This window comes from Ailuropoda melanoleuca, chromosome 12 (assembly GCF_002007445.2).
Source record: "Ailuropoda melanoleuca isolate Jingjing chromosome 12, ASM200744v2, whole genome shotgun sequence".
Lineage (NCBI taxonomy): Eukaryota > Metazoa > Chordata > Mammalia > Carnivora > Ursidae > Ailuropoda > Ailuropoda melanoleuca.
In genome coordinates, this window is record NC_048229.1 from 40,542,584 (window position 1) to 40,614,672 (window position 72,089).

General features: G+C 40.1%; 3 protein-coding genes across 9 annotated transcripts in view; 1 reads left to right on the forward strand and 2 right to left on the reverse strand.

Annotated features, from left to right (window-relative positions):
* Positions 1-8,609, forward strand: part of ZNF792 (zinc finger protein 792) — a 13,881-nt gene extending 5,272 nt beyond the window's left edge. For 2 of the 7 annotated variants that reach the window (XM_002920914.4, XM_034638309.1), the window contains one exon: positions 1-2,070. This exon is cut by the window's left edge and continues 1,407 nt beyond it. In XM_002920914.4, the coding sequence (XP_002920960.2) occupies positions 1-185 (185 nt within the window). In that variant the 3' untranslated portion in view covers positions 186-2,070. Of the gene's footprint in view, positions 2,071-6,554; positions 7,597-7,880 lie in introns of those variants that run through there. The other 5 variants (XM_011227055.3, XM_034638307.1, XM_011227056.3 and 2 more) reach the window with 5 other exon arrangements.
* Positions 8,610-14,261: 5,652 nt separating this feature from the next.
* Positions 14,262-33,644, reverse strand: ZNF30 (zinc finger protein 30). The gene is given in 3 exon segments (XM_011227054.3): positions 14,262-16,682; positions 28,156-28,254; positions 32,529-33,644. Coding segments are annotated over 3 exon segments (1,920 nt in total). The 5' UTR covers positions 32,563-33,644; the 3' UTR covers positions 14,262-14,895.
* A 37,944-nt stretch (positions 33,645-71,588) lies between these two features.
* Positions 71,589-72,089, reverse strand: part of ZNF599 (zinc finger protein 599) — a 15,416-nt gene continuing 14,915 nt past the window's right edge. Inside the window, exon 4 of the mRNA XM_002920906.4 lies at positions 71,589-72,089. This exon is cut by the window's right edge and continues 2,861 nt beyond it. The gene's annotated coding sequence lies outside the window, so the exon portion shown is untranslated.

Consider the following 72,089-nt stretch of genomic DNA (forward strand, 5'->3'; position numbering starts at 1 on the left):
CCCTCGTCCGGCACCAGAAAATTCACACTAGGGAAAGGAGTGCAGAGAATGTGCATCTTCCTCCAGCACAACGATGTGCGGTGGAGATAAGCTCTGAGAACAGTCTTTACGAGGGGGCCATCAGCCAGAGGTTGAACCTTGTTCATCCCAGTGTCCACACTGGGCAGATTCCCTATGAATGCTAGTTATGTTGGAAGCTTTCTGGAACAAAGTAGCATTTTCTCACCATGGACTCTACCACACCTTTGTCACCATGAGGGTTTGTGGTAGAAGCCACTGAGCTCTGGCAGGTCTCCAAGAGCATGTGTCAGCCATTCCCTGTGTTCAGACCTCTTCTCTTTTTCCAAGAGGGAATCCCGAGTAGTCTGAGGCCAAAGGAAGATGTCATTCCGTCCCTCTGTGACCAGTGTAGCTGTGGACGTGACCCATTTTTGACCATGAAGACCTGAGCTGGGTTCTGCTGGCAGCTTGCAGAGAAGGTTTCCCTTCTTTCAAGGACATGGCTGATCTCATATGATGCTCCCTTTATCCAGACTCCACATTTCCCATCCCAACAACTACCTACTTTACATTGCCTTAGTGATGAAGCCACCTTTAACCCCACGTGTTTTGATCATTGTGAAGTGGGTTGAGAACACAGTTAAGGTCTACAAAACTAAAAGGGTCTCCAACAGTATTGCCTCAGGGAAAGAGCAGGGTGGTAGAGAATAGCTCTCAGTCCAGATTTGGCCTCCTTTGTGTGGCTACTGAACGCCTCCTGGGAAAGATGGTGGGACTTTGTGTGCCTAATGTTGTGATCTGAATGGCGTGAATTTTTGTGAGCCAGAGATGACCCTGAGGACAGGGCAGTTGTGACAGCCTCTCTGCACCTGGCGCAGCATGAATAGGGCCCCTTGTTTCCAGGGCAAGCCTCACATTCCCTAGCACTGTTAGGCAGACACTGTTTACCTGGCACCTGCCAAGGAGCCATATCCCTTGAAGTTTAGGATCTGGTATACAGGTCTCCTAACTGTTAAGACTTACTGGACCCAACTGAGACCATAATTTGTATGGAAATACTGGGGGTGATAATGGAGTAGGTGAGTCTGCAGCAAGCTAGAGGGAATGTTCCTGTTCTAAAAGTGCATCCACAAATGTTCCTTTGAGTGTGACTGTGCAGGATTCAGTCTTCGCAGAAATTCTCAGGACCTCCAGACCTCTGTCCTATGACTTAGGTCACTGGCAGAGCAAAAACCGAAAGGTTTTGTGGGTACTAAGGCTCCTTGCACTGTTCGTGCCACAGCTATTGCTACATTGGCACGAGAGTAGGGGCTGAGAGAAGGTAGATCCTCTACTCCAGGGATTTGCGTTTGTCACAGAGCCAGCCATTTTTGCTGCCAAGGCATGAGCAAGAGAGAGAAGAGCGTCAATGTAGGGTTGCCAAATCTTCTAATTTTCTAAAATGAATGGGAGATCAGATTTTTATGTACAACAATTTCTTTAAATGCTTTGTTGAGATATAATTGTCATGCAACAGTTGTACATATTTGATGTGCGGAATTTGAGAAGTTTTTCAGTATGTATACACTCAGGGAACCAACACCAGAACCACGACAATGGACCTTTCCATCACCCACAAAACTACCTCGTGCCCTTTACTATCCCTTCTTGCCTTCCCAGAAAACCATCGATTTACATTTTTTTTTACTATAGATTTGTTTGCCTTTCTTAGAATTTTATACAACTGGAATCATAAAGTATTTATACCCTATTTTTGTCTATTTTCTTTCACAATGTAATTATCTTGAGAATTATCCATGCTGTATGTATAAACAGTTCATTCCTTTTCCTGTTGAGTAGTGCTCTCTTGAGTGAATCCATTGCAATTTTTTATGCTTTCTTTTTAAATTAAAAAATCTCTGGTAAAATACACATAACATAAAATTCACCATCTTAACCATCTGTAAGTGCACAGTTCAGGGGTATTAAGTATGTTCATATTGTACAGCCATCACCACCATTCGCATCCCAAGCTCCTTTCATCTTGCAAAACCAAAAGTCTGTACCCATTAAAAGATAACTTCAAAGTAACCCTCTCTCCTTATCCCCTGGAAACTGCCCTTCTATTTTGTCTCTCTGAATTTGACTAATCCAGGTACCTCATATGAATAGAGTCATCTAGTATTTGTCTTTTTGTGACGGGTTTATTTCACTTAGCATAATGTTCCAAGGTTCATCCATGTTTTATGGCATGTGTCAGAATTTCCTTTCTTGGGGTGCCTGGGTGGCACAGCGGTTGAGCGTCTGCCTTCGGCTCAGGGCGTGATCCCGGCGTTATGGGATCGAGCCCCACATCGGTCCTCTGTTGTGAGCCCTGCTTCTTCCTCTCCCACTCTCCCTGTTCCCTCTCTCGCTGGCTGTCTCTATCTCTGTCAAATAAAAAAATAAAATCTTAAAAAAAAAAAAAGAATTTCCTTTCTTTTTAAGGCTGAATAATATCCCATTGTATTTCTATGCCATGTTTTGCTTGTTCATTCATCTGTCAATGGATATTTGGTTTACTTCCACCTTTTAGCTATTGTGACCCTGCAGCTGTGAACATGGGTGTACAAATATCTCTTTGAGACCATGTTTTCTAGTCTTGTTGTTTTTTTTTTTAAGATTTCATTTATTTGAGAGGGAGGGAGCAAGAGAGAGAGAGCGAGCAAGAGAAAGCGAGCATGAGTAGGGTGAGGGGCTGAGGCAGAAGCTGACTCCCTGCTGAGCTGGGAGCCCAATGTGGGGCTCAATTCTGGGACTCCAGGATCATAACCTGAGCTGAAGGCAGACAGTTAACCAACTGAGCCACCCTGGTGCCCCCTCGCTTTCTTTATAGATATACCTGGAAGTGGAACTACTGGCTCATATGGTAATTATATTTTTAATTTTTTGAGGAACCTCCATACTGTTTTCCACAGTTGCTCTATCATTTTCTATTCCTGCCAGCAGTATACATGGGTTCTGATTTTTCCACATCCTCACCAACACTTGTTTTATTCTTTAAAAATTTTTTTAAAAATGTTTGAATAGTATTTATCCTGATAGATATGAAGTGGTTTCCTTCTGTCCTAGCTTGTTGACTTTTTATCATGAAACGGTGTTGGATTTTGTCAAATGCTTTTTTTGCATCAATTGATAGGGTCCTATGTTTTTTCCTTCTGTTAATGTGGTGTATTACACTGATTCATTTTCATATGTTGAAACTTCCTTGCATTCCAAGAATAAATTCCACTTAAACATGGTGTATAATCCTTTCAGCATGCTGCTAAATTCTGTTTGCTAGTATTTTGTTAAAGATATTTGCAGCAATGTTCATAAGTAATATTGGCCTGCACTTTTCTTGTAGTGCAATTTTCTGGCTTTGGTATCAGGGCAAATGAATAAGGAATTGTTCTCTCCTCTTCAAGTTTTTGGAAAATCTTAACAAAGATTAGTGCTATTTCTTTAATGTGTAGAATTCACCAATAAACTCACTGGGTCCAGAGCTTTGTTGTGGGGAGGTTTTTGGTTGTTTATTCATTATACTTACTAATTATAAGTTTATTCAGATATTCTCTTCATGATTCAGTCTTGATAGGGTTTGTGTTTCTAAGGATTAGTCTATTTCATCTAGGTTCCTGTCAATTTTAAGTCACATCTTTTCTTGGTCTGTTATTAGTTTCATAAATGTTTATAATTGTTATGCCTTCTTGCTGTATAAAATCTTTTATTATGATATAAAAATGTCCAAATTTGTGTTGTAAACTTTTTTTGTATGGAAACTTATTTGTATGGAATGTTTTTCCATCCTTTCACTTTCAACCTACTTGTGTCTTTGGCTGTAAAGTTAGTCTCTGTGGACAGCATATAGTTGGATAATTTTTTAAACATCCATTCTGTCAGTCTCTGTCTTTTGATTGGAGAGTTTAATCCATTTACATTTAAAGTAATTACTGATGAGGTATTTACTAATGTGATTTTGCTATTTGTTTTCTAGATGGCTTCTTTGTCCTCCATTTCCTATATTACTACTTTTGTTTTACATTTTTTTAATGTGAAATGTTTTAATTCCCTTCTCATTTCCTTTTGTGTATATTCTATAGCTATTTTCTTTGTGGTTACCATGGAGATTATGTTGAACATTCAAAAATTATTAACACTCTAATTTGAATTTTTATCAACCTAACTTCAATACCATACAAAAACTTTGCTGCTATGTAATTCCATCCCCAACTCTTTCAGTTATTGATATCATGGAATTACATTTTTATACATTTTATGTCTAAAACATAGGCTAATAATTGTTCTTAAAAATGCATGAGCTTTTTAAGAAAATGCATGAGCTTTTTAAATCATGTAGAAATTTTAAAATGGAGTTATAGGGGCGCCTGGGTGGCTTAGTCGTTAAGTGTCTGCCTTTGGCTCAGAGCGTGATCCTGGAGTCCTGGGATCGAGCCCCGCATCGGGCTCCTCTGCTGGGAGCCTGCTTCTTCCTCTCCCACTCCCCCTGCTTGTGTTCCCTTTCTCCCTGGCCATCTCTCTCTCTCTGTCAAATAAATAAATAAATAAATAAATAAATAAATAAATAAATAAAATCTTTAAAAATAAAATAAAATGGAATTATAAACTAAAGTCAACAATAACAGTAGTTTTTAAAATTGTCCATGTATATATCTTTACAAGTGATCTTTATTCCTTCATATGGCTTAGAATTAGTCCAATGCCCTTTGATTTCAAGTGAAAGGACTCACTTTAGCATTTCTTGCTGGGCAGGTCTAGTGGTAACAAACTTCCTTCCTTCAAGATTTTGTTTATCTGGGAATTAATTTCTCCCTTACTTCTGAAAGACAATTTTGCCAGATATACGATTCTTGGTTACCATTTTTCTTTTCTTTCAGTATTTTGAACATACCAGCCCACTGCCTTCTGACTTCTAAGGATTCTGATGAAGAATCTGGATAATCTTACTTAATATCCTTTGTGACAAATCATCTCTCTTGTTCCTTTTAAATTTCTCTCTTTGTCTTTTGACTGATTGTAATTTGTCTTGTTTTGGGCCTCTTTGAATTTATCCTTCTTGGAGTTCATTGAGCTCCCTGAATGCTTACATTCATGTATTTCATCAAATTGGGAGAGTTAATTCTTCAAGCTCTCTCTCTTCTCTTTTCTCTCATCTCCTGGGACTCCCACAGCATGTATATTGTTCCTTTTGAAGGTGTTCCAGAGGTGCCTTACATGGTTGACTTCTTGAATCCTTTTTCTTTTGATTTTCCTATCTTGAAGTTCACTGATTCTTCCATATTCTCACATCTGCTTTTGAATCCTCTAACAAATTTTCATTTCAGTTATGGTAATTTTAGCACCAGAATTTCTTTTTTCTTTTTATGTTTTCTATGTCTTGTGTGATATTTCCACTTTTGTTCATAAACATTATTTTCTTGCCTTTCTCCAGGTCTTCCTTTCATTATTTGATCATCTGTAAGATAGTTGTTTTAAAGTCTTTGTGTAGTAGAGCTGCCATCAGGTCTTTTTAAGAGATAGTTTCTGATGATTTTTTTCCCCCTCTGAGTGGGCCATATTTTCCTGTTTCCTTATATGCCTTGTGATTTTTTTTTTTGAACACTGGACAATTTAAATTTAATAATGTGTTAACTCTGGAAATCAGAGTCTTCATCTTTCTCCAGGGCTTGCCATTTTTATTTAATTTTTAAAAATTTAATTGTCATTGGCTGTCTCTGCTGGGGAACAGCCTGTGGTGTATCTCAGGTCTTTTCTGACCCTGTGCCTTGACTTTTAAAATTCTCCTGTATATGTGATTGCTTTGAAATGTCTTAGTCCTAAATATTTGGCTCCCAAAAGGAGAGAAAGAAAAATGAAGGGGAAAAAACGTGCTAGTCCCTTAAATTCCCTGGAAGTCACTCTGCCAGAGAGGGAGGGGCTTGCAATTGGATAAGGGTTGCACAATGGCTGCCCACCTCTGTTTTCACCTCTGCAATCAGGTTAGAGCACAGATCCTCAATATTTGGAGAGTGGGGTCCTACCCAGGCTCCCAAAAATTGCATGCAAGCTGCTCCAGGGACACACACGTAGCTGCCTACCACAGGGCAAGGGGATGAGGGATGGGAGCTGCTACAGTGCTAAGGACTGACACTGACCCAAATTAACTGTAATTTACTACTGCTTAGGCCTTCCTCTGGAAATTGTAAGCCTTTGAATGGACCCCACAGTTCCAAAATAGTTACAGTAGACACATTCTGCCAGTATAGTTCTCAGGATAGGGAGATGACTTCCTAGTGCTTCCTATCTTCCCAGAATCCTTCTTCAAATGCACTGTAATTTTTTAACCTTTTTATGTGTTAAATGGCATGGGATTTTGGCTATTACAAATTAAGCTATGACCATGAATTTACAGGTCTTCATATGGGCCTATGCTTTCATTTCCCTTGTGATAAGATCTAGGAGTATAGTACCTTTGTCACAGAGCAGAGGAATATTTAAATTTTAGGAAACTGACAAATTGTGTTCTAAAGTGCTTATACGATGTTACTTTCCCCCAGCAGTGAATGACTTCCAGTTCTTCCATATACTAGCCAACAATTGCTATGATCAATATTTTCAATGTTTGCCATTTGAACAGGTAGGTAGTAGAATCTCACTGTGGCTTTACCTTGCATTTATCTAATGACTCATGACCTTGAGCATTTTTAAAATGTTATTTATCACCTACATCTTTGGTAAAATGTCCATTCATATCTTTTGCCTATTGCTGAAATAAATGCTGGTTAATATTTCTGTTTTCATTAACAAGAATACAATGAAACAGCAAAGAGCTTTTTTGGAACTTCAGTCATTTATCAATGATGTTGGTAACTTATTTACTTAATGGGGTAAAAGTTTGAATACTTAAAATATTTCCTCAAAACTTTATGTTGTTCCCAACAGAAAACTATAGACACAATACATTTTAAGTTTAATTTGAATTATTAACATGTCTACTTTCTTAAAGCTTCACAGCTAATGAAACAATAAGTCGAGCTCTAAGTTATAGTGTTTACCACACAGCCATTTTCAAGTTATGACATATGCTGTCCCTGAATGGGAAGTTGGGAAACTGTAGTGGCACACCATTGTATTCTATTTCCATCATAGAGACGCAATAGATGTAAATAACTTTATGCAAAGGTTTCTAATTCCAAATTTAACTTAATAGATATAGGGTTATTTTTTATTATGTAAATTTCAGTCATTTCTGCCTTTAAAGGAATTTGTCCGTTTCGCTTAAGTTGTCTATTTATTGGTATAGATAGGTTCATGATTTCCCCTTATTCCCTTTCAATATTTGTATAATCTGTAGTAATATCACCTTTCTCATTCCTGATATTGATAATCTGTGTGTTTTCTTTTTTAATGTGATAAATCTTGGCTAGAGGCTTATCTATCATTCTTAAGGCTCTTGGTTTTACTGACTTTATAGCTTAGTCTGTTTACTTCACTGATTTCCATTTAGAACTTTATTATTTTGTTTTCTTTTGCTTTTCTTTTCCTAGTTTTCATTTTACTTTATTTTTAAGATTTCTTTAAAGTAAACTCTACACCCAGCGTGGGGCTCAAACTCACAACCCTGAGTCCAGAATCACATGCTCTACTGACTGAGCCAGCCAGATGCCCCTTCTTTTCCTGTTTTTTAAATGTGGAAACATTCTTTTTCTGATACTCTTGTTTGATGTTTTTTTTTTTTTTAATAATTCACTTAGCCTTCAGTCCTGACAATTTCCTCTTATATTTCCTTCTAAATATTTTGTATTTTTAAATTTTATTTCAGTCTGTGATCCATTAAGTTCATTTTTGTTTAAGGTAAAAGGCTTTTTTTTTTTCTCTTGTAGCTCTGCATCTGAGCAAGCTGATAAGAAAGCCCTAGTGGTCCCTTCTTTTGCAAGATTCAAACAATGCAAGCCCCTGCCCAAGCCACGGAAATGGTATTTACCTCAGCCCCACCTTCAGGTATTCTGGGTATGCTGGTCTGTTTCTATTAATAATAGAAAAAAAAACCCTGTATTTGGAAATTTTAATAAAAAGTTATAAAATTAATACAGTCCTGTCCAGAGACACAGAAGTGAGCTATATCTCTGACCTGCTACAATTTGAGCAATAAGAGAATACAGACCATTATGGATTAAAATACATTGAATGCATAAAAATGAGCCCATAAGAAGAATTCTTTAAAAAGATAAGATCTTAAACATGCCATTACATCTGTATGACATTGCAGAAAAATTAAGTATGAAGCTTTATATGAGTTTAAACTCACATGAAAGAATTGGGCAAAGATAAAATGTAAGTGAAATTTCTATAAAGTGGATACATACCAAATTCACACTGGTTGATACTTCTGGGGAGGTAGAATATGTGACTCAGTATTCAGACAAAGAAAAAATTCCCATGCTCTTAAAAAAAAAAACAAAAACTAAAAACTAAAACAAAAACAACCCCCCCCAAAAAAACCCAAGGAGGTAGAAATTCTTCCAAACTTATTTAACAAGGCCAGCATTACCCTGATACCAAAACCAGACAAGAACACCACAGAAAAAGAAAATTGCAATAAAATAATCCATTAAAAAGAACATACACTGTGATTAAGTGGGATTTATTCCAGGCATGAAAGTATGGTTCAACATACACAAATCAACCAATGTGATAAACTACATTAACAAATGGAAAATCAAAATCATGTGATCATCTCAATAGTTACAGGAAAAGCATTTGACAAAATTCAACATCAATTTATGAGAAAAACTTTCAACAAAGTGGGTATAGTGTAATATATCTTAACATAATAAAGGCCACTTATGACAAGCCCACAGCAAACCTACTCAACAGTGAAAAGCTCAAAGCTTTTCCTCCATGATAAGGAACAAGACGAAGATGCCCATTTTCTCCACTTGTACTCAACACAGTATCACAAGTTTTAGCCAGAGCAATTAGGCAAGGAAAAGAAATAGAAGGCATCCAAATTGAAAAGGAAGAAATAAAACTATCACTATTTGTGGACAGTATGATTTTATATATAGAAAGCCCTAAAGATTCCACCAACAAACTATTAGAATTAATAAATTCAGTAAAGTTGCAGGATACAAAATCAATGCACAAAAATCAGTTGTGTTTCTATATACCAACAAACTATCAGAAAAAATTAAGAAAACAATCCCATTTGCAATTACATCAAAAAGAATAAAACAACTAGGAATAAATTTAATCAAGGAGGTGAAAGACCCTTACACTGAAAATTTAAAGACATTGATAAAAGAAATCAAAGAAGACACAAGTCTAAAGATATATCATGCTCATGGATTGGAAGAAATAATATTGTTAAAATGTTCATATTGCCTCAAGCAATCTATGGGTTCAGTGCAATCCCTATCAAAATCCCAATGGCTTTTTTCACAGAAATAGAACAATCCTAAAATTTGTATGGACCACAAAATTTGTACTACATAACCAAAGCAAACTTGAGAGAGAACAAACCTGGAGGCATCACACTTCTTGATTTCAAACTATATTATAAGGCTACAGTAACCAAAACAGTATGGTATTGGCATAAAGCAGACACACAGACCTATGCAATGGAATAGAGAGCCCATAAACAAATCCATGTGTACACGGTCAATTAAAATTATGAGAAAGGAGCCAAGAATATACAATTGGGAAAGGACAGTCTCTTCAGTAAATAGTCCTGGGAAAACCAGATAGCCACATGCAAAAGAATGAAACTATACCACTATCTTACACCATTCACAAACTTTAACTCACAATGGATTAAAGACTTGAATAAAAGATGAGAAACCATAAAACTCTGGAAGAAAACAGACAGTAAGCTCCTTGATGTTGCTCTTGGAGGTATTTTTTGGATCTGACTCCAGAGGCAATGGCAACAAAAACAAAAGTAAACAAATGGGACCAGATCAAACTAAAATGCTTGTGCACAATGAGGGAAACCATCAACAATATGAAAAGACAACCTACTGAATGGGAATAATGTTTGCAAATGATACATTTGATAAGGGGTTAATATCCAAAATATATAAAGGACTCATACAACTAGGTAGCAAAAAACAATCCAATTTAAAAATGGTCAGAAGATCTGAACAGATTTTTCCAAAGAAGACAAACAGATGGTCGACGGGCACATGAAAAGATGCTTATTACCAATCATCAGGAAAATGCAAATCAAAACCACAATGATATGATATCACCTCACACCTGTCACAATGGCTATTAGGAAAAAGACAAGAATTAACAAGTGTCAGTGAGAATGTGGAGAAAAAGAATACTCGTGCACTGTTGGTGAAATGTAAATTGGTGCAGCCCCCATGGAAAACAGTACGGAGATTCCTCAAAAAATGAAAAATATAACTACCATATAATCCAGCATTTCCACTTCTAGGTATTTATCCAAAGAAAATGAAATCACTTAATTCAAAAAGATATCTGCACCCCTATGTTCATTGCAGCATTATTATGGAGACAATCAATGGATGAATGGATAAAGAAAATGTGGTATTTATATACAATGGAATACTATTCAGCCATAAAAAGAATAAAATCTTGCCATTTATAACAACATGGATAGATCTTGAGGTTATTATGTTAAGTGATATTAAGTCAGGAAAACACAAATACCGTATGATTAAACTTATATGTGGAATATAGAAAAACAAGCAAAACACACAGATGCAGAGAACAAATTTGTTCTCAGAAGGGGGGTGGCTAAAATGGACGACGGAAGTCAAGATATAACAACTTCTAGTCATAAAATAAGTAAGTCATGGGGATGTAACGTACAGCATGGTGGCTACAGTCAACAGTACTGTAGGCTATATGTAACTTTTTATGACAATAGGAAGAAACTAGACATTATAGTGATCATTTCAGTGTATATACAAATGTTGAATCATTATGTTGTATACCTGAAACTAATGTTACATGTCAATTATGCCTCAATTTAACAAATGGAAAAAAATGAGGCACTAAAGCAGCTGACTTGAAAGTGTATGTGTTTCAAATTATGGTAGAATTGTGTTTTGTACCATCATTTCATTTGGATAATACCAGATATCAGTATCTATAAGCATATTTTTGGAGGTTGCATAGTTTACACAGAAAGGAAACATTCAAACTCCATCAAAATGAGTACTATATAGTAGCAAAATTTTGGAAAAGGTAAATGGACTCAGATGATGGTGTGAGTGGCCATCAATGGTAGGGGAGGGTCTGGGTGGAGGCTGGGGCTGTGAATATGTTGGATATAGTCCTACTGTCTATACAACATAAACACTAGAGCCCACCGAGTCCAAAATATATCATCAAAGAAGGAAATGGGAATTGTTAGAGTGTGGTTATAAATGAATCAGAACTTGTTGAATGGTCTCAATCATTATTCATAATTTTTTTCTGATACATCTAATCTTCCTTGGACCAGTAACAGGCACAATGATAATTATCAGGAGGTGGAAGATTCATTTTTGACAAAAGTTCAAAGGCAATTCAATAAAGAAAGGATAACCTTTGCAACAAGTGGTGTTGGAACAACTGGACATCCAAATGTGAAAAAATGAACCTTGACCTGTAACCTCACGTATTACACAAAAAATATTTCAAAATGAATCACGGACACAAAATGTTAAATTATAAAACTCTGAGACAGGAATACAGGATTAAAATCTTCATGACCTTGGGTTAAGGCAAAGAGTTCTTAGATAAAACACCAAATGCACTATCCATAAGGTAAACTGACAAAATGGGAGTATCTGAAAATTAAATACCTTTGTTCTACAAAAGACAGTTAAGATAATGAAAAGACAAATTGGATTGGACAACACATATTTATAAATCACACATCCAACAAAGAGCTTATATCTAGAATATATAAAGAACTCTTCAACATTCAACAGTATGAGAACAAACAGCCCAATAAATAAATGCTTCACAAGATATATGGCTGTCAATTAATCACTTGAAAAAGTGGTGAACATTTCCTAGCCACTAGGAAAATGCAAATTAAAAACACAGTGAGGTACCATCAGACACCCAGTAGAGTAACTGAAAACAAAAACAAACTGACAATACCAAGTGCTGACAACAATGTAACAACTGGAATTTTCATACATTGATGTTGGGAATGGAAAATAGTACAGCCACTTTGGAAAATAGTTTGGTAATTTCTTTTAAAGTTAAAAGCATGTAGTTACCATATGACAGCACATCCACTCCTAGGTATTTACCTAAAGAAATGAAAATGTCCACACAAAAGTGCAAACAGTGCCTTTATTCATGATTGCCAAAACCTGGAAACAACCCAAACTGCTATCACCTGGTGAATGGATTAAAAGATTGTGTTTCACCCATAAGGAATACTACTCAACAATAAAAACAAATGAGCCATACACACATACACACACACATACACACACACTTCCCATATATATTCATTTGTTATATATTTGTTATATATTGTTATATATATAGCATCATATAAATATTAAATATAGTCAACAACAGCATTTATTGTAACAGCAAGAACTATGACATACTTAAGGATACGTTTAACAAAATATGTGGAAGACTGAATATTACACAACACTGCTAAGAGAAATTAAACACCTAAATAAAAAGAAACAGATGTTCATGAATTGGTGGACTCAATAGTGTTAAGATATGAATTATCTCCGTATTGATCTATAGATTCAATACAATCCACCTGATAATCCCCCAAAACATTTTCCCCCATAGCAACTGGCAAGCTGATTTTAAAATATGTAATTGAAAAAGACTTTCAACAAAGCAGTAGCAGTTTTGAAATGTGCAGTAATCAATACTCTTTGGTATTGTTAGAATGATAGACACATGGTACAATGGTATAGAAGAGCCTTCAGAAATAAATATCATGTAGTCTACTGATTTTCAAAAAGCAACTCAATGGAGAGAGAGAATTTGTTTCAAGAAATGGTCCTAGAGCAAATGTGTATGATTGTTCCTTCTTTTAACAAACAGCCTTATTAAGTGCATACACTGTGACAATAAGTTTCTAATTAATTTTGTTATTTTAAAATTAATGTTCCAGGGGCGCCTTGGTGGCTCAGTTAGCTAAGTGACTGCCTTAGGCTCAGGTCATGATCTCAGGGTCCTGGGATCGAGTGCTGTTTCAGGCTCCCTGCTCAGCATGGAGCCTGCTTCTCCCTCTCCCTCTGCTCCTCCCCCCTTGCTCATGGTTGCATGTGCACACACACACACTCTCTCTCTCAAACTAAATAAATAAATAAATAAATAAATAAATAAATAAATAAAATCTTTAAAAAAATAAAATTAATGTTCCAATTACAGTTCTGACCTCATATCAAAATTTCTGATACACAGGCACCTCATTGTTATCTTGAGTAGAATGTAATTTCATAATTTTTGGCTTTCCCTTTAATCCCAAACTTATGCATACATGTGATCCCATCCAAAGTTGAGATGTTAAAAATATCACTAGTCAGATTATTAATTGCAAAAGGAGCTGTACAATGGAAAGCTCCAGCAGTGATCACTCTATCAAACACTTAGTATCACTAATTATGGAAAAATGTGATATTGTGTGTTTACAAAAAAATGTGGCATTACCTTGGAAGTGTTCTCCAGAGCCCAGTGAATCTGTGTAACCTCCAATATGGAAAAAATCTGGGTAGAGGAACAAGTCAGGTGACAGCGTGAGGAAACAAATACAAAATGTGAGGCATTCTCTAATACAACTTCCTTGGACTTTTCCAAAAAACTCATAAAAAAGGTGGGGCTCAAGAGTAAAAGGCTAATATTTAGGAGTAAAGTCTACAATTTCCTCTTAAATGTAGAAATAAACATGCACACATGGAGAGATGAGAAAATAGAGATAAAATAAGGCAAAATGTTAACAAAGACGGTGGCAATTTTACTATTTTTCAACTTTTCCCTATGTTGAAATTTCTATGAAAAAAAGTTGCAAAAGAAATTTCCAAGTTGACATTTTTCTATCCTATTATTAATTTTGAACTTATCCTGAATTTTGGACAAAAAATGTGGGTTACAGTTTATTCTCAACAACTTCACACACATTAAAAATCTGAGTATTTTTCAAGAATTGTTTGATTCAACTTAAGGGATGAGTTCTAAATGAAAATCCTCTTATGTTTCTTTTTTTTCTACAAAGTTTTATCCAGAAAAATTTATCTAAAATTGTAAAATGGATACGTGAATATGACTGCATTTCTAAATTAACCGTTCCTATAGGGTCTTACTCTCAAAATTTCACTAGCAGTTAACAAAAATGCTAATAATGAAATAATAAATATTGCGCATAGGTTTTTACAAGTATGTACGTTCTATCACCACCATTTTAAAGCAATGTCTTGAAATAAAAAGGTGTCTAATGTCAAACAGGTTGAAGGTGGTGGCATGACAATGATGAGAATTGACATCTGTGATATGGCAGGCTTTCCAATATATATTACCTGCTTTTAAAAAATCAGGACAGATTATCTGAAGTTCAGCAATGATTTAAGAGTAACTGGAATGTTTTTTTATTCGCTAGTTCATTCAGCCATATTAGAATATGTCATATAAAATTTAATGCTCTCAATGCTGTATTAATGTTTCCTACCTTTTTTGAATTAGCCACCAATCCAGAATATTTGGATTCAGATATTGTAAACACAAGAATGACAAATAAAGGCTTTCTTATGTTTTTTGAATTCCATTATGAATTCTCTGAGAATATTTTCTAAAGACCTACCAAGATTTTTAACATCCATGTTTCTCATTAGCATAAATTCTCTGATGCTGAACAATGTTTGAGCCATACATAATGGACTTCCCAAATTCTTTAAATTCTTAGGGTTTTACACACATATGGTTTCTCTGATGTACTTTAAGGGCTGAACTGTATCTAAAGGCCTTCCCGCATTTTTTACATTTAAAGGGTTTCTTGCCGCTGTGTATGCTCTGATGTTCACTAAGGAATGAATTAAGTCTAAAGGTCTTGCCACATTCCTTACATTCAAAGGGTTTCTCACCAGTATGAACACTCTGATGTCCAATAAGTTGTCCATATACAGTAAAGGCCTTTCCACATTCCTTACATTCATAAGGTTTCTCACCAGTATGAATCCTCTGATGTTGAACTAGGTAAGAGACAGAACTGAAGGCCTTCCCACACTCCTTACACTCATAGGGTTTCTCACCAGTATGAACTCTTCCAGGTTGTACAAGGTATGAGGCACGACTAAAAGTTTTTCCACATTCCTTGCATTTATAGGGTTTCATATCAATGTGAATTTTCTGATGTTGTGTAAGATGTACATGTACTCTAAAGGCCTTCCCACATTCCTTACATTCATAAGGTTTCTCACCCGTGTGAACCCTTTGATGTACAGTAAGTTGATGGGAACTAATAAAAGCCTTTCCACATTCCTTACACTCATAGGGTTTCTCACCAGTATGAATCCTCTGGTGTTGAACAAGGTATGAGCCAGTACTAAAGGCCTTGCCACACTCCTTACACTCATAGGGTTTCTCACCTGTATGAAGTCTTTTATGCTGAACAAGGTATGAGACACGACTAAAGGCCTTCCCACATTCCTTGCATTTGTAGGGCTTTACCCCTGCATGAATTCTCTGATGTGCATTAAGAAATGAACTAAGTCTAAAGGTCTTCCCACATTCTTTACATTCAAAAGGTTTCTCACCAGTATGAATACTCTGATGTCGAGTAAGTTGTCCATACACAGTAAAGGTCTTCCCACATTCCCTGCATTCATAGGGTTTCTCACCAGTATGAATTCTCTGATGTTTAACCAGGGGTGAGCTACTACTGAAAGCCTTCCCACATTCTTTACATTTATAGGGTTTTTCACCAGTGTGAATTCGCTGATGTTGAACAAGGTATGAGAAGGTACTAAAGGCCTTCCCACATTCTTTACATACAAAAGGTTTTTCACCAGTATGAATATTCTGATGCCAAGGAAGTTTTCCATACACTATAAAAGCTTTTCCACATTCCTTACATTCATAGGGTTTCTTATCTTTATGGATTCTTTAATGTTGAACAAGATATGAGCTACTATAAAAAGCTTTTCCACATTCCCCACATTCATATGGTTTCTTACCAGTATGAATACTCTGACGTATAGTAAATTGATGGCTACTACCAAAGTTCTTCCCACATTCTTTACATTCATATGGTTTTTCACCAGTATGAATTCTCCCATGTTTAACAAAGGCTGAGCCTCTAATAAAAGCCTTCCCACATTCTTCACATTCATAGAGTTTCTCAACTGTGTGAATTCTCTGATGTTGAACAAGGTACGAAAAGGTGGTAAAGGCCTTCCCACATTCCTTACATTTATAAGGTTTCTCACCCATATGAAATCTCTGACGTACGGTGAGTTTATGTCCATTACTAAAGTTCTTCCCACATTCTTTACATTTGCAGGGTTTTTCATTAGAATGTGTTCTCTCGTGTTGAACAGGGTTTGAGCCTTGACAAAAAGTCTTCCCATATTTCTGACATTCACATGATTGTTCTCTATTAAGAATTCTCTGATGCAGAGCAAAAGATGTACATTTCTCAATAGTGGGCATTTCTTTAGTGCTGACTGTCTCATCCTTCAACTGAAAATCTGAAAGAAAACAAAACAACAACAAAAAACCCAAATATTTTGTTTTCCTATATGAGAAAGTATAGGAATATAGATTTCTATGGAAGAAAAGAGACACATTGAAAATATCTATTAGAAATAAATAGCCTAGGCAGTACTAAAATACTGTTATAAAAATCAAAAACAGGGGCACCTGGGTGGCTCAGTCATTAAGCGTCTGCCTTCGGCTCAGGGTGTGATCCCGGCGTTCTGGGATCGAGCCCCACATGAGGCTCCTACGCTGGGAGCCTGCTTCTTCCTCTCCCACTCCCCCTGCTTGTGTTCCCTCTCTTGCTGACTGTCTCTCTCTCTGTCAAATAAATAAATAATCTTAAAAAAAATAAAAATAAAAAACAGGTCAGAGAGAAATGCAGAGATTAATGAGAGTTTATTTAAAATACTAAGGTTGGTGATAAAACAGGTTTCACTTCTGATATTTAGGTGTGGATCCGAATCTTAGAAGAGCTTGTTGAGACACTGATATTCCGGCACCAACCTAGACCTCCTGAATCAGAATACAGAAGGGAAGTTCCTGGGCACTGATACATTTAACATTTCTTACAAATGTTTCTGATACGGGTGAAATTTCATTCCTCCCACTGTGGCTTCTCTTTACACTTAGAATAAAATCCATGTATCTTTCATTAATATGGTCCCTGCTTACCTATCAGGCCTCATATGAAGTCATAATTTTCTTTGTTCCCTATTTACCTCACTTTCCCCTTTCAGCACTTGGGATGTGTCACAAATTTTCTCATCTTTTGGTTCCATCTGTGGGTGATGTCATCTCCCAAAAATTCTTTGGCATGTGTTGTTTGCAGACTGGATCTTTCTCATCCTATATACGTTTAAGGTAAAATATCACTTTATCAGGAATACTATAAATTGCTGACCTTGCCTAAGGATGTCCATGTCTTTATCTTCTGTTCTAACACTTAATTCTTGTAATTCCTACCTGTTTCCAATTACATAATCATTTCTCTTTTGTCAAAAATTTTAATTTATTTCTCCCAAACCTACCTGTGGTAAATATTTTGGGTTTCATGACCTTTGCCCACATCATGCCTGTGAATATGTTGCATCACATGGCAAAAGATACATATAATTAAGGTTACTAATTAGTTGATTTAAGATGGAAACATTAACCTGGCTTATCTGGGTAGGCTCTAAAAAGCAGAGTCTTGCTGAGGGTAGAAGGGGAGTCAGAGACCTTCAAAGTGCAAGAAAGATAAGACTTGCTGCTTGCTAGCTGGAAGACAGAGTGGGCCACATGGGAAGTGTGAGAAGGCAAATAAATTCTGCCAGTAACCTGTGAGCTTGGAAGAAGACCCCATGCCCTAAAGAACTACAATCACAGCTGATATTTGATCTAGCCATCCTGTGCTGAACTGATCTATACACTTATGTGATAAGAGTGACTGTAGTCTTAAGCTACTAAATTTGTGGTGATTTGTTACAAAGCAATAGGGAACACACACTCTCCAAAAGTGGGCCCAACCCCTATTTCATTCAGCGCTGTACTATAACTCTCTAGCACACAGCAGAAATTGGGAGGAAAAAAAAAGACATAGACAAAGTAATTAGGATATAATTAAAAGATAATATACAAATAATTCACTAATAACCCATTAATATAAAACAGTCCTTGAAGAAATGAAGAATTTCAGGAATGAGGCAGGGAAGGTACAAGATGAATCTCAGATATCTTTGCCAAAAAGTCAGGTAAATTTCCAAGACTCCTAGGTTTCTCAAGAAACATGGGGCGCCTGGGTGGCACAGTCGTTAAGCATCTACCTTTGGCTCAGGGCATGATCCCAGCGTTCTGGGATCGAGTCCCACATCAGGCTCCTCTGCTAGGAGCCTGCTTCTTCCTCTCCCACTCCCCCTGCTTGTGTTCCCTCTCTTGCTGGCTGTCTCTCTCTGTCAAATAAATAAATAAAATCTTAAAAAAAAAAGAAACATAGAAGGCTTAATATGGAGCTCTGTATGGCAAATGCAATGACAAGAGGAAAACATGAATGATTATTTTGAATTATACATTCTGAATCAATGATAACTGATGGATAAAAGATAAGTTCATAATAATTCTTGCAACAGAAATTATTTTTAATCTTTGAATAATCTCATACTTGAAAAAGTATTTAACTACTGGTAAAGAGGCAATCTATTTGTCTTTCTCTTTTCATTGGGACTATGTTTCAAGATAACCAAAAAGTACTAGTTTAGAATACTAAGAAATATTTTCACAAGAAGTGATAGTAACAAAGTACCTTCCTACAAATAATTATATTTTTTATTCTGATCAGGATTAACAACATGACAGGTTGCTAAAGAAATGAATATTCCTTGATAGTAAAGTAAAAGGAAAACCACACAGATTACTGTTAAATTACAAAGAGAAAAATTAACTAATGTGGGTGTGGACTATTATCACTCTAATCCAGTAGTCAATTTTTTTTAAGATTGATTTATTTTACAGAAAGAGTGCATCCATGTGAGTCGGGGAGAAGCAGGAGAAGGAGAGGGAGAATCCTCAAGCAGACTCCCTGCTGAGTGCAGAGCCCAAAGTGGGGCTTGATCCCAGAACCCAGAGATCATGACCTGAGCCGAAATCAAGAATTGGCTGCTTAACCCACTGAGACAAAAATGCTTACCTTTTAAAAATATTTCCATGCTATGTGATAAACTGTACAGGCATTTCGATGGGAACCAGACCACTGGGATGGCCCCTACAGGTTAAGTATTGAATTTGCACACAAGAGTCAACTGGAAAATTGGATCATATATGTTATCTCATGAAACTGACAATCTGCCTTTAGGATAATCTCCATTATCTCTTAAGATCATTTTGGCCCACCAATTCTCCAACTTCTCAGAAAAAAAGAGTTATTTAGATCATTTAATTCAAAGAAGAGAAAATCTGGGTCTTGACTGTTGTCAAAAAACTTCAACCACCATTAAAGGAGAATTTTGAACTGCTTTCTTCTGCCCTCAGAGCTTTTCATGTCATGCTATACCAGATGACCTCAAAATGGGGAGAATTATATAGCCCTATGGTCCAGGACCACTAGATCTGGATAATGTCACAAAGGTACAGAATTCGAATCCGAGAAATTGGATAGACACTGGTTCAAGACAGATTCTGTTTAGAAAATATACTGGCCCAACGAGGGAGAGATACGACTCTTCGGAGAATGTTGTACTCACATCTTTAAAGACCTCTCTTTGAGATTTTTAAGATCACTAAAATGGGGGTGCCTGGGTGGCTCAGTCGTTAAGCGTCTGCCTTCAGCTCAGGTCATGATCCTGGGGTCCTGGGATCAAGCCTCGTATCAGGCTCCCTGCTCAGCGGGAAGCCTGCTTCTCCCTCTCCCACTCCCACTCTCCCACTCCCACTTGTGTCCCCTCTCTCGCTGTGTCTCTGTCAAATAAATAATAAAATCTTTTTAAAAAATCACTAAAATGATTCACGAAACAAGTAAGAGATCACCAAGTTAAGTAATTAGGGTAATTCCCTCCATATTAGGTTCTGTGGGCTCTTTGGATCAGGGATGGAATCTCTTCTTTTGGTTGAATACTAGTACTACTCTTTGATCCTGGCCTAGAAGCAGACTAGAAATCCTGATCATAATATTTCTCATAGTATTGTCTACACTGCAGCTTTCAAATGTATATCTACAGTCTTAAATGCTGTTGTGCCAATGGATCCAAATAATTTTCCAAATAAAAAAAAAATAAGAAAATACAACACTTTCACAGGCTGAAATGACTTTCATATACACACAATCATGACACATAAAACAACTGTGTACATTTGGATAATTTTGCTCCCAAGAAGACAACGTTCTATCCTCCAGATAAGGCTGAAAAATGACCAGAAAGGTGGCTGGGAAAACCAAGAAGTGAAACCAACATAATTCCTTGTCTCTGGGTTAAATAAAATTGAGAAAAACACTTCCTGAGACCTGTCTTAAACTTCCATAAACTATCAGGGCCCAAGAGATTAAGTTTTAGTTTTGGAGGTGTTCTTGTTTTTGTTTTTGTTTAAAGCAGTTCTAACTATTTGTAAGAATATTTTCTGACTTTTATTCTTTCTTTTTTTTTTTTAAGATTTTATTTATTTATTCGACAGAGATAGAGACAGCCAGCGAGAGAGGGAACACAAGCAGGGGGAGTAGGAGAGGAAGAAGCAGGCTCATAGCGGAGGAGCCTGATGTGGGGCTCAATCCCATAACGCTGGGATCACGCCCTGAGCCGAAGGCAGACGCTTAACCACTGTGCCACCCAGGCACCCCTGACTTTTATTCTTTCTTAAAGACCTTCCAAAGACGAAAATTCACTTATTTTCAAAATGGAATAAATTTCATTCTACCTTACAGTTACATAGGGTTCTACTGGATCTTTTTATAGAGCTAAGATACACAATGGGATACCAATCATCTATTTTTCCTTTAAGAATAAAAGAATAATGATCCCTTGGGACATTTTTGTTTCATCATCTGAAAAGCTATTTCATCATTACAGAAATTATATCCCAGTGTGCAAAAAAGATTAAAATAAGAAAGTGGAAAAATGCTGGCATTGCCCGGAAAGATGATACAGTAGTGAAATAAATTATTACATTGTCCTTCAGTTTTCTCAATGTGTTGCTCAAAGGATTGCATCCGAAACTTTTAAGGTTTCAAAGAAGTCTGCAGACATCAATTTTGTGCCTTAAAAAATATTTAGCTTTTATTGAACACAGTTGAGAATTCAAAAATTTTCATTTTCTACCCATTATGGCAAAGATAAGTGACAAAGTGATACTTCATAAATATCAGACAAATCAGAAGATGAGTGCAAAGATAAAGGGAGCAGCGCTCTATAGCAGCCTGTCCAATATGGGAGCCACCAGCTATGTGACTAGACTAAATTAAGAGGTGCTGTGAGTGTAACATACATACCAGATTTTGAAGACTTTGAGCAAAGAGAAATGTAAATGATCTATCTCATTAGTAATTTTATAGTGACTGTACAGAAAAACTGCTCATATTGGGCTATACTGATATAAACAAGATGCATTATTAATTTTACCATTTTATTTTTAAATTCACCACTAGGAGATTTTAAATTACATATGTGGCTTGCATTACATTTCTATTGGGCAGAAATGTTCCAGATGACAAAATGGTATGTGGTGTACTAATATTGTTGATGGTTAAAAAAAAAAAAAAAGGACCACTGAGAGACAAGTTGTATATGGACTGAGAAAATAGGAAAAGCCATTGGGAGGCCAATTCTGTGGTGCAAACTGGGGGTGATGGTGGTTTGGATTAGAATGTTAGTGGTGGAAAGTGGTGAGAAGGTATAGCACACATAACATATTTTGAACATAGAACTAACAACATATTCCTGCTGTGTGATACTCTGAACATTTAAAGCCAAGATCACCAAAGGCAGTCTTAGTCTGAATGTTCATTTGAGCCTAAGATGACTCTCTCATAGGTACTGCAGGTAAAAAAATTTTTTTTTGTGGTTATGGAGAATAATGTCCTTATTATTAGTATATCCTTAAGTATTTGGGGATGAAATGTTATAATTTGTGCAACTTACTTAAATGGTACAGCAAAACTTTTTTAGATGGATACAGAACAAAGTAGCAAAATATTAAAAATGGTGAATCCATGTGATGGTTTTAAGGATTGCTATATTACTCTTTCAACTTTCATGTGGTTTTTAATTCAGTTGGCAAAATACAAAACCAAACCAAAACAAAACAGACTGTAAAGGATGGTATATTTCCATACATTAAGAGACATTAAAAACAATACAATCTATTTAAAAAAACAAAACAAAAAACCCTCAAAATAATATACGTAGACTAATTAGATGCAAAGTGGATAGGGTTGAATAGTGTTCCCCCGTCCCTCAGAATGTGAGTAAATAGGGTTTTGTAGATGTAATTAATTAATATGAGGTCATCTTGGATTAGTGTTAGAAGTAAATCTAAAGTGACTGGTGTCCTTAGGTGAAAAGGAGAGGACACATAGAGACAGACACAAAAGACAGGCTGTGACAACGGAGACAGAGATGGGAGTGATGTTGATGAGGGAGCAGAAGGCTAGCTGAGGACAAAGCAGAAAGCGCACCCTACACAGAGGACGCCCGCCCCCCATGTGATATGTGTGACATTCCTCAGGCACTCCTGGCTGCCCTGAAGGAAGAACAAATTGTTAACTGATGGAGATCACAGTCCTGCAGGACAGGAGTCTCCCTCAGTTTACAAATGTCCCAGTGATTTACAAGGAAGAAGCTTTCTTATCAATAACCTAACTTCCAGAGACCCATAACTCCGTTTTCTGAAGCGCTAACATCACCCTCCCCTCCATAAAATTGAGGGAGGCTGAGGCAAAAGGAAATGCAAATAAAACTGAATTTCTTTTAAACCTACAGCCCATTGATAAGGACGTGTGATAGGAGGAATATAACATTCCTCCAGGAAGCTCCCAACTATCTTACTGTTAATGCCTTACTAGAACGAAAAGCAACCTTAACCGACCATAGCAAAGACTCGGTATCCTGTGTGTCTTCTCTAATACATGAAAGTTCTTTCAAACCCCCCCTTTCTTTACCTCCCCCAACCCCATAGTATATAATCACCACCCCTCATGACCCCATTGCAGTTCTTTCTGCCCACGGGTCCTGTCCCCGTGCTTTAATAAAATCACCTTTTTGCACCAAAACGTCTCAAGAATTCTTTCTTGGCCGTCGGCCTCGAACCCTAACGTCTTTCATACATCAATGTAGTTATAAGCCAAAGAATGCCAGGACTACCAGCCACCACCAGAAGCTACAAAGAGGCAAAAAAGGATCCTCCCCTGGGACCTTCAGGGACAGCATGCCCTTGACTTCCTGATTTCAAACTTCTGGCTTTGTGAATTGTGAGGCAGTAGATTTCTGTTGTCTTAAGCCACCAAGTTTGTAGTACTTTGTTATAGCAGAACTAATTTACAAATTTGTGGTAATTTATTACGGCAAAAACTAATACACAAAGAAATATATAATATAGAAAAGAGCTATGAAATAGATGTTTAAAAAAACCTTTTCTTCAGGCAATTTCCATTTCTGAAAATCAATTCTAATCAAATGCTGAATAATTATAGGAATAAGTAGAGAGTTAGTGTCAATTAAAAAAAAAAATAGGCGGGAACCCACCAAAATGTGTGACACAGAATTGAAAGTAAATAAAAATTTTAAATGTAAATGATAATAGGCTCTGAAAAAAATTATAAATTTCAAACATGAACATTTTCTGTTCTTTTCTTTTTTAATTAAATTTTACTTAGTTAACATCCAGTGCAATATTGGTTTCTGGAGTAGAATTCAGTGATTCGTCACTTACATACAACACCCAGTGCTCATCACAAGGGCCCTCCTTATACCCATCGCCTATCTAGCCTATCCCCCACCGACCTTCCTCCATCAACCCTCAGTTTTGTTCTCTATCGTTAAGAGTCTTTCGTGGTTTGTTTCCCCTCTCTTTTTCTTCCCTCTTCCTGTCAAACATGAACATTTTGCTATTTGAACTTATATCAACTTTTTTAAAAAGAAGCTAAATTTCTTGTTTGTTTTTTAAATGAAAAAGAATTAGTGCATGTTTGTAACTACATGGCTTTCAACTACAGAACTGTATTTGAAATGTTGCAAAAGACGTTCATTTTATCAAAAAGAACACTTATCTCTTTCTTCCTGACTTCTCTTCACTGCCAGGATGCTGCACTTTCTTCTAGGACATTCCTCCTTCCCAGCCACTCTGGGGCCGTCTCTCTTCAACACACTCCAGCGTCTGTATCTCTTGCCCTCACTTACATCTCCGTATCCTCCTACAGCTGCTCTTCACTAAGTTGTGAATGCCATCTAATTACATATTCTAGCTCACATATTAAGACCAAATTTCATTATAAGTTTTTTTAAGTAAAAAAGAATACGGAGGCTACCATGAAGAGGCTGCCATTTGTCAAATACAAGACAATTTGAATATCAAAATGATAGCAGAAGATTACAACTAACTGAAAACAGTAAGAATGCCTGGGTTCACACTGTATAAACAAGTGAAACATTGTTCAAATCGAGGAACAATCTACAAAGGAGATGTACTCATCAAAAATGCCAAGGTCATAAAAGGCAGAGAGAGACCAAGAAGTTCTTTCAAATTAAAGGAGATTAAAGTAAGAAGACAATTAAATGAAAGTCATGACTTTTGTCTTGACCACTGGGTTGAATTTTATTTTTTTTCTTTAAAGGATACCATTGAGGAGGCGCCTGTGTGGCTCAGTTGGTTAAGCATCTGGCTCTTGTTTTTCACTCAGGTCATGATCCCAGGGTTGTGAGATGAGCCAGGAGTTGGGCTCTGCACTCAGCAGGGAGTCTGCTTGGGACTCTCTCTCTCCCTCTGTCCCTCCCCCTGCTCATGTGCTCTCTCTCTCTCAACTAAATAAAAGAAAAGAAAAGAAAGGAAAAGAAAAGAAAAGAAAAGAAAAGAAAAGAAAAGAAAAAAAGAAATACACAGGGAAGCAATCAGGGTAAAGGTGAAGTCATTTCAAGGGAAAGGGACAGAATGAAAATGATAAAAAGCAAATACATAAAATATTAACAGTCTCTGGGTAAAGGTTACATGTATGTTCTGTGTTATTCTTACAAATTTTCTGGTTAGGAATTATTTCAAAATAAAGAGTTATATAAAATCCATCAATGAAGAACCTTGTACATATTTGTTTAAATCAATACATTTCAGCTAAAAGAAGAATATACAAATGCAGAATGGCACAGTGATTACTAAAATAAGCCAGACTCTGTCTAAATTCTAGTTCTGAGAACTAGCTCTGTAATTAGGAAAATTTCTTAATCATTCCAAGTCTTAGTTCCCTCAGATGTATTTTGAACATCAACTAACAACAGGAATACTGACAGCAATTTGAAAAACGTCTCACAATGTTGCGGTGAGAATCAATAAGGCAATACATGTAAAATGCTTAGAATAGTGTCAGGAATAGGGTATAGAATCCATAAAGTAACTGCTATTACTACCACCACCAGCCGCCGGCAGTGTTAGAGACTGATCAAAAAAAGGGAGTTAGTCGGTACAGCATGAGTAAACTCAACAACAAAGATTTCATACCTCTCCTCACTAATTTTCAGTTAATCATTTTTCTTCTTATAGCTCTGAGAAAACACAAGATCAAAGATACATATTCGTTCCTCTACTGTATCAACTAAGTTATCTACATCCACACCCACTGCCACCGTTTCTTTCTTACGCACAAAATTCCACCACCTTACCCGTCCAGCTCAAGGCCATTGCTTCTACAAGAATTTCCTCCTTCTAATTCATCCATTTCTACCACTCTGTGGAACCCTTCCCAACATCAATCATGCAGGTGTAACCCCGTGTCTTCACAAGCAGCGCCTCTACAGAACTGTGGTACTCACCCCCATGCTGCCTAAACCACTCCCGTCAGGCTTTTGCTCCTTGATACCACTGAGGATTTGCCCTTCTGGGAGGGCCAAATATTGAGGCCAATGCTCATTTCTTGTTTAAATTCATGTTTCAGTGATCATTCGTCCACCTTGAAACATTTTCTTCACTTGTCTCTGGTGGTACCACTTTCCTGTTTTCATTCTACCTTAAAATGTGCTTCTTCTCAACAGACTCTTCTGCAGCTTTCTCTAACAGAACTGTGAGACTCCTCTATCTGCACTGGCGCTTCGGGAGACCTCATGCACTCCCCTGGCTTTAAATACCAGCCATAAGCCAATAACACCCAACTGCTAACTGTGAGCGTGAGCCCATACTCTCCCTGAGCTCAGGCTTGCATATTCAACAGCCTAGTCAGCATTTCTAATTGGATGATTAATAGCCATCTCAGGCTTCACATATTCAAAGCACACATGTTTAGATTTGCTCTCCATCCTGCCTTTTCCCTCTCTTTCCCATCTCAGGCAGTTGTGTCACCCACCATTCACCCGCTCAACTCAAAACCTGCTCATCCTTCTTCATATCCCTCCGCCTCCACACTCATTTATAACCCACCAGCCTGTTGTTAGTTCTATGTTCAAAATACATTCTGAGCGCCACTTTCCACCACTAACATTCTAATCCAAACCACCATCACTCCCAGTTTGCACTACAGAATTGTTCTCCTGGCAGCTTTTCCTATTCTTACCCTTGTCCCCATTCAGTCCATCCTCTATGCACCTGTGCAGGAAAAAGCAGAGAGGAGCAGTGGAGGGTATCTCCAGACCTAGAACCTCAAAATAACCAGCAGATATTCATCTAAAAGGTTAGCAGGCTAACTGGAGGAGAAGTGGTGAAACTGGTAGTGAGTATATGGGGTGCATGGTAAGTTTTGATGTGGTTGGAAGTGATTTATCAGGGAGGGAGAAAAGAGGGTTGTGAATAAGTAGAGGCAGGTAAAGGGCTTAAGGGGTAGTTGGAAGAGTTTTATCTCCCCATTTGGAGAATCTGGGTGAAGAGAATATGAAAATTCTTTGTATAATCCTGCAACTTCTCTGTAAGCCTGAAATTATTTATTTTTTATTTTTTAAATTTTATTTTTAAGTAATCTCTACACCCAACATGGGGCTTGAACTCAACCCTGAGATCAAGGGTCACTCACTCTACTGACTGAGCCAGCCAGGATACCCTGAAATTATTATTTTTTAAATGTTTTACTTCTGCTCAGGGTGATGTTTTAAGGATACCGACCTTATACTAACTCATTAAGCTATATATTTTAATATGGCTTTCTAGTTTTTATATATTTAACAAAAATTTTTAAAAATTTAAAATCAGAAAAATATAAATTACACCATGGTTTCTAGTCACTTTCAAAAATAATCCAAGTTCCTGATAATTAACAAAAAAAATACACATGACTTGGTCTCTTCTGATACTCTCCCTTTTTTCTTGTTACTCTCCCCTCATTCATTCTGTTCTACTCTGCTTGTTGCTCCCGAGTCACACAAAGCTCATTGCCACCTCAAGGAATGCACATTTGCTATGCACTCCGCCTCGAATGTTCTATATAATCATGCAGCCTAAGCCCTTCTTGTTCTTGTCTCTGCTCAGTTATCATCACCTCAGAATATACAAATAAATCTAAATGTAGAAAAGGAGCTGAAAGCAGTCAAATTCAAAATACAGCTGAAATACTGCGCTAAGAAAGAGAACAGGCCTAATAATATGACAGGGAAATATGAGAAGGTGAGTGAATGATAAAATTGGTAAAGGTGAAATTTCTTTGGAAATCTTGGTGAGATATTCATCTTTCTTCCAAGTTTCAGGCTTTCCATGCAGGCCTTGCTTGGGCCTTTGAAGGGAGAGTTACAAACAACGTCTCAGAGATGTGCCTATTCCCTGACCACATGGGTTACTTCGAGCAATGAGAGCTTCTCTACCTGACCAGCTCTTACTCACCTGTGTATTGTCTTCTTTGATCTTTCCTCACTGTCATCCACGGCTCTTTCCACTGTTCCAAAAAAGTAACCACATGTGGTTTAGAAAAGGAATATCCAGCTTACAAGGTAAGAATGCCATACAATGCAGAAAAGAAACAAAAAATGAATTAAAAAAATACTTTGAGCTTAGGTTAAACGTGGAACAAACTAAAGATCAAACTGACATTGAGAAGTGCTTCGGGGAAGGGCAAGGGGATTCAAGAATCCAGATAGATGGGCAAAATGTTTTATTTTAAGTGAAATCTATTCTCTCTCTCTTTCTCTCTCTCCTCTGTCTTGACGGAAAGCATGACGTTGTAATTGAGAACACAGACTCTGGTACCAGAGTGCGTGGGTTCAAATTCCTGTTTCTGCCTCCCACCAGCTGGGTGACCTTGGGAAACTCACTTAAACTCACTATGCTTCAACAGTCTCACCTGAAATCATTATCAAAATAGTCCCTATCTCATAAAGTGGTTGTAAGGATAAAAATAAATTAATACAAATCAGATACAAACATGTAGAGACCTTAGAATAATGACTGGTACATAGTAAGCACAATGTGAGTTACTAACATTATTACTGTTATTTTTCTAAGAGAAAAACTAAAAAGTTTCTTGAGACATCTCTATCTATAGGATACTCATTTAATCTTAAATGCAAAGTTAATGAATTATAAATTTTAACCACAAAATCAGGTAATTGTTTTGTAAGAAAGAAAATGAGGTACCTTCAGGTTTAAATTTGTTTATCCAACCCCCCCGCCCCGCGCCCATATAAGTTGCACAGGCTCTTCATTTTTTTTTTAATTTTATTTTATTATATTATGTTAATCACCATACAGTACATCCCCAGATTCCGATGTAAAGTGATGCTTCATTAGTTGCGTATAACACCCAGTGCACCATGCAATACGTGCCCTCCTTACTACCCATCACCAGTCTATCCCATTCCCCCACCCCCTTCCCTCTGAAGTCTTCAGTTTGTTTCTCATAGTCCATAGTCTCTCATGTTTCATTCCCCCTTCTGATTACCCCCCTTTTCTTTATCCCTTTCTTCCCCTACCGATCATCCTAGTTCTTATGTTCCATAGATGAGAGAAATCATATGATAATTGTCTTTCTCTGCTTGACTTATTTCACTTAGCATTATCTCCTCCAGTGCCGTCCATGTTGCAGCAAATGTTGAGAATTCGTTCTTTCTGATAGCTGAGTAATATTCCATTGTATATATGGACCACAGCTTCTTAATCCAGTCATCTGTTGAAGGGCATCTCGGCTCCTTCCATGATTTGGCTATTGTGGACAATGCAGCTATGAACATTGGGGTGCATATGGCCCTTCTCTTTACTACGTCTGTATCTTTGGGGTAAACACCCAGTAGTGCAATGGCTGGGTCATAGGGTAGTTCAATTTTTAACTTTTTAAGGGACCTCCACACTGTTTTCCAGAGTGGCTGTACCAACTTGCATTCCCACCAACAATGTAGGAGGGATCCCCTTTCTCCACATCCTCTCCAACAATTGTTGTTTCTTGCCTTGTCTATCTTTGCCATTCTAACTGGCGTAAGGTGGTATCTCAGTGTGGTTTTGATTTGAATTTCCCTGATGGCTAATGATTTTGAACATTTTTTCATGTGTCTGTTAGCCATTTGTATGTCTTCATTGGAAAAGTGTCTGTTCATATCTTCTGCCCATTTTATGATTTGTTTATTTGTTTCTCGTGTATTGAGTTTGAGAAGTTCTTTGTAGATCTTGGATACCAGTCCTTTATCTGTGGTGTCCTTTGCAAATATATTCTCCCATTCCGTGGGCTGTCTCTTAGTTTTTTTGACTGTTTCCTTGGCTGTGCAGAAGCTCTTTATCCTGATAAAGTCCCATAAGTTCATTTTATCTTTTATTTCTCTTGCCTTTGGAGATGTGTCGTGAAAAAGGTTGCTCTGGCCGATGTCATAGAAGTTGTTGCCTATGTTCTCCTCTAGAATTTTGATGGATTCCTGTCTCACATTGAGGTCTTTCATCCATTTGGAGTTTATTTTTGTGTATGGTGTGAGAGAGTGGTCAAGTTTCATTCTTTTGCATGTAGCTGTCCAATTTTCCCAGCACCATTTATTGAAGAGACTGTCTTTTTTCCACCGGATGTTTTTTCCTGCTTTATCAAAGATTAGTTGCCCAAAGAGCCGAGGGTCCATTTCTGGGTTCTCTATTCTGTTCCATTGGTCGATGTGTCTGTTTTTGTGCCAGTACCATGCTGTCTTTGTGATCACAGCTTTGTAGTACAGCTCGAAATCCGGCATTGTGATGCCCCCAGCTTTGTTTTTCCTTTTCAACAGTTCCTTGGAGATTCGGGGCCTTTTCTGGTTCCATACAAATTTAAGGACTATTTGTTCCAGTTCTTTGAAAAATGTCCTCGGTATTTTGATCGGGATAGCATTGAAAGTGTAGATTGCTCTGGGTAGTATGGACATTTTAACTATGTTAATTCTTCCAATCCATGAGCATGGAATATTTTTCCATCTTTTTATGTCTTCCTCAATATCTTTCAAAAGTGATCTATAGTTTCTAGCATATAGGTCCTTTACGTCTCTGGTTAAGTTAATTCCAAGGTAACGCATGGTTTTTGGTGTTATTGTAAATGGGATGGATTCCCTAATTTCTCTTTCTTCAGTCTCGTTATTCGTGTATAGAAATGCAACTGATTTCTGGGCATTGATTTTGTATCCTGCCACCTTACTGAATTGTTCTATAACTTCTAATAGTTTGGGAGTGGATTCCTTTGGGTTTTCCATATAGAGTATCATGTCATCTGCAAAGAGAGACAGTTTGACTTCTTCTTTGCCGATTTGGATACCTTTGATCCCTTTTTGTCTTCTGATTGCTGTTGCAAGGACTTCTAGTACTATGTTGAATAATAGTGGCGAGAGTGGGCATCCTTGTCGTGTTCCTGATCTTAAGGGAAAGGCTTCCAGCTTTTCCCCATTGAGAATAATGCTTGCAGTAGGCTTTTCATAGATGGCTTTTATGAGATTGAGAAATGTACCCTCTATTCCTACACTCTGAAGGGTTTTAATCAGGAAAGGATGCTGTATTTTGTCAAATGCTTTTTCTGCATCAATTGAGAGGATCATATGGTTCTTGAGTCTTTTCTTGTTGATATGATGTATCACATTGATTGATTTGCGAGTGTTGAACCATGCTTGCATCCCAGGTATGAATCCCACTTGGTCATGATGGATAATCCTTTTAATGTACTGTTGGATTCTATTAGCAAGGATCTTGTTGAGGATTTTGGCATCCATATTCATTAGAGAAATCGGTCTGTAATTCTCCTTTTTGAGGGGGTCTTTGCCTGGTTTGGGGATCAAGGTAATATTAGCCTCATAGAATGAGTTTGGTAGCTTTCCTTCTGTTTCTATTTTTTGAAATAGCTTTAGGAGAATAGGTATTATTTCTTCTTTGAATGTTTGGTAGAATTCCCCAGGAAAACCGTCTGGGCCTGGAGTTTTATTATTTGGAAGGTTGTTTATCACTGACTCAATTTCTTCATAGTTAATTGGCCTATTTAAGAAATCTATTTCTTCCTGTTTCAGTCTTGGTAGTTTATAGGTTTCCAGGAAGGCCTCCATCTCTTCCAGATTGTTTAGTTTTTTGGCATATAGCTGTTGATAAAAGTTTCTAATAATCCTTGCAATTTCAATGGTGCTGGTCGTGACCTCTCCCTTTTCAGTCATAATTTTAATAATCTCAGTCCTTTCTCTTTGTTTTTGGACAAGTTTTGCCAGTGGTCTATCAATTTTATGGATTCTCTCAAAGAACCAGCTTCTAGTCCTGTTGATCTGCTCTACTGTGGTTCTGGTCTCTAATTCATTGATTTCTGCTCTAATCTTGGTCAACTCCTTCCTTGTCAGTGGGTTAGGCCTGTCCCTCTGTTGCTGTTCCAGTTTCTTGAGGTGAGAAATATAGAAACTGCATTTTAGATTTTTCTATTCTTTTGAGTGAGGCTTGGATGGCTATGTATTTCCCCCTTAGGACTGTGCACAGGCTCTTCAGATAGAACAAATCAGGACCCTGTGTCTAGCTGTTTTGCCTGCAGGTGGGTCAGACAGTAATAGCGAATTTATAGCAAGTTTGAGCATAAACATATAGAAAATCTGGCCTTTGTCAATGTTTATGCAATAAACACCCCAGAGTTCTAATCCTGCCATTTCATCCTTTCCAGCCTAACAAAGCTCAAACCATCTCTTTGGGGACAGAGGGAAGAAATGAGGTTCACTTCTTAAGATAGCCCTAAAATGTACGATGAAGAAAGTATTTCAGGGAGAAGGTTCTAATTTACTTGAGAGAGGTAAACTTACCCAGTGAGACCAAGTTACTATAGTTCTCCAACATCACATCTCTGTACAAATGCCTCTGAGCAGGACTCAGACTCTCCCACTCTGCCGAGAGAAGGGTACGGCCACATCCCTGAATGTCACTGATCCCTGAAACTGCAAACCCACATTATGTCTGGTGAAATTTAAAAAAAAAATGTTTTAAGATGAAAGAAGAGGAGATAATAAGATTCAACGTAGCAAGGGAGCATCACAGAGCAATCAAGTAGGCTAGAAGCTTATGATATAAGAAGCAAATGAATCAGAATATCTGCATGTTCTGGAAGAACCCTGTTGCTACGGTCAAAATTTTCTTTATGTTGTGGGATATCACAGTACTCCAGATCTGCTGAGAAATTGGTAAAATAAGCCAAGTTCCTCTGTTAAATAAAACAGCATACACAAAGACACTGCCTGCTCAGTACCTACCCTAATAATTTCTCAAGAAATATTAATCTCTACACTGTTTTCCCTTTAAGAGAAATAGTCATTTTTTTCAAGCATAGAATACTTATTTTAGAAAATAGATGTTACACAAATTTGTTAATTTCTCAAGCTTCAAGATCGTTATGTCAGATCATACCAGAAACACTTTTCCTTATATTAATAAAAAATTTTCATGATGGCATAAAAGTACCTCTCATGAATATATATCAGAATTAGTCATTATTTTAGATTTACATGAGATTTGACCAAATGTCTCTGATTTCCCCAATTCAGGTAATCTACAATTATGATAACAAGCTCATATTGTCATGCAGCATTCCTCATTCAACACTTTCTCACTGTTTTTCAGTTAGTGGATTATGATGAAGATGATTCAGAATCAAATGAATGTCACCCAAGTCTGAGCGGTCCCATTCTACCACAAAATTGACCTACTGCCACTCTTAGGCATCACCTGGCAAGAATGATGGTATCAATGTTTCCACATCACAGTTATGGCCCTAATGTGTCCCTAAAAGCCTCACAGAGCACGTGATCTCATCATATTAAGACTGAGACCAGTCATGGGGCGCCTGGGTGGCACAGCGGTTAAGCGTCTGCCTTCGGCTCAGGGCGTGATCCCAGCGTTATGGGATCGAGCCCCACATCAGGCTCCTCCGCTACGAGCCTGCTTCTTCCTCTCCCACTCCCCCTGCTTGTGTTCCCTCTCTCGCTGGCTGTCTCTATCTCTGTCAAATAAATAAATAAAATCTTTAAAAAAAAAAAAAAAGACTGAGACCAGTCAGTACAAATTCCCATCTTAGCGTCTGTGGAAAATGTTAAATCTTCTGATGTATGGTCACATGAGGCCAATATCTCAAACTCACCAAACCACAGACTGACACAGGGAGCTCCAATAATTCACGAGACTTCACATCTTCACTGTTCCATCTCAGTCCTTCAGCAAAGACTTATATCACATATGACCTTTTCAGTAATTTGCTCAATGAATTAACGAACACCAAGTAGAAAAGGAGACCTTATAAGGAAGAAGCAAATGTTTGGCACTGTTTCAAACAGGAGGAATCAAGCAGGTAATGAGATGGTGCTTAATGAAAATATCTATGTAGTCTAAAAATCCCAATATTTCAAGGAGGAACAACTTACATAGGCCATGCTTTTAGAAATGTAAGAACCGATCAGTCTTCCTGGGGGTTCCTCTACCAGAGAAGTTCAAACTCTAGAAAATCCAGAGCTGAGAGAAGAAAAGGAGGTTTTAGTGTTCCCAATAACTTCAGCCAATAAAACTTCTTATCCCTGCATTTCGCTTCCAAATTATGCTACAACCACCCTCACATAAAATTTTGAAGAACTGTGGGTTTCTGGAGACATCCAAACCCCAGTGAACCAAGCTGCACACAGCTGGTGCAGAACAGCGCTTCTTCACTGAAGCTGGAATTAGACATGTCAGCGGGTTTCCTGGACAGGCCTTCACTGGGGAGGCTGGTCTGGATCTAATACTGGCCTGCACAGTTCTGCTTTGAACGGATCCTCCTCCCGACATTCCTACCTTCTTTTGGGGGGGGAGGTGGAATTTTTTTTTATTGAAGTATAGTTGACATATAATATTAGTTTCCGTTTCAGGTGTACAACACCGTGACTTGACATTTATAACATGAAACGATCACCCCAATAAATCTATTTATCACCTGCCACTATACAAAGTTATTATAATATTATTGACTATATTCCCTATGCTGTATTTTACATCTCTGTGATGTACTTATTTTACTGGAGGTTTGTACCTTTTAATCCTGTCACCCACTTTGCCCATCTCCCTCCCCCCTCCCCTCTGGCAACCACCAGTCTGTTCTCTGTATTTTTTAGTCTGTTTCTGTTTGGTTTGGTTGATTTTTTTTTTTTTAATATTCAATGCATAAGTGAAATCACATAGTATTTGTTTTTCTGACTTACTTTACTCAGCATGATATCCTCTAGGTCTATCCATGTTGTCACAAACAGCAAGATTTTATTCTTTTTTTGTGGATGAAAAATATTCCATTGTATGTATATATGTACTACATCTTCTTTACCCATTCATCTATTTTTTTTAAAGATTTTATTTATTTATTTGACAGAGAGAGAGACAGCCAGTGAGAGAGGGAACACAGGGAGGGGGAGTGGGAGAGGAAGAATCAGGCTCCCAATGGAGGAGCCTGATGTGGGGCTTGATCCCAGGACTCTGGGATCCCCTCCACCCAGGCACCCCTATCCATTCATCTGTTGATGGATGCTTCGTATCTTAGCTATTGTAAATAATGCTGCAATGAACACAAGGGTGCAGGTATCTTTTTGATTTGTGTTTTTGTTTTCTTTGGGTAAAAACCCAAAGTGGAATTGCTGCATTGTAGGGTAGTTCTATTTTTACCTTTTTGTAGAACCTCCATACCATTTTTCACAGTGGCTGCACCAGTCTGCATTCCTACCAACAGTGCATGAGGGTTCCCTTTTCCCCCACATCCTCAGCAACACTTATTATTTCTTGTCTTTTTGATAATAGCCATTCTAACAGTGTGAGGTGGTATCTCATTGTGGTTTTGATTTGCATTTCCCTGGTGATGAGTGATACTGAGCATCTTTTCACGTGCCATTGACCATCTGTTTGTCTTCTTTGGAAAAATGTTTATTCAGGTCTTCTGCCCTATTAAAATCATTCCTACGTTCTAACTGAAAAAGAAGTCATATCACCCAAACCCGAGCTTCTTTTGTAGCCTCAGGATAACATCAAGACATGGGGAGAGAGGAAATACAGTAGACATTGATCAGGCATTTAGGAACACCTCAGTGGCTCAGTTTTGTCATCATTAAAATGGGGATGAGAATATTAACTACCACATATGGTTATCCTGAAGAATAAGTAAGAAAATCCATTTAAAACACTTACTAGAATACTGGCTTAACATGCATTAGCTATTTTTGTTGTTGAAGAACATGACATGCCCCTCATTTCATTTTTATAAAGGACACAATTTGTTTCTATTTTTTACTTCTCTCTGCCATGTTTTCTTATAATTCTAACTAAAACACTTAGACCCTGACCTTAAGAATGCAACTCTTTTTGGGGTGCCTGGGTGGCTCAGTCACTTAAGCATCTGCCTTTGGCTCAGGTCATGATCTCAGGGTCCTGGGATTGAGCCCCATGTTGGGCTCCCTGCTCAGCAGAGAGTCTGCTTCTCCCTCTCCCTGTGCCCCTCCCCTCCACTCATGCTCGCTATCAAATAAATAAATAAAATTTAAAAAAAATAAGAATGCAACTCTTCTTTTAAAAAAATAGGAAATATTCTGACATTTAAATTTCCCCTTTCTCTATAGAAATTAGAGAAAGGCACCATTCTATAATAAGATGCAAAACTGAAGTAACTGACAAAGGTTGAATCCTGTTCTTTCTGTGCAACTTGGTCACTGGTGTACATGTTTATAACTGCTATCACCTTACTCTCTTTTCTTATATAAATTTGTCACTGGAAGAATAATTTGTATAACAGATCCTTGGAAGTCCTTTCACCTGCACCTATAATTTTTATTTGACATCGCTATAATCCCAAAGGGTGTAAATACTGATAAGGTTTTTCAAACAAGAGGATCACTGGTGCTTCCCTCGTCTTCCTGCTGCACTCGAAGAACACTGAGTCCCTCAGTTTCCCTTTTCTCGTCTAAGAGTTGAAGAGTCTTTGCTACTTTACATAATCAATTAGCGTGATTCTATTCTGCAGATACAATAAAACCGTATATATCACTAACAAAAAAATGGAGAGGGGGAGAATGCACACCAAAATATTAATCTTATGTGTGTGTTTAGGACACATGCATTGGTTTCTCTACTCTTACACTCACAGTGCTTTTGACACCAACTATATATATATTTTTTAACACATCAACAATTCTCTGACACCAGCTGGATGCCCTACAATTCAATTCAGCTCTGAGCTCAGTCGCTTAACCAACTGAGCCACCCAGGCGCCCCTGAAGGTTCAAGCTTCTAATCATGGCTTGGTCTTTCTAGTGATCAGGCCCCATCCAAGAACCCAAGAGTTACTTCTTTAGAACAAAAGATGCTCCTGTCTATCACCCAGGAAATTCTAAGAGATCTAGGAGCTCTGTGTCAGACACTCCTATTACTCAGGAAATCACAAGGATTTTAGGAGCTCTGTGGCAGGAGCCCAGGTCAAAGACCAAATATTTGCAGGAACCAGGGGTAGAAACCAATATAAATATATTTTTTATTATTTCACAGTCTGATAGGTAGAGTTATGGGTACACAAGCAATGCTCCATAAATGTGGCCAAATCCCTCTTCTCCTTCACTAACTAATTAAAATATATACTGTCCTTGCAAAATATCTTACAAAACCATGAGAGTGAGATTCATATATAATTTAAGATTTTCTTGAATACCACTGTCCATAACTACGTACGTAGTTTAAAACTACTTCACATTTTTCTTTTTGTGATTGATCTTTTTATTACAAACATATTTTCGCTAGTTGCATAATATTCCATCACATAAATGTGGACCGAGGTACTTAACCATTTACACAATACTGAACTCTAATTTTGTACGAGATCATTTCCAGCTATTAAAATCTTTGTTTGCACACCAACGGTTTTAAATATTTTTATTGCATATACCACCTTTGTTAATTGAATAAATCACAATGTTTCTCTCCAGAAAAACACACATATATAAACTACAACTCTGTACACAATTATAAGTGGTTTGTGGTCACCCTGAAGCCCTAGTCAGTCTTCAATTTAAGAATTTGTTTAAAAAGGAAAAGAATTTGTTTTTAACAAGTTAAGCTTACCTTATTGCTACTGAATTCTGAAAGGAATGACCCAGAATCACCAATGATGAACAGTTAATATTTCCTAAGCACTCATTATGTTCCAGACATTGTTTTAAGGCACTTCACACACATTAACACACCTTATCCTTATTATATTCCTATGAAGCAGGAACTATTGTTATACCCATTTTAATGATCTGGAAAGGAGAGTGTGCAGAGTGTGCAGATTGTAAACATCTAGTAGTGGCAAAGCCAAGATTCAAAGCCATATTTTTTTTTAAAGATTTTATTTATTTATTTGACAGAGAGAGAGACAGCCAGTGAGAGAGGGAACACAGGCAGGGGGAGCAGGAGAGGAAGAAGCAGGCTCCCAGGGGATGAGCCTGACATGGGGCTCGATCCCAGGACTCTGGGATCAGGCCCTGAGCCAAAGGCAGACGCTTAATGACTGAGCCACCCAGGTGCCCATCAAAGCCAGATTTTTAAGGCTCAGAACTCATCCTCTTCAATAGCATACCACACCGCCTCTCACTGTCCAATGAGACGTAAACAGACTCTGCTGTCAAATCTGAAACGAAGACTAACAAATAAAATGAAATTAAAAAATTAAAATTAGGGGCTCCTGGGAGGCTCCGTTGGTTAAGCGTCTGCCTCTGCTCAGGTCATGATCCCAGGGTCCTGGGACCGAAACCCGCCTCAGGCTCCCTGCTCAGGGGAAGTATGCCTCTCTCTCTCCCTCGGTGTGCGCGCTCGCTCTCTCTCCCTCTCTCTCTCAAATAAAGACATATATCTTTTTTAAAAATTAAAATTGAAAAATAAAACAAATGACTACGGACACAGACCTACCAATACGCTCAAACCTACAATCACATTCCCACTTCTAAAAGCTTCACATGGAAGACGACTGTTATATGCTATTGAAATTATTAAACCAATGCCTGTCTTGCTGAACTCGACAAGGAAGGCTTGGGAGAAGGTGAATTGTCTAGTATAGTAGTATCTAGTATGCCAACCAAATATTAATACTAATCTTTTTACTCTATCGAAGTCTAAAATAAAGCCCTGAGAGCACACTTCAGGAATTGTATTCCTACAACCTACTATCACGATGCTTAGGAAACGGATCACAGAATAAGATTTAAATGATTTGTAATCCGTAGTGAAAAACAACAACAAAAATGATAATGAGAATATTGGGTAAAAAGAGAGGATGATGGGCCACAGGAAGGGGAATCCATCCCTAAGGACCCCACCACTTACTGGAAAGAAGACACAGAGTAAGTCAAAATTATGTGGAGTACTTCGGCAAAAGAAAACAAATGTACTCGTAAAACAATTTAGTGAACAAAAAGGAAACACAAGACCCACTTAAATCTTAATTTTTAGATGTGCAACAACCACATCCTCTTTTGGGTTTTTCTTTTGGAGTGTAACACAACCGGAGAAGAGACCTGTGAGAAGTTTAGAATGACTCAGAACACTCTGCAAGCCAGATCCAACGCGACGTCACCCCCTTCTTGGCCCTTACCACTTAACCTGCTTAAGTGAAAGCAAGGCGAGTGTCTGCGGGCAGCGCTCTGGGAATGCTGTGGTTCTCACTGGTGACGAGCCCTCACAGACGACCCCACCGGGGAATCCTGTCGGGAGGAAAAGCTACTCCGGGAAGAATTTCCCATCCAGTCTGCTCGGGAGCTTTTCTTGGAGAAACTAAAGGCTCTAATAAAATTCCCATCTCCAGATCAGTTCCCGGCCTTCCCGCTGGGAAGCTTTCATTCAAAGGCTCCATTACCCACCTCCCTCTGAGGACCGTCTGTCTAGGGCTGACCGCTTGGCTTTGAGGGGAAAGGGGCAGCAGGCAGCAGGAACCTAGAACACGGCTCACGCCGGCTCCCCTCTCCCCGCCCCCCCCCCAGCCTCCGCGGGCGCACAGCCCTCGTCCGCACCACACAATCACAGTCCCGCACCCGGCTACTCCCGCACACACCCGCGCCGGAGACGCGGGCAGCGCCGGCCGGCCCCCTCCTCGCACGCCCTGCACTCACTGTTTTCCTTCACGGAAGTCCACACTGCCCTGGGGGCGGGTCGCAGTCTGCAGCGCCCTCCCCGGGAGGCTGGGTGTTGACTTTTCCCTCACAGACCTCAAAGCTCGCAGCCGCGCCCACAATCACAAAACGGTGGGAAGGAAAGGCAGAGGGCAAGGTTGCCCCGGTGACCTTTGGGAAATGTAGTCCCAGGCTGATTCGGCCTGATCGCAGTAGCCTGTGGGAAATGTGGTCTGGGACTGTAAAACCGTAAAATCTACGGGGCCCTCCGCCCATAAGGACCGCCCACTGCGTGCCCGGGAGGCTTCTGGGAGTTCCCATTGGTACTGGGATTACGCTGGCGCAGGCTCTCGCTGAGCTGACAGCCAGATCTGATTCTACCAACTTTAGTGCTGGGCGAGTTTGATGGGCTCGTCCTTGCGGCGCAAGAGAAGCGAATAAGTACCTGTCCGGACCAGGGAAGGCACAGATGAGGATTCAGGAGTTCACGATCGCCCGACACTTGACGCCCAGAGTAGAGAGCCAACCGAGGACACTGCCGTACCAGACCTCCCCAAACCATAATAATATATTCTAAATTGTGTTATTATTTTAACATAAAAATATTAAAAATAGGTGTTTGAAATTATTTCTTCCTGGATTGTTTACTTTTTTATTACAGAAATGCTATTAAATAGAACATCACTAGAACTAATAGTGGCAATTAATAATAGTAAGACAAACAGGTGTGAGAAAAATGTTTCCATCCTCCAACACAACTTCTTACTAGATATTTACATTTTGTACCCTGTGTTATTGTATATTCTTAAGATACATAAACGTAAGAACTTTAAAAAGGAGAATGTAAATACAGCAGGAATAATTAAACATATATTTATTTAAAAGAAATGTTTCTTCCTGTCTCATCATTCATTAGGATATTTCCAGTAATACTTGTCTGAACTGCCCGAGGGCTTTATGGCATTCCTTTTTTTTTTTTTTTTTAATGTAGTGGTAAAAATACAGTCAATTGACTTTGACTTGCAGATCTCGTCTTTTTTTTTTTTAATATTTATTTATCTCGAGAGAGAGAGAGAGAGAGAGAGAGAGAGAGAGCACTAGCAGGGAAGGGGCAGAGGGAGAGAAAGAGAATCTCAAGCAGACTCCCCTTTGATCCTGTTGCTGGGGCTCGATCTCACCAGGCTGAGATCGGTACCTGAGGTGAAACCAAGAGTCTGTAGCTTAACCGACTGAGCTACCCAGGCACCCCTGAAGGTCTGATCTTATGAAGACTACATTACACTATTTTTAGTGTTAGTCCAGTGTTATGATAACAAGTTAAATATACTTTCAGCAAAGTGTTTACATATAGAATACTGAGGATTTTACTTACTAGCAACAGTATGTTTTCAGCCTTGTAGGAATTAGTTTCTGACTCTCCAGAAATGTCCTTCCACTTTGTTAGCTACAGGTTTTTTTGGTTTTTTTTTTTTTTTTTTGGTGGAACAGCTGTTTGTTGACCACAACCTTCTCCTTGTAAGTTCACCATATAGGTTGTTCATGTCCGAAATGTCTGTCATTTGGGGGGGGGGACAGAGGGAGAGAGAGATTCCTAAGCAAGGATTCTGGAGCAGCCAGAACCAAGCCTGGAGCCCAACTCTGGGCTTGATCTCCCGACCCTGAGATTATGACCTGAACCGAAATCAAGTGTTGGACGCTTAACCGACTGAGCCACCCAGGTGCCCCTATGTCCGTCATTTTTACACATGCTGAAACACACTGGATGTCATCATAAGTTATATCTTTTTCTCAGGGAAAATGGCATTAAATCACAGAGGCAATATTAACTTGTGAAACTGACTGGATTGCACATAAGCAGTTCATGGTCCAGGACTAAAGACAGATCCACAAAAAGGAAATAAATAATTGAGCAAGATAACATCAGTTCTGAAGACAACCAAATATAAGTGAAGAGATTAAAGAGATCGGGGTGACTTACCTGGGATAACTGGGCAAGGTGTCTTTAGGATGGGATGCTAGCCCAAGGCAGGGATGAAGTGAAGGAGCCAAATAGAAATACATGAATAGAAAGGAAAGGGCCTGACAATGATCATGGCTATAATGAATGTCAACAGGGCTACATGCTAGAGAATAACCCAGGTCCCATTTTATGTTTACACCTTAAGGGACACAACACTCCTGCACACTATCATTACTGAGTATTTTAAAAGGCTCACTTTTCAAATATAAACAAATGTCTTATAATAAACGTATACAGGATAGACTGTAGCCTTCTGCGTTTTTCACAAACTTTATTTTAGTTTGAGCCACATGAAATTACCATTCCTGTAAGTCAAAAGAGGTCAAATGTTTGCAATTTAATTTTGTTCAATCTAATAAAGTAAGCACTCCTCAATTTAATTCAGTCACCACAATTATGAAATTTTGACAGTTATGAATTATTCATTTTATTAATAAAATAGTATTTTACTTATTTTCCTCTTTAGAGTCAGATATCTCAGGAGCTCTCAATTATTTTAAGCTCAAGTAATGCTAATATAATAAGTCATTTGCACATACAAAGTGTTTTTCTCCTTTGGATTCCTTTTTTTTAAAATATATATATGTTGGCTGAATTGTTAAGAGTGAATGGGTGGGAATTTGATGTGTAGAAATTATGAAATTACAGGCTTCTAACTGATTAAATTTACCTTCTACTTAGGAGCTGAATCACAGGTCTTGACTGAGTGTCTGACTTTCTTTTAATTATGCCCATCAATTTTGTAGAAGGTCTACTTGATCTCAAGAATTTATGTCCTGTGGTTGCACAGCAGGGTAAAATCAAGACCCATCCCAAAGTACATTCGGGTGTCTAAACTAATATACTCCCGTTCTGCCCATAGACACTAAGAAAGTGTAAAGAGATTTATTACTCACACAATGAGGCTTTCTGATGAGAGCAGAGCAGACTGCCAAGCATGTCCAAAAATGGCTTGAGAGAGCAAAGGAGGGCAACTGGCCTTGGGTTTTATCGTGGTTAGGAGTGGAGTCGGGATGAAGATCCCACACTGACAGTTTATGTGACTTGAACTTCTCACTGGCACCAGAGGAGGGAGCACCAGGACTTTCTTATGGCTTGTCCAGATGTGGGACAAGAGGGGAAGAGGAAGGCTGGGACTTGAAAGCTGTCAGTGGTCAAATACCAAACATAGAGTCAGACTCTTTAGTGAAACATCTTACATTGGGCATAAATGTTACCTTAGGTTATCCTTCAAAATAGTCAGAAGGTAACTTTAGATTGTGTGTGTGTGTGTGTGTGTGTGTGTGTGTGTGTGTGTGTGTTATGAGTTAATATAGAGGAAGCTCTTAGATTAGTAACTTGCACATTCTAAGTGCTATATATTATGGTGCCTACCATAGTTATTTTGTTTTTGTGTGTTTTTCCTCTATGTTAGTGGGTATACAGTGAGAAGTACTTTGTGGAATAATTAACTTACAACTAGAGTGTCTGACAAGCTCTTTCCAAGTCCATAACAATCCATAAGTTACAGAATGAAGCCTACCTGGATAAAACCCGGGTAAAAGTAGGAAAAATATTTTTGAAGCAGAAAAATCCCCTCCTAAAAAGAAACTGGCATGTGCTCTCTCAAAAAAAAAATTAGGATTTAAATCCCAGTTATAAAGGGGCTACTAAATTTAAACATGGTATTCCCTATAATCTTAGGGGAATTACTAAATATAATATAGAGGACAAATAAGTTTGCCTTACCTTAACCACAGAATTACCGCCCTGTCTAAATTTCCTACGTTATAGCACACATTGCCCTAAACTATTCCACTGTGAGCACAGCTCAAACCCATGTTGTTCAAGGGTCAGCTGTATAAAACTTCAGGATACTCCTTATCCCCTTTGGAGTTCTGGACATTACAGATAGTGAGTGGCCGAGACACCCATTTTACTTCTTAGAATACACACTACTGGGCTCTTGGAGAAGGTATTCAGTGGAACTTCACTACCTTTATAGACCCCAGAAAGCCAGTTTCATTGAAAGGCCAATATGCGTCTCAAAGAACAACTATTTATGTTACAAAGCGGCAAATGGATCCCCTACGGTGGGATTGCTTTGCCACTGGCACTGATTCACCTAAATTCACATCCCCTAGGGACCCGGGCTCCCTACACAGGTGCCACACAGGGCCCCAATTGCCTCGTCCATGTTTTGACAATCACTTCACCAGGTGGCCCTCTCCGTCCTGGTCCAAAGCCTGCTTGGCTTCTTAGCCCAGCGCTTCTACTCCCTAAAAGACTCAAGGCCTAATTCAAGGTCAAAAGATCAAGGAGTCAATTGTATTGTAAGGCCCGAATTTTCTTTTTTTTTTTAATTCATCTAATTAAAAATTGAGATATAATTGTGTAAGTTTAAGGTGTACAATGTGTTGATTTGATACACTTATATATTGCAAAAGGATCTCAACCATAGTGTTAACTAACACCTCCATCACATCATATAACAATCATCTTTTTTTTTTGTGGTGAGAACATTTAAGATCTTGCCTCTTAGCAACTTTCAAGTACATAATCACAATGTCGTGCATGAGATCTGTAAAACTTACTCCTCTTCTAGTTGTAAGTTTGCGCACATCCCTCCAGTTACCCCATGTCCCCAGCCCCTGGCAACCACAGTTTTCTACTCTGTTTCTACAAGTTTGGCTTTTTCAGATTCCACATGTGATATCATACAGATTTCCTTTTTCTGTCTGACTTATTTAGCATAACGCCTTCAAGGTCCATCCGTGGTGCTACAAATAAAAGAATTTCATATTTTTCATGGCCGAATAATAGTCCAGTGTGTGTGTGTGATGTCTTTTTGAGCTCCCATTTTCTTTTTTTTTTTAAATATTTTATTTATGTATTTGGCAGAGAGAGAGAGAGCAAGCGCACACAAGCAGGGAGAGCAGCAGACAGAGGGAGAAGCAGGCTCCCCGCTGAGCAAGGAGCCCAATGCGGGACCCCATCCCAGGACTCTGGGACTGTGAACCGAGCAGGAGGCAGACGCTTAACCAACTGAGCCACTCAGGCACCCTTGAGTTCCTGTTTTCATTTCCTGCATATACACCCAGAATGGGGTATTGATTGCTGGATCATAATTGATGAGGGAACAGAAGGCAAGCTGAGGACAAAGCAGAAACTGACACCCCGCAACACCCACCCCCCCCCGGCAATGGGATGTACCTGATATTCCTCAGGCACTCCTGGCTGCCCTAAAGCTAAGGAAAGGAAAAACAAATAGTTAACTAACAGAGATCACAATCCTGCAAGACCTGAGTCTCCCTCAGTTTACACATGTCCTAGTGATTTACAAGGAAGAAGCTTTCTTATCAATAACCTAACTTCCAGAGAACCATAATTCAGTTTCCTGAAGCCCTAACATGACCATCCCCTCCATAAAATTGAGGGAGGCTGAGGCAGAAGGAAATGTAAATAAAATAAAATTTCTTTTAAACCTGAAGCCCATTGACAAGGACTTGTGTAGGAGGAATGTAACATTGCTCCGGGAGACTCCCAGCTGTCTTCATGTTCGTGCCTCATTGGAGGGAGGGACAGCCTTGGCTTGACAATAACCAGATATCCAGTATACTGCGAGTCTTCTTTAACATATGAAAGTACTTTCTCAACCTCCCTTTTTCCTTACCTCCCCCAACCCCATGGTGTATAATCAGCCACCCCTCACAACCTGGGGCAGCAGCTCTTTCTGCCCACGGGTCCTGTCCCCGTGCTTTAATAAACCACCAGTTTTGCACCAAAGAGGTCTCAAGAATTCTTTCTTGGTCGTCAGCCCCGGACTCCACCCCACTAAACCTCACCTATATTCCACAACCTCATCAATAATGGTAATTCTATTTTTAAGTTTTTGAAAAATCATCATACTGTTTTCTATAGTGGCTGAACCAAGTTACGTTCCCATCTACAGTACGAAGGTTTCCTTATCTCTACATCCTTGTCAACACTTGTTATCTTTTTTGCTGACAGCTAAGTTAACAGGTGTGACGTAATATCTCATTATGGTTTTGATTTGCATTTCCCTGATCATTAGCAATGTTGAGCATCTTTCCATGTACCTCTTCAGGGAGGCCTGAGATTTCAAGTGCTGCCTTGACATCTTTGTGCCTCACAGGGGCCCAAGAGCCACACTGTGAGTTCCCCCAGTCCGGCCACATAGGCTCCCCACCCCGGTGAGAAAGGCTCCTTACCTGGCTAGCTCCCCCTATCAGCCAGAACCATGCACTGCAACTGGTCCTTACTCTGACGGGTTTCAGTTCCCCGTGAGCTGGTGAGATTACTCATACAAACCAGGCCAGGTGCCCCTTAATTTCCATTTTTTAACCACTAACCATCCTAATGGATAGCTCATTGTGGTTTTTATTTGCATTTCCCTAATGATCAGTGATCTTGAGCATCATTCCATGTGCCATATGTATATCTTTGGAGAAATATCTATATGTCTTTGCCCATTTGAAAATCATTTCTTTAATTGTTAAGAGCTACATATTTTGGTTATTAATCCCCCTTATCAGATATATGAAAACTTGCTATCTCCACCACATACATGTTTTATTAGTTTTATTCTGAGGATCATTACCTCTTTTTGCTATAAAACAAAAACCTTTTAAAAATGAAATATTCCCCTTGTCTAGTTCTCCTTTGTAGAAGTGTACTTTAATTGGTTTTCAGAAACTGCTCGCACATATGGCAAAGTTGAGAAAGTGTCATGAGTATTCCAGTTTTCATTACATATTATTTTTTCCTGTATAGATGATCAGATACTCTCAGAGAAATTTTTATATTAATACGATTACAACCCTTTAAAATCTTCTTCTCTGTCTCATGACACCAGCTAGATTATCTGGTATAATATTATACTGAAAAAAATAATAATGGTAGCCTTGTCTGGTTACTAATTTGAAAGCAAAATGTTGTTTTATCACTAAAATCAAGCTTATTGTATTGTTTTTGTTGATAATATTCTGCTAAATAAGCACACATATTTCTATGCATGGTGTGATAGATTTTTAAAATATGAATAGATTTGAATTTTATTTGCATTTTCCATATTTATTAAAATGATGTTATGATTATGCCCTTTCCATTAATATGGTGAATGACATTTATCTGTTTCCTAGTAATAAATCATTCCTGAGATGAACTCAAGGTATTGCAATTTGTATACATTGATGAATTTTATTAGCATTTTTTTAAAAAGATTTTATTTATTTGATAGAGAGCGAGGCAGCGAGAGAGGGAACACAAGCAGGGGGAGTGGGAGAGGGAGAAGCAGGCTTCCCACTGAGCAGGGAGCCTGATGCGGGCTCAATCCCAGAATGCTGGGATCTTGACCTGAGCCGAAGGCAGATGCTTAACGACTGAGCCACCCAGGTGTCCCTTTATTAGCATTTTAAAAAGTTTATTATTTTTAGCAATCTCTACACCCAACACGGGGCTTGAACTCATGACCCTTATGCTCTTCTGACTGAGCCAGCCAGGTGCCCCTAATTAACAACTTTTTATGACAATATTATCCTAATCTCATAAAATGAGTTAGTAATTGCTTATCTCTGAAAGATTTTGAGTATATTTGGGTTTATCGTTTCTTTGAATATTTCATAAAACTTTCCTCCTATAAATCTCTCAGGATCTGGGATTTTCTTTTGGAAATTGTTTTAAAATAGGAAATATATATTTTTATTGAAGTATAATTAACATGCAATGTTATATTAGTTTCAAGTGCATAACATAGCAATTCAACAATTCTGCACAGTACTCACTGCTCACCATAAGTGTAGTCTCCGTCTGTCACCACACGACATTATTAGAATGTTATTGACCATATTCCCTACTCTGTATTTTTCATCTCTATTACTTCTTTATTTTAAAACTGGAAGTTTGTACCTCTAAATCTTCTTTATCTATTTCACCCATCTCCCCCCACCCCACCTCCCCTCTGGCAACCACCAGTTTGCTCTCTGCATTTAAAAGTCTGGTTTTGTTTGTTCATTTGTTTTGTTTTGTTTTAGATTCCATTCATAAGTGAAATCATACAGTATTTGTTGTTTCTCTTATTTCATTTCGCATAATGCCCTCTAAGTCCATTCATTTTGTCACAAATGGCAAGATCTCATTCTTATTGGTGACTGAGTGATATTCCATTATATATATATATATATATATATATATCACATCTTCTTTATCCATTCATCAGTCAGTAGACACATGGGTTGCTTCCAGATCTTGGCTATTTTAAATAATTTTAAATAATGCTCCAGTTTCTAATGCTCCAATAAACATAGGGGTGCATTTATCTTTCAAAGTAGTGTTTTCATTTTCTTTGGGTAAATATCCTGTAGTGAAATTACTGGAAAAGGGGACCTTCGTATACTCTTGGTGGGAATGTAAATTGGTGTAACCACAGTGGAAAACAGTACAGAGACTCCTTAAAAAATTAAAAATAGACAGGAAATACAGTTTCGATGTTTGTAAGGTTGTTCAGTGAAGATATCTCTGACGGTTGGACTTTTGAGTATTGACATGGAGGGGATGGGGAAACAGGCTATGTGGACATCTGGGATAAAGTCATTCCAGGAGGTGGGGATATCTGTGCAGGGTCTCTCAGACAGAAGGGTTTTGTGTATTTGAGAAGTCGGTGGTAACAACAAGGGATGAGGTCACAGATCAGCTTGGGGCCCATCCCACAAGGCCATTATAAGGATACGGATGTCCTAAGCAGTCCGAATACATCAAGACATCACACCTCCCTGCCATTGATTTGTGATGTGATGTATATCATATAAAAGTTCCCATACAGGCCTGAGGAGTGATTGTGTGCCAGGACCACACATATAGGAACAACTCCGCCACGGTATCCTGGTGACCTCGCACATCACAAAGGTCACGTGGGCAAGGCTCTCCTGCAGAATGACCCCAGTGTTGGCCCAACGTCCTGTAATGACGGTGCCAGGAACATGGCCAAACAGACAATCTCATGAAGAGCTCTCACAACACATTTCTCACCTGTCTCCCTGTCTTGCAGGAGGCTGCCACGAGGAAGTTTCTCATCTGCCTCCCTGAGTCGGTGAGGCCTGGGCCTCTTAACCTCTTGACCTCCCCACCCCTGCATTGCCATGACACCTGCCGTGATTCCTGCTTAGCTGCAAACTGGAATTGACTCTCGCTACCACCTGAATCTGTCGCTGCCACTTTCTAGGGTGTTTCATTTAACATCTGGTCAAGTAAGATAGCATCTTCTTGCCCTTCTCTTTCGGCGTTATCTCTAAGTGCCAGCAGTGTATGATACTGGAAAAAGCTTTTGTAACAGAGTAAATGTTACTTAATCAATAAGATATAATGATTATATCCAAAACAAGGTGAATGTTCATTAGGAATACAGTATAAGAAAAAGAATTACAGGGGCGCCTGGGTGGCTCAGTTGGTTAAGCATCTGCCCTCAGCTCAGGTCATGATCCCAGGGTCCTGGGATCGAGCCCCAAGTCCAGGCTCCCTGCTCGGCAGAGAGACTGCTTCTCCCTCTCCCTCTGCTGCTCCCCCTGCTCATGGACTTTCTCTCTCTCTCACATAAATGAGTGAAATCTTTAAAAAAAATTATAAATGTGGAAATATTGGGAATAAGATACAATCTTACAGAAATACAACGGCTGGGATAACAAGGTTGATATAGCTAAAATATGAAACAGTGAGATGAAATATCAGATAAAGGAACTGTAGATGCAGGTGGAAAGTGGCAAAGCCACTGAAAATGTGACAGAAAAACTAAAAGTGCTAATAAGTAACAATGACCTAAGCAGACGTATCTAGACAATAGAATTCAAAGAAGGCAAGGAAATAAAAGGGAAGGTTTAGAAAAGAGAAACCTATATCTCAATACACTGTAATAAAATCAAGGGCAAAGAAGACTTCTGTAGTTATCCAGGGAAAGAAACAAAGGACCAGCCCTCAGCTGGAGCTCAGGCCCAGTGTGCTCAGTAATTACAGTAAATGCAAGAGTATAAAGAAGTAAAAAGTTTGAGGTATTGAAGGAAAGAAATTTCTACACAAAGAATATTTGAAAGGAAAAGAGAAAAAGAAATATTTGTGAGCACATTAGACCATAGATTTTTTTTTCAAAATGAGATCTACCATGAGGCCCCTCTCAAAGAAATTATTCTTCTTAAAGAAGAAAAATAAACTTGCTGGGTGCTGAGAGGATAATCAGTATCCTGATAACTTTTATTATTGTCTAAAATACCAAAGAAAAATTAAATTCACACACACAGTTAACAGTAAGTCCTGTTTGAGAATGGAAATATTTCCTGGATGATATTCATGGAAACTTTTCCTCGGCTTCACAGAGTGGGAAGGGGGGGGTTCTCCCCAGCACTACCTACCTTCTCGGTGGCTTCCAGGACATTAAGTGTCGTCCCTGTTTCTCCAGGTGGTTGGAGCTCAGAATTGGATTCTCGACATGCCTTGGCTTCTGTTGTGTTGGTAGTATTGGGAGACAAAAAGTACTGGAAGAATGTGTTAAAATGCTTATTTTAAGTTGTTTAAAGGTCATAAGGAATTTCACAAGACAGAGAATAATACACGCATTTAGAAAAGGTGAAAAAAAATTATTAGGTGGGGTTTTTTTTCTACCAGAAATTAGGATAAATTCTGAAGCTGCAGAAATAAGGATCATTTGACCTTGGATCTTTGCACAGTGTTAGACTAACAGATCAGTGGCAAGAATGTAGAGCTCAGAAGGAGATCCACACACATTTGGACACCTAATTTAGGATTGTGGGGAAATCACTAGTTTAAAGAAATATGCTCTTTTTTTTTTAAGATTATTTATTAGAGAGTGATTAAGAGAGAGGGATAGAGACCACGAGTGGGGGGAGGAGCAGGGGAAGAGCGAGAAGCAGACTCCCCATTGAGCTCAGTCCCAGGACCCGGAGATCATGACCTGAGCCAAAGGCAGATGCTTAACTGAGGCACCCAGGCGCCCCTTGAACTTCTTAATGAGGTTGACTTATCTCCTTATAGATTTTTTTCTTCTATGTAAATTTTACAATGTATTTTTCAGGTTCATCATAATCCCCTCAGGAAAACTAAAACTGCATTGAATTTAGATGTTCTGGGAAATTTGACATTAATGTCTTCCCACAGAGATACTGGCATTCTTTGTTACATATTACACTGTATTTCCTGTGTATCTCTCTCTCTGTGTCAAATAAATAAATCTTTTTTAAAAAAGTGAATTTTTTAGTATAAAGTGTAATTATTTAAAGAAGAAGAGATAAGTAATGCTGTGGGCAATTTTGGTCCCACATGGTAGGGATCCTTTGAGAAATCAGACAGAGCATCCTCAGAATTGTCACACCAAAGCTTGGGGAGGCTGGGGTATTTACCCCGGGTTCCCATTCCCACTGGTTGAGAGGAGCTCTTGCAGAGACTACTCCCCACTGTCTGTTAGTGCTGTAGGCAGCTGAGCAAGCTTTTCTGTTCTCCTACAAGATCTCAGGTGCATGGACGTATGCACTCACACACTTTCTTTTTTTTTTTTTTAATCGATAAGCAAGACAATAACCACGTTTGGTCTTTATTTAGGTGTTTTAGATTCATATTTGATTTTTTTCTCATTTTTCCCTCCTCCATGTTTTCCACTACTTTTTCAAGGTTTACTTAACATATGTAAAAACAATTCTCACATGCTTTCTTTTTATGAATATCTAGCAGTTGTACTTCCTTTTCTAAATATTAGGTCTACGATCTCTAGAACATTGCCTCTCCTTTGTAGATTTGTATTGTCCAGATATTATACTTCATTCCAATTCTTCAAAGAAGCCCTCAAAGGAGCTTAGGAGTTGGGGACAGCTCACCCAGACCTCAAAACAATGGCGGTGGTGGCCTCAGTAAGGTTACTGGAATTTTGTTTACAGAGCCTACCACTGGCAGGTGTGGGTGGACAATTCCTATTTGACAGCATATTCTTTTTTTTTTTTTTAAGATTTTATTTATTTATTCGACAGAGATAGAGACAGCCAGCTAGAGAGGGAACACAAGCAGGGGGAGTGGGAGAGGAAGAAGCAGGCTCATAGCGGAGCAGCATGATGTGGGGCTCCATCCCAGAACGCTGGGTTCACGCCCTAAGCCGAAGGCAGACGCTTAACCGCTGTGCCACCCAGGCGCCCCTGACAGCATATTCTGAGACCCTTCTTCCCTGTCTCTCCTCTGTCTTCTGAGGCTGAAGGACTGGATGAACGGCGTTCATCAGTTCTTTGTTGAACTCTCTGGCAACATTGGAGCCCACTGAGGATGGACCAGAAAGCCCCTCGATTATTCCTCCAAAGAGGCGACCATGCTCCAGCCCGCGGCGTGAGCTGGCGATGGCATAGTCTTCACTGGATGAGCTCGTGTAAGTTGTCTCCAGTTTCTTACTCACAGTGCCTTCCGGGTGGATGGAATGGAGGTTGCCCGTAGAGGCTCAAGCCTGGGGAAGGAAGTTAAGAGTCCACTGCCTGCGGGGGTGGAGGGTGATTGTACACTCCCACTGCTATGGTGAGGCCCCCTCTCCTATTGCCCAGCCCTTCGGTCACTTCGAATCTTCCTCCACCTTCTCTATCCCTTCCTGGTCTCTCTGGGGGTCCTCGGTTCAGTATCCCTTGGGCCAGGATCTACGAAGTGTCTGGATGGCATTGGCTTCATAGCGGAGACTGCCTGCTGAGGTGGCAGTTGGAGTGTCAGTCTGCCCCCTGGACAATCCACTTAACTTTCTTGAGCGAGGAACATCACAGACTTGCCAGCAGACAGCACTGGTCGAACCTGAGTCCTGCGGGGACACGGAGTGCGGACTCCAGGGAGGAGCGCTGAGCCCGTGGGATCAGATAGCGCCTCTCAGCAACGGAAAACCGAGGAAAGGAAGACACGCGATCCCAATAGAATAGCCTGCGAAGTCACGTGCTCGCAGTAGGGGCTTGGGGGGGGGGGCGCAGGGTCAGCGTGGTGATCCCAGCCGGACCGGGCAGCACTGGAGGGTGATGGCGGCTGGGGCACGGCGGGCGCAAGGCGGGAGCGCGGCTCGCCTAGGAAGGTGCGGCGAAGAGCGGGTCCTCGGGAGCGGGCTGGGGGGCGCAGGGCGTTCTCCGGCTCCCGACCCCTCCGCCACGAAGCCCGCGCTGCCCAGCGACTGTTGGACCCGCTGCAACGGCTGACGGAGAAACCGTGCGCGAGCCAAGGGCGCGAAGAACTAGCGGCCAAGGGCAAAGGGCAGGGTCCAACGGCCCAAACCCAGCTGACTCCCCGGTCCTTCGAGCCTTCCCTCACCTCGTTCGTTACAGGCGTTTGGCACCCAAAGGGCCCCGCCGGGTGTGGAGACTGTCCCGGACTGCGGAGGCTCTCCTGACATCTGGCAACCAGGCCTGTGAGCCCGCCAGCCCGTCCTGCTTGGGTCCCTGGAGGCAGAAAGGGCTCCCACCCGAGGGCAGGAGCGACCCCGATCCTCCCACCGTGCAGAGGCGCCTTATGAGGCAGGGCGGGCGGGTGCTGTTTCCGCGGTGACCGACTCCCCCGCGTGGGGTGGGGGGGACCAGAGCAGCAGCGGCTCCAAGAACCCCCAGCGTGTCCCTTCCAGGCAGTCGCCCGAGAGGACAAATTTTCCCTCCCTCCACCCCCATACAGGTAGTTCAGAACTGCAGATGCTGCCTCCTCCAAGACCTTCTCTAGTGCCCCATTATGTCCCGGTGTCCCGGAGCCACGGAAAGGTAAGGGCCTACAGCATCACCATCTGGGCAGTGAACTTCCCTGAGGTGGAAACTAGATGCCCCCAGCGGCCTGGATGCTGCTTTCCACGCCTCTTCCTAGCAGGCAGGTTCTCTTCACTGCTTTTCTCGTGAATTTGCTAAAACAGCATTTAAGCCTTAGAACTTTCCTCAGGTTATACCGGTGGTAGTGGCCCAGCCAGCACTGGAACCCAGTCTGTCTGGTTCCAGAGCTCCTGAATGTAGCCACTGGCCTATGGTGCCTCCTCGTTCTGTAGGCATCCGGTGTTACCACTTCTGACAGTCCTTAGGGTACTTAGCGTCACAACACCCCTGTCGGGAGCACATGCGCTGCCTACCAGGCATCTGAATAGGTTCAGCTCATAAGCGGACCATTGGCCACATGGGCTCCAGGCTCAGAAGATGCTGGGCCGGGACCACCAGCTGTCAGCACATCCCCATAGGCATTTCTCTTCTGGTGGATCCTTGCAGCCAACCACTAACTGTGCAGGGACAGGAGACACACACCAGATGGGTCCACATTCAGCTTATAGCCTGTGAGGCTGGTGAACTAAGCATTGGGTTAACATTTTAAAGAGCTATAAAAATTGAAGAAGAGAAGGAGAAGAAGAGGGGATAGAGACTATATATGAGCCACAAAACTTATATTATTTGCTCTCCGGCCCTTTGTAGAGAAAGTTTGCCACCCCTGTTTTGTCGTTTTCTGGGTACGGGTCTTGCACAGCTTTTGTTAATTTATTTCTAATTCCTAATTTTATGAGATTTGTAAATGTTATTTTAAATGGTGTCTTTTAAATAGGTAATGAGTAGTACGTGGAAAATACACTTCTCTATGTATGTATACTGGGAACTTGCTAAGTTTACTTTTTGCTTCTGTGGTTTCTTTGCAGATTCCTTTAAGTTTTCTACATACACATAGTATTTTCTGTAAATCACATATCTCTGAATAAAGTCAGCTTTACTTCTGCTTAATCTGCATGCCTTCTGTGTCTCTTCCTTACCTCCTACATTTGCAGAGACTGACAATTGTCAGCACAGCAATATTGGGCATTTCTCTCCGAGTTGAGCCTTGCAGCTGACTACACAGCTGTCTACAAGTGATCTTCTCCCAGGGGCAAGGAGAAAAGATGCGTTTCAGGTGGGTGAAGTATGCACTCCGGCTTAAAAGCCAAGGACTCACTGTATTTTATAATAATTCCATACCCACTGTATTTTATAATAATTCCATAATTCCTGGCTGAAAATGACTACTTACCAATATTAACTTTTCTAGTCCACTTGTATGATATATAGAGACATAAGTGCAGATAGACATAGAGACATAGATATGTAGACATAGATATGTATATCTGTATTTATATCTAGAAATGGCTTTGGCAATGATTTTTTGGATTTGACATGAAAAGTAATGAAAGTAAAAATAAACTAGTGGAACTACATCAAACCAAAAAGCTTCTGCACAAAAAAAGAAAAGAATGAAATGCAAAGCCAACCTGCTGAGTGAGATAAAATACTGACAAATCATATATCTGATAAAAAATTAATATCCAAAATATATAAAGAACTCCTACAACTCAATAACAAGAACCAAACAATCTGATTTAAAAATGAGCAGGGGGGGCGCCTGGGTAGTGCAGTCGTTAAGCGTCTGCCTTCGGCTCAGGGCATGATCCCGGCGTTCTGGGATGGTGCCCCACATCGGGCTCCTCTGCTGGGAGCCCGCTTCTTCCTCTCCCACTCCCCCTGCTTGTGTTCCCTCTCTCGCTGGCTGTCTCTCTGTCACATAAATAAATAAAATCTTAAAAAAAATAAAAAAATAAAAGTGAGCAGAGGAAGGAAAAATAAAATAAGAACAGAGATGGAGGCAAACCGTAAGAGACTCAACTCTCTGAAGCAAACCGAGAGTTGCTGGAGGGGAGGTGTGTGGGGCGATTTATTGGGGGATGGGCATTAAGGAGGGCACTTAATGTAATGAGCACTGGGTGTTATATGCAACTGATGAATCTCTAAATTCTACCCCTGAAACTAAGAATACACTATATGTTAACTAAATTGAATTTAAATTAAAAATTAAAAAAATATAAAAGTAAGCAGAGGACCTGAATAGACATTTTTCCAAAGAAGACATACGGATAGCCAACAGGTACCTGAAGAGGTGCTCAGCATCAGTAATCACCAGAGAAATGCATCAAAACCACAATGAGAGAAACACACACACACAGTGAGATACCACCTTAGACCCTGTTAGAATGGCTATTATCAAAAGACAAGGAATAATAAATGTTGGTGCAAATGCGGAGAAAAAGGAACACTTATGCACAGTCGGTGAGAATGTAACAGGTGTAGTCAGTATGGAAACAACTATAGGGGTTCCTCAAAAAATTACAAATAGAACTACAATATGATCCTGCAATTTCACATCTGGATATCCGTCAGAGAGAAGGAAAACAGTATCTTGAAGAGATACCTGACTCTCATGTTCACTGCAGCATTCTTCACAACAGCCAGGCCATGGAAGCAACCAAGGTGTCCATCAATGGATTAATGGATAAAGCAGATGAATGGATAGGAATGTTATTCAGCCTTAAAAAAAGAATTAAATTTTGCCATTTGTGACAACCTGGATGGGCCTTGAGGGCATTACGCTAAATGAAATAAGTCAGACAGAGAAAGGCAAATAGCATTATGATCTCACTTATATGTGAAATCCAAAAATAAACTGACCTCCTATATAAAGAGAACAGGTTGGTATTTGTCAGAGGTAGGAGCTAGAGGTGTGTGAAATGAGTAAGGTGAAGGTAGTCAAAAGGTACAAACTTCTAGTTATAAAATAAATAAATCCTGGGCATGTAATGTACAGTATCGTATACTTGAAGGTTTCTGAGAGAGTAGATCTTAAAAGTCCTTGTCACAACAAAAAAACGTAACTGTGTGGTGATGATGTTAACTAGACTTGTTGTTATCACTTTGCAATACATACAAATATCAAATCATTATGTTGTACATGTGAAACTAATATATTATATGTCAATATAATTAATTGCAAAACATCATATCAATAGGATTTTTTTTAAATCACATGGTCATCTCGACAGATGCAGAAAAAGCATGTGACAAAATCCAACAACTTTTATTATAAAAGAACTCAACAAAAGAATAAAAGTTAACCTCCTCAAGCTGATAAGGCATGGACAAAAAACCCACAGCAAATATCATACTTAAAGGTAAAAGATGGATGCTTGATCTCTAAGGTGAGGAACAAGATTAGAACATCCACTCTCACAACTGTTACTCAATATTTTACTGGACTTTCTAGCCAAAGCCATTAGGCAAGAGAAAGAAAAAACAATGCCATCCAAATTGAAAAAGCATAAGTAAAACTATATTCACAGATGATTTGCATCTTGTGTAGAGAGTATCCAAAGGAATACACTAAAAAATAGTGAAACTAATAAATAATTTCAGCAAGATTACAGGATACAAATCAATATACAAAAATCAATTATATTTCTATATACTTGTGGTGAACCAATAAAAAATGAAATTAAAACATTTTCAATACCATCATAAAAATAAAATATTTTGGAATAAATTTAACAAAGTTTCCGGAAAATTACAAAAACATTGTTGAAAACGATTTTAAAAGATCTAAATAATATGAAAAACAACTCATGTTCATGAGTAAGACTTGATTTAAGATGGTGATACTTCCCAAACTGATCTACAGATTCAACACAATTCCTGTCTAGAATCCCCGTTGACCTCTGTTGAAATTTATAATCTGATTCTAAAATTCATAAGGAATTGCAAAGGACTTCAATTAGCCAAAGATCTTAAAAGAGCACGGTGTAAGAGGACTCACACTTCTCTATTTCAAAAAGCTACTACAATGCAGTGGTAATCAAGACAGCGTGGTACTGGCATAAAGGTAGATATATAGATCAATGAAATAAAATTAAGAGTCGAGAAATAAACTCATATATCTATGGTCAACTTATTTTTGATTGGGGTGCTAAGACCATTCAATACAAGAAACATAGTATTTTCAATGAATGGTGTTGGAACAACTAACTGTATACATGCAAAAGAATGAAGTTGTACCATTATCTTTCTTTTTAAAAAAAGATTTATTTATTGAGAGAGAGAGAGTGAGAGTGAGTGGGAGGAGGGGCAGAGGGAGAGGGAGAGAATCCTCAGGCAGACTCCCTGCTGAGCAAGGAGCTCAATCCCAGGACTCTTGAGCTCATGACCTGAGTTGAAATCAAGAGTTGGACACTTAACTGACTGAACCACCGAGGCGCCCCACCGTTATCTTTCACCACATACAAAATTTAACTCAAAATGGATCAACTACCCAAATGTTTAAGTTAAAAACTTTATAGAAGAAACTCTATAGAAGAAAACATGAGGGTAAATCTTCATGACCTTTTGTTTGTTGTATTTGGCAAAGGATTCTTAGGTAAGCACAAGCAAAGAAAAAAACAGATAAAATGGACTACATCAAAATTTAAAACTTCTGTGCTTCAAAAGATACCATCAAGAAATTGAAAAAAAAACCCCACAGACTGGGAGAACATATTTATACATCATATATCTGATAAGGGACTTGTATCCATATGTAGGTAAGTAACACAACTCAATAATAAAAAGACATAGAAAGACAAAAAAAAAGAATTGAAAAATAAGCAAAGCATCTAAATAGACATTCCTTAAGGAAGACATATAAATGGCCAATTTGCACCTGAAAAGATATTCAACAGCATTAGTCATCAGGAAAATGCAAATCAAAACCACAATGATATACCAACTAGGTTCCCCTATGTATCTCTTCCTCTAGCTATTCATTCATATCCTTTAATATCCTCTATAGTAAACTGGTAATCTAGTAAATAAACTGGTTTCCTCAATTCTGTGAGCTGCTCTACCAAATTAAATTGAACCTGTGGAGAAAGTCATGGAAACCTCCAATTTATAGCCAGTCAGTCAGGAGCACGGGTGACAACCTGAGACTTGTGATTGGACTGAGCCCTTAACCTAAGGGATCTGGCACAATCTCCAGGTAGAGAGTGTCAGAATTGAACTAAATTTGTAGGACTCCACTGAGAATTGGAGAATTGCTTGATATGTAGAAAATCTACATGTCTGGTGTCAGAAGTGAAGTGGTCAGATAGTGTAAGAGTAGGTGAGAAACACACAGGAGTGGGAGTTTCCATTACAGTTGCCCATATCTGTGAATATACTACAACCCATTGATTTTATATTTAATTGGGTAAATTGTATGAATATGTGAACTATATCTCAATAAAGCTGTAAAAAACACCCAAATAACTAGAAATATGAATTAAGACTGCATCATGAATACAGATCTGAAACCTACTGAAAGGGACTAAAGTCCCCCCTAACAAGGGACTAAAAACACCTTTCTAGGAAAAAGAACTGCAGGTCCAAATGATTTTACTGGCAAATTCTATCAAACATATAAGGAAGAAATTTTGCCAGTGTTCTGCACACTTTTTCAGAAAATAGAAAAGAAGGAAATTTTTCCTAACTTGTTCTGTGTGGCCAGCATTACTCTAACACCAGAACTTAACAAGAAAAGAATACAACGGGGGTTTTTTAAAGGCAAAAAAGAATGGGTGTACACATTGTTTACAAAGAATTTTTTTTTAAAGATTTTATTCATTTATTTGACAGAGATAGAGACAGCGAGAGAGGGAACACAAGCTGGGGGAGTGGGAGAGGAAGAAGCAGGCTCATAGCAGAGGAGCCTGATGTGGGGCTCGATCCCATAACGCGGGGATCATGCCCTGAGCTGAAGGCAGACGCTTAACAGCTGTGCCACCCAGGCGCCCCATGTTTACAAAGAATTTTGATTGGTGTTGGAAGCAGAAAACTAATCTTGGCCAAACATAATTGGTTGCTAAAGCTGTCACTCAGCAAAAACAGGTCTTTTGCTGTAGCAAGATGCAGGTGTTTGTGCAGTCCTTGGAGTATTTGTAGTTTGGCCCAGTTCAAGAGTTCAAGGTTGCACCTGGTGAGGACCTGCATTAAAGCCCATCTCCTTAATGACTTCCTGGCTCCATTTTAAAACCCCTTGACTTAAGTGACTCCATTTTATTTCACCTTTCATAGACATAGTTGGATTAATATTGATCTTATTTGTTTCTGTTTTCTATTTATGGTCCTTGTTCTAGGTTCCTATTTTTTGTCTTCTACTCTTTCTGCCACAAGTGAGCATTTTATATTATTCCATTTTCTTTCCTTTTTTAAATTATCAAGCATATTTCTCTTTTTCACTCTAGAGTTTGCGATATACATTTACAAATGACCCAAGTCTACCTTCAAGTAACAATATACCACTTCACAGGCAGTGTGAGTACCTTATAATAACAAAATAATCCAAATTACTTCCTCCCATCCCTCGTATCTTTGCTGTCATTCATTTCACCTATACATAAGCATATATAACCATAGATGGATGGATGACAGATAACAATAAATACAACAATTAGAATGAGCAAATAAAAAATTTATTTTCACTCATTCCTTCTTTGATATTCATCCTTTCTTTGAGTAGAACTGAGTTTCGATCTTACATTATTTTACTTCACTCTGAAGAAATTCTTTTAGTATTTTTTTTGTGAGGCAGGTCTGTTGGAAAAAATTCCCTTAATTTTTGTCTGAGAAAGTCTTTATATCTCTTTCATTTTCCAAGCATAATTTCATGGGATGCAGAATTGTAGGTTAGTGGGTTTTTTTCTCTCAATACTAAATTTTTCACTCCACTCTCATTTGCACAGTGTTTGAAGAGACTCAGATGTAATTCTTCGTTACTCTAGGTAAGGTGTTTTTCCCTGCCTCTGGCCTCTTCCAAGACTTTGTCTTTGATTTTCTGTAGTTGGAAAATGATACGCCTAAGTGTAATTTTGTGGCATTTATCCTCCTCGTCATTTTCTGAGCTTCCTGGATCTCTGGTTTGGTGTCTGAAGTTAATTTGGGGGAAGTTCTCAGGCATTATTGTTGAAAATATTTCTTCTGTTCCTCTCTTTTCTCTCCTTCTGGTATTCCCATTATGTGTATGTTACACCTTTGTAGTTGTCCCACTTTGTTGAGTATTCTGTTCTTTTTTTTTTTCAGTCATTGTTCTATTTGCTTTTCAGTTTTGTATGTTTTTCTTGAGATATCCTTACACTCAGAGATTTCTTTCTTCAGGTATGTCCAGTCTACTAGTAAGCCCATCAAAGGCGTTCTTCATTTCTGTTACAGTGTTTTTATCTCACAGATCTAAGAAGAGTGGTTGATTTGTCAGTCTGTTCAGGTTTTTTCCTTGTTAGAAGAGAGTAGTCATTTGTTTTGGTTCTGTCTTAGGATTCCCATCTCTCTTACATCACCTATCTGTCCTTGCACGCGGTCTACTTTATCCATTAGAGCTCTTAGCATATCAATCATACTTGTTTTAAAATCTGGTCTGATAATTCTAACATCCCTGCCATTTTGATTCTGTTGCTTGCTTTCTATCCTCAAGCTGTGTGTGGGAGTGTTTTTGTTTTTGTTTGGCCTTTTAGTAATGTTTTCTGATCAAGCCTTACTTTAGTAATGCCTTGTCATGTTTTTTTGATAGGCGAACACGATGTACTGGGTTAAAGGAACTGCTGTAAACAGGCCTTACTAATGTGGTGGTGATGCGTCAGGGGAAGAGAAGCATTCCGGAGTCCTATGATTAGTTGTCAGTATTTCAGTAAGCCTATGCTTCTGCACTGTCAACTTCACAAGTGTTTCTCAGGTTTTTTTTTTCCTTCTTAGGTGGGACAGGACAGCATGAATAGGCTGGGGTTGGGTATTTCCCTTCTCCCACATGGAAGGCTTAGAGCAGACTCAAGTGGGGCATTTCCCTTCTCCAGTACTGTGGAAGGCTAGAGCTCACTGGACTTGAGTGCTTTGCTCCCTCAGGTCACTTAGGCTGTGATTAAGTCGTTTCTCCTGAGGGTAGGCCTTGTTGAGAACAGAGTTCTCTAGCGTATTTAAAAGCGTATTTCAAAAAATAATTCCTCGTCCCTCTCAACCCCACATCCATCAGAGCACAAGGGGATTTTTCTCTGATATTTACTGTGAGAACCTGGTCAAGTTCCTGGAAATACTGTTCACTACAGGAGCCTTCCTGTGGAGGTCCCCCAGGAGTTTTTAACTTACAGACTTGTCCATATTGTGCTTCTAGAAATTTGTCAACAACAGTTCAAGTTTTTGTTCTAAAGACAAGATTCACGGCAGCCAGACTCTCAGTTTCGAAGGGAAAAAACACTTTATTGATGTTCTAAAAATCTCATAGAAACAGAAAGAAGAAAAGGGAATTCTGCACATAGATGAGGGCAATAGTAAGCAGTCAAGGAAAATAAGACAGAATTAATCAAATCGGGTACTTACACATCCAACCTCATTAGCTCGGGAAGCCCCCTTGGAGACGGCCAGGCTGGAGTCCCGACTGAGAGGCCTTCGCGGATCATCCTCGCCTCAGGTGAGACTTCCATCTGACCATCCCCATAAGGGCGGTGTTCGTAAGGCAAGCGATGGGGGTCTGAACCCTACATGCAGTTTGGAGTCAGCTGCATTGCTATGTTATGTTTTTACATATTCAAGGAGGCTGGGCCAGGTGTGTTTGCCTCCCCTCCCAGGTTCCATTCTGGGGGGGCGGGGCAGCCCAGCCTGGAGCCAGAGGGGATACAAGGCACAATTTATAGCTCCAGGCATCCAGACCAGGAGGGCGAGTTCTGACCTGGACGCCAGCTAACGTGCACTAATCAGGCTCCCAAGGTCACTTATGCAGCACAAGTCTCACAAACAATATTCTTTAGCCTATCTGCGTACGTGAGGGTTGGGGTGGTCGGTTATGGAGGACAAGTCACAGAAACCTCCATCCATACAGTACAATTTTCCAACCTTGGCGCTGGTTCCCGCAGTGGTTTCCACTCGTGAGTCTCTGCTCTGGCAAACCACGACTCCCTGTACTCACCCTCTCTCCAATCTTAGGGGCAGCAGTTTGCCCCGTGGCCTCACCTCTCACAGATCTAAGAAGGGTAGTCAAGTTTTTAATCTGTTCAGCTTTTTTCTTTGTTAGGACAGAGTAGTGACTTCCCAGCTCCTTAAGTGTGGAATTGAAAGTCCCCTCATCTTCTTTTTGGGTGGAGTTTCTGAGGAATTGGTATTCTTCATTTTATGTCTTTTTTACCTGCTCCCATATCCCTACTAACAACCTCTCCAGTCTTAACCTTGATATCTTCTTCCGTCTCTCCTCCTATATTGTAAATTCCTTTCAGGCAAGAGATGTCTCTCAACTCGATGTAATTAGGGCTCTAGCAGCACAATGTCTAGTGTAGAATCATCAACTGAATAAATATGTAATAAAATGATATGTAAAAGATGAGGGAAATGCTTATATTTTCCCTTTTTCCCAGCTTCAGATAGTTCTTGTAGTATATGAATTGTCTTAGAAAATACTCTATTTTCAAGAATGAAGTCTAGTGGAGACAGCAGGACTCTACAGCCAACCAGAACTGGGTGAAATTGTAACGACTGTGATTTGCTAGTTTAGGGATTTAGAGGAATGCCAGACCAATTATTTTTTTTTCCAGATAGGCTATATCTAGTTATTCCCTTGAAGAGAGAATCTTCTCTGAATTTTTATGGAGCATGAAAACACTCCCAGATGAAGCATTCTACACCTAACATTTCCATTAATTACAAAGCAGTGGTGAGCTTTTTCTTCCTTCGTTTCTCTAGGCACGAGAGCCTAGATGCCACATTCATCGTCTCGAGGTATGAATGTGTGGGGGTGACTAAGACCAAATTAAAGAGAAAGACACAAACGAGACATTTAATTATTTTAAAAAATTATTAAGTGGGTTTTCCTAATGCACATTAGGGATGTTCTGACCAACAGTGAAATCAGTGATGGGAGAGGGCCGCCCATCTCTCTCTCCTCCGAACTTCACTTCCTCATGGTCGCCATCCCTTACATTTAAAATAGCGGTTTCAGACATCAGCACGTGCAGTTGCAAAGTGTGGCTTATACCACATGTGAAGTGTGGCTTATACCACATTTTTCTTGTTCTCATTAGTTAATCTGCTGCTCATACATCTTCGTACTTTTACTCAACTGTGGAGGAAAAATTGACTTGTATGAGTGGTGATGTGTTGAGTCAGGCTTAACTTTTCAAAGTTTTCTGGTTCAGCAAATAGGATGTGGTATATCTCATATATTATAATATATAATATTACATCTATTTTATGTAATATATATTATGTAATACGTGTAGATTGCATGTATACATTATATATTACATTATGATGTATAATATTATATATATTTTTTAATCTGGGTAAGAAAGAAAAGAGCCCACTGAGGCAAATGGGTAATGCAAATGCAAAAGGGGACAGTTTTAGGCAGCAGGAGGTCCTGCCCACCCAAGACTAGAGGAAAACTGGCCCATAGTTTGCATGTGCCAGCCTGAGTCACACCCAGGTATGACACCCAGGTTGATACTTCCTGATCTTTTTCTTCTTTCCACAGTGGAACTTCTCATGGCCAGCGTGTTGACTTCTGATCAGCTTCATCTGAAACGACACCATCTTACACAAACGCGCTGATATATTGGGCTTCCGCTCGCCCAGGAGGACAGAGTGTAGGTTATGTTTGTTTGATATAACTAGAGGGGCTGAGCCTCTCCCCATTAATGGCAGTTGCTGGTCACCCACCATTTCTAGCTAGCTTTTGCTGAGATATTGTTTCTTTCAGTAGAAGAAAATGAATGGGTTGGTGATCCAACACTTCTGTCGCCAAAGAAATCTGGGCAGGTGACAAAAGAGCCCCAAGGTGAGAGCACTGCTTGCTACGCACATACCAGTGCTACATTTGCTCTGAAAGACAGCAGCAAAAGTGCTGAAGTTTGGACATTTCCTTGGTGGGGTTCACTACTCCACATCAAAGAGAGTCCTCTGGCTCAGTAGACCCCAAATGTTCCGAGTGAAGGTGAGATTAGAGAATCTTCCTCAAAGTGATGTTGTCCCATGAGACTGCAATGGATGTGCTCTGACCATGAGCATCCCCAGCTGCTCTGAATGATGGTGGGGACAAAACTATCCAACTATCCAGTCGACTTTTCCTACTGCACCACCCATGTTCTGGACCATGTCCTTCAGGTACTCTGACATCAGTATTTCCAATCACAGGTACCAGTATTTCCAATCACAGATGCCAGCCCCTCAGGTAGCAAGAGAGGTGCCCTGGCCAGGTGGACACTAGGTATCTGATGGAGGGCAGGGACAGAAGTATCTCATGACACACATTTCTTCTCAGTGGCGCAGGCTTCTCCAATAGTAACAGATTCCCTGTGACTAGGTGGGCCCCAAGTGCTCAGACCAGACTTGAGAAGAGAATCCTCCAAACACAGTTAATGGTGTTAGCCCTTGCCACTATAAAACACGTGCTCGTTCAGGTGGGCCCCAGGACCTCTGACCGCGGCTAGGAACACAAAGCCCTCCAGCCACAGGTACAGTGTTGTCCCCTTGACTTCCATAAATGTACTCTGGCTGGATGAGCCCCAGGTGATCTGAATGCAGTGAAGACTGGAAGTGCCTTTTGGCACCTGTCCCTTCTCAGTGATGCTCTCTTGTCCCGTAGTAGTAGGCGTGCTACGACTGGGCTGGCTCTAGGTGCTCTGGTTATAGGTAGGAAGGAAAGTGTTTCCAAGGACAGATTTGCTCTCAGCAGTGCTGGCCCCTCCGATTGCAACAGGGATGCAGCAGGCTGACAGCGTCCCCCAGCATGAGCCATGGTGCTGGGTGTCCCACTTGGCCTTGTTCAAAACTGAGTGTTCCGGACATGAAGCCGCAGCCTGGGACATACGCGATAACCCCAAAGCTGCCACTACCCATAGGGTTGCAGGTCCCGTAAACCCAAGTGGGTCTGGAGTAGTAGCTGCAGAAGGTCAGCGGCAGCCTTCAGTGCTGTGCGTGCTGGTGGCAGCTGCCGAGCAGGAAAGAGCAGCTGTGTGAGTGGGGGAACACCCGAAGTGCCCCCCGAAGCTGGCCGAGTGCTCGCAGAGATGCCAAATTTGGACCATGGCAGTACCAGACTCCCAGAAGCTGACCGTTGTTGGGAGCCAGGCCTGCTGTAGAGGCGAGCTACGGAGTTTCTGCGGGGGCTGCCCCCTTCCCCAGAGGGAATGAGCTGTGAGAGCTGTCAAGAAGAGGCAGGAAGAGAGCAGGCTGGGAACTGAGCGTGGGATTGGAGTCAAAGCCCGGCTTGGAGAGCGGGGCTGAAGAGTCTGGGAGTGAGGCTACCTCAGAAACAGAGGTAGGTGGGCCGGAAAAAAAACCAGGGGCATTGAAGAGAGTGGCTTCCTGCTGCCGCCCTCATCAACCCCCAAATTTCAGCGAAAGGGTGGTTCCTGCCCTAAAAGGAAGGTTGAAAGTTCTGGTAGGGCTGCCAGCTATAAAAGCAAGTGGCAATGGTGGCCTTTGCAGCGGTTCTTTGTTCCACGCGGGGAGAAGCCTGGTCCCATGGGACAGGGCTCATGCTGAATCCTGGTGGAAACCTGAAGATGAGAGCCTGGCAAGGCAGAGTGGGGTCTATGGCAGTTACACCAAGTCCAAAGCGCCCGCTGAGGTCCATTCTGCAGATGGGCTGACTGTGATGTTGGGGGGGGGTTAATTGCGGAGGCCGTGATGGGCTGGCTGGTGACAACGGGGGCACTGGTGAAACGGACTTGAAGAGCAGGCTGTAAGAAAAAGGGAGGAGAATCCATACACATAGATGTAGGTGACTCGATTCTAAAGACAGGAGAGGAGGAGGGATGAAGTGCTAGGAGGTGTGGGAAGAGAAGGAGAAGATCCTGCAACTATGACTGAGGGATTGAAATGCAAAGGGCCTCTAGTTGCATTATTACGTGGAAGCCCAAAGACGGGTTGGAATCTAAAGTGAGCAACAGCACCAGCAGCAAAAGGAGAGTTGGAAATTGTGTATCCCATTTCATGATCAGTATCTGGTGTGGGGGTAAAGGGGCAGACAGGATTGGGCCCCAGTAGAGAAGTCTATAGAGTCAGTGACTGCTAATTTGGTAATTTCTGGAATCCGTGAGGGGAAAGTGGCCAATGGCAAAGTAACTGTGTTCCCTGCAAAAAACAGGGAGAAAGAACGGGCAGGCTGAGTGGGACTGCTGTCTGAAGTGGTCTGAGTTTTATCCTCCAACCTCGTGGCTCCGTTGGTGCTGTGTTTTTCTCCAAGCTGAGGTCTTCAGCAATGACCATACAAGGAAGGTGGGAGGTGGGAGCAGACCCACTTCAACCCCACTGTAGTGGCAGTGGTAGCAGCAGTGGCAGCAGTAGTGGCCCTGAAAATTTGTTTACAGAGCCGACAATTGACAGGTGGAGAATTTCTCCTTGACAGAGTATCTGAAAGCTTTTCTCTCTTGGGTCTTCTTTGACATCAATAAGGGCGGAGAGCTGAGTCAATGGGCTTCGCCAAGCTCTTCCTTTCTCAACCTCTCTGGCAGCAGGGAACAGAATATGGCTGGGCCAGACAGCCCTGCTGCACCGGGATCACTCCTGCAAAGAGGCAGGAAGCCTCCGGCAGGGCTGTATGGGGGAAGGCATGGCCTATGGTGAAGGAGCTCATGGAAGAGGTCTATGATATCTTACCTAAGCCATCTTCTTGGAATAGAGGCTTCCTTTCTGAGGCTCAGATGCTCCCAAACGTGTGACAACTCCACTTGTCACCAGGAGCCGAGATGCTAATGGTACATTCCCACCGCTATGGGGACCCCCTTTCTGGTGGTCCTGGCTTTTGCACACTTTTCTCTTCTCTTCCTTTGATATCCCCTTCCTTCACACTCCTGGTGACTTCAGCTCAGTCCCCGTTTAAGCAAGGATCTGGAGGGTGACTGGATGGCCCTGGCCGCCCCCAAACTCAAGCTGGGGAGACAGGGGGTTGGCCCTGGCTCACCTGGCGTATCCAGACAGTCTGGGATGGCAGCAGTAGGGGACGGCTGACTGCCGGATTAGGTGACCAAGGAGGAGAGAGTCATTGTGTGCCCTGGAGGAGGGACCTGTATCGTTCCAAAGTGGACAGACACTTTGAGGTATGTGCAGAGAGCAGCACCTTCTTCAGAGAGCCCCCTGGGGACCATGAGAGAGCATCACTGAGGCTGCCCGATCTGATACTGCCCGTTAGGGGGATGCAGCGCCAAGAGGCCAAGGGCCTGGATCCAGGCAGAGCTGTCTTAACTGTCCAGGAAAAGAGCCACGGGGAGGTGAGGGGCAGCAGGGTGATCTCTGCCAGAAGAGGAACACACGAGTGCCAAGGGGCAGGGACAGGGCAAGAGAGAAGCTTGCTGAGGAAATGGCCCATGAAGGACAATTTGTACACCGTCGGGTCTTGGAAGTGTAGTGACGGAATCTGCAGAGCTCTCCTAGCTGTCGGCGCCTCCATGGCACACCATGTCGTGGCACAGCTCTGGAACACGGGGCAGAAAAGCGCACCAACTAAGCCTGCACCTGCAAAGGGCACGAACAAAAAGTGCCCAAGGCAAAGGGCAAGGCCCAGAGGCCAAATCCGGCAGGACTTTCTAGCACTTCCTGGCGTGCCACTGCCGGTTGCAGGTGTTTGACACCACACGGGTCTGGCGGTTCGGGGAGACTGTTAAAGATTCCAAGACCTGCATGACTGTCACCTCAGTGCCTCACTGGAGGGCAGCAGCAGAGGCGACCTGTGGTTGGGGGTCTGCCAGCCCTTTTCCCGATGGTCCCCTCAAAGCCAGAGCAGGGGAGCAACGTAGATCCTGCCAACATGGGGCATGGCTTGCGGGAGGCTGGGGTAGAAACACTGAAGCTGGGCAAGACTGGGGCTTGGCCCTGTCGCATGTGGTGCATCCAGACAGGAGGGGATGGCCGCAGCGTATGGGCTAAGGTGGGAGGGCGGTGGATTTACCCCAGCCTCTTCCTTTCTGGTAAGGACCACAGGAGCCACCAGTGAACTCTCACAACCCGTCCCCCACCCCTTCCATGCCAGTAGGTCATGGCTCAGAATACGACCTCCTCCAGAGGCTGCTCTAGCTCCTCTCCAGTTCCTGGAGCCAGGGGCACCTTTTCTGCAGCCACTCTGGCAAGGCAAGTGTCCTGAGCATCACCAGAGGGCCTGCTAGGTTTCTGAACCAGTGGGGACGTGGATATTGCATCACAATGCATCTTTTTTTCTGGCAGGCAGGTTCTCTTGGCTTGTTTTCGCAAATTTGGTAAAATAGCATTTAAGCCTTAGAACCTTCATCAAGTCATGCAGGTAGGAGTCACACAACCAGGAGTAATGCCGCAAGAATTTTAACCCAGGCTGATTCCAGGGTTCATGTATTTAACCACCACACTGTGGTACCTTCTCATCAGGCATGCTCCCTGTGTTACCATTTTTGGATAGTTAGTACAGTCACATACCCTTAACGAACACGGTCACTGCCTATGAGGAGATCTTCTTTGGATCAACTCATAAATCAGCCATTGGCCACACCAGGCTCCAGTCTCAGAAGATGTAGGACAGGGACTGCAAGTTGGTAACACATCCCTATCAGACATTTCTCCTCGCTATGAGTCTTGCAGCAAATCATACAGCTATGAGAGATCTTCTCCCAGGTGCATGAACAGCGGGTGCATGTCAGGCGTGTGCTGGATCTATGCTGGCTTACAAGCCTTTTGCCCCAAGGGCACCAGTATCTGTTGTAATAATTCCATAGACCGGCTTTCAAGGTCGTGCCTGAGAACAACTACTTACCAATATTAACTTTTCCAGTTCACCAGTCTGTACAACTTTTGTTTAGGTCTTTAAAATTTTTTTCTCTCAGTATTTTGTAGCAGAGTTCCAAAAATTATAAATCATAGATCATGGGTCAGATTTGACCCACAGCCTGTTTTTGTAATGCCAACGAGCTTGAAATATGTTAACATTTTTTAAATGTCGTAAAATCAAAACAAAACCAGAACATGTGACAGAGACCACACATGCAAAGCCTACAACTATTTCCTCTCTGGTGCTTTATAGTGAAAGTTTGCCAACCCCTGATGTGTACTTTTTTGGTGTGTAGGTCTTGAACAGTATCTGCTAATTTCCTCCTTACTGGTTTGTGAGATTTTAAAAATGCTATTGCAAATGGAATCTTTTACATTTTAGTTTTCAATTATTTACTGGTAGCATATAGAATATACAATTGATTTTTATATATTGATCTTGTATGCTGGAAGTGTACTAAATTTCCATGCTCCTGGTATTTCTTTGTAGATTTCTTATGATTTTTTAAATACACATTCATGTTTTCTGTAAATAAAGAGAGTTTTACATAATCCTTTTTAATCTGTATGCCTTTTACTACTTTTTACCTTTGCTCTGACATCCTGTAAAATATTGAATACCAACGAAGATAGTGCACATGCGTTCCGGGTTCCAGATCTTTTTTTTTTTTTAAGATTTTATTTATTTATTTGACAGAACGACAGCCAGTGAGAGAGGGAACACAGGCAGAGGGAGTGGGAGAGGAAGAAGCAGGCTCCCAGTGGAGGAGCCTGATGTGGGGCTCGATCCCAGGACTCTGGGAACATGCCCTGAGCTGAAGGCAGAGGCTTAACGACTGAGCCACCCAGGCGCCCCTCCAGGTTCCAGATCTTAAGAGAATAGTGTTTAGTATGCTGTTAGCTGAAGGTTTTTTGTATATGTGCTTCAACATATCAAGGAAATCCCCTCCAATTTCTATTTTGCTGGAGATTACTTTGAAAGAAGTGTTGAATTTTGTCAATTACTTCACATACAGATTTAATAATATGGCTTCTCTCCTTTATTCTGTAAATATGAATTACACTGTTTTTTAACCAACCTTGATTCCTGGGACAAACCCCCACCCAAGAGGTGGTCATGCTAGATTATCCTCTTATATTTGGTTTGATTTCCTGAAATGGTCATTAAAGACTTTTATGTCTATGTTCCTGAGGGATATTAATCTTTAAATTTCTGTATTATGTTTTTGTATTAGGGTAATAGTGGCTTCTTCATAGAATGAGGAAGTTTCCTTCTTTGTTTTCAGAAACAGTTTGTGTAACCTTAGTAAAGTGTCTTCCTTATATTTTTGATACAATTTACAGGAAAACCACATGGATGTGCAATTTTCCTCACAGAATGGTGTTTACGGTCACTTGTTATCCCTTTAATATCTATCAAATCTGCAGTGATGCTCCCCTTCATTCCTGATATTGGGAGTTTCATTTTTCTTTTTTTATTTCCTGCTCAGTTTTTCTAGGGGTTTGTCAATTTCATTAACCTTTTAAAAGTCCACTTTTAGTGTGTTAATTTTTCTGTATATTTTCTATTTCTGCTCTTAGCTCTATCATTTATTTCTATCTACTTAGGATTTAATTCCTCCTTCTTCTTTTTACAGATTTACTTATTTATTTGAGAGTGAGAGAGAGAGAGTGCAGGGGGTGGGAAGAGGGAGAGAATCTCAAGCAGACTCCACTGAGCATGGAGCCCAACACAGGGCTCAATCCCATGACCTTGAGATCATGACCTGAGCCAATATCAAGAGTCGGGCGCTTAACCAATTGTGCCACCCAGGCACCCAGTGCTGTCCAGTATTTATAAGTCCAAGAAGGCTGTGATGGACCTTAAAGAAAACACATGCCTTGCCTCCAAGTTTGTATTGATTTTGAATATTGCCCCAGTCCATTGCCAGGAAGAACTTGCAAATGCCCACCCCAACCTAGATGTTCTTTTCACGCCCTTAAACACTATGTCTGTCACCTAACCTCTCAACCAGGACATAATAAGGCCTTCATAGTGCACAACATGAGGGAACTTTATAATAAAGCGATACAACACCAACAAGGAAACCGCCATGATGGACGACTGGAAGCCAGTTGCTACATGCAATGTTGGTGACTGTGGTGCACAGCCTGGTATAGTACCAAGCAGACTACTATCAGTAACATCTGGAAAAATGGCCAGGCTGCCTGAAAAATTTCAAAGGCTTTGAAGATGTTACAGAAAATATAAAGGACAGTGTCAAACACATAATGCATAACACATGGCAAATAAGTGGAAAAAGCTTCAGCAACATGAGGGAAGATGCGGAAGAAATTTTGGCAGAAAAGGTGGTAGAGCCCACAAAGACCCAGAAGAGATGGCAAAACAAGGCACTGAGGTCAGTGATGATGAGAATGGTGATGAAAATCCGTCTACCACTGAGTAAATTGTCCCTCTCGCAGCAGCCATAATATCAGAATGAAATTCTGCCTTGGAAGAATTTTCAGTGACATGAAAGAATGTGACCCTATCATTGAATGCAGCCTCCAGCAATTTTTCAAACCACTTCAGTGACTTGAAATAAGTAGCATCAACTACTCCTTTGGTTTTCTTGG